The following is a 72089-nucleotide window of genomic DNA, read 5'->3' as shown; positions in this document are numbered from 1 at the left end:
AGCAGACAAATGCAGGATTGCACACTCAGGTCGCAATCATAAACACATTTAGCTAGGAGTAAGTCCTATGGAACTTCTGATTAGACACGTATAGGATTGCCCTACAAATGTTGCATCTCTACTTCATATACGACAGCTTGTGGAGATGACAGAAATCTGTTGTGAAGGAAACATCCTATTAATTTAGAACTATATTCCTAATTTAAAAGCTCTGCTTACAAAAAGCATAGTGGATGCCCTGAATTCCACAGCAGCGCCGCTCGAGAGAATTTGCTCCAAGCACCTTCTTGTAATAATGTCTCTTAGTTCAAAATTTTATCTGGCAACCTTTTGGTGTCACGCGCTGGAACTACAGTCGTCTAGTTTCAAAATGCAAAAATGTAGACTCATTCTTTTATCTTGAATTGCACCATTGTGCATCACCAACGAAAAATTCCTCTTGATTCAAAAGGCTCTTTGCACATAGGTATTTTGCTTTCACGTGCACAGACGCACACTAAGGCGTATATAAATTCTTTATAAATTAACCAGATTCCCTCCGCCTTGAAGTATGAAAGGAAGAAAAGAAGGATACTGTTGTTTTAAATGCTTAATATGTGCTTTGACATTGTTGTGTTATTTCATAGATGCCCACTTCATATAGGAAAAACGGTAATAAAAATAAACTAACATTATACAGAAGTGCAGCAACCATTGGCAATTCACTGGAGAGCTACACAACATTGCCTTCTTAGTGCCTATTCACACTTTAGTTTTAAACTTGGGTACAAGAAGTACTGGAATTTGAAGCATAAACTACACCTGTAATGCAATCAATTGGCTTAAACAATTTTAGACTGTAAACTCCTCTAGTTTAAGCTTGCAAGCTCCAAACTACCAGGTTTGGTGGACTGTTTGTAGGGTTCACATTGTGTCATACTCTGGGGGAAGAGGTAGTTGTCTGGGGCACTGGTGAGCTCTCACTGGCTAAAGCTTCCGTTGTGGAGAAAATCATCTGGTCAGCGCTAAAAACAAGTCAGTGTTGACAGACCAAACAACACAAACGCTCTAGGTAGCTGGGATATATTGATTCAGAAGGGTGTTCAAAGGAAGCCATTGTATATACAGCTAATTCAAACAGTGTTAAGAAAAGGGCTTATTATATGGGTTATCAGGGAAGTGTATGTAACAAGAGTTCCTGTATTGCTAATGTGTGATTTCAGTGTCTCCATACCCTGCCGCTTATATCCAGAGACAATGGTGGCAGCCGGAGCAGAGGGGCTGCCCTAGGAGAGTGCCCTCCACCTTATTAAAACTTTCATATAACAATGTTCAATATGCACAGTGCTGTAGAACTGTAGCCTCTTTGCCCTTGCTTCTGCCAGGAAGGTTACTCTTGTTCTCATTATGCAGATAGGGAACTAAGACCGGTAAATGCTGACTCATGGAAGGCTGCCCAGCTGAGCAAGGATTTGAATACAGGCCCAACACCAAATTTCTGTGATTAATTTGGCCTAATGTGCTTATACACAGGCCCAGCTTCAGCACGTGGCATCCTTGGCATCTGCCAGCGTCCCGGGGGCTTAAAGGTCAGGGAAGGGTCATTTTGGATGCTGAACGTACCCACTGTGACTCCTCAGCATCCTGAAGTTCTAGAGAGCCACTGCCAGTCAACGTGTAGAGTATGGATAGGCAAGCTAAGGCCCAGGGGCTGGATCCGGCCCAATTGCCTTCTAAATTCGGCCCACAGACAGTCTGGGAAATCAGTGTGTTTTTACATGAGTAGAATGTGTCCTTTTATTTAAAATGCATCTCTGGGTTATTTGTGGGGCATAGGAATTCGTTCATTATTCTTTCCCAAAATATAGCTACAGGCCAGATGAGGGTGCCCCTGGCCACATCTGTCCCAGGTGCTAGTGGTTTCCCACCCCCCATTAGAGGCTGATTATGTTGGGACAGTACTTCAGAAATGGCCCTTCTCTGAGCCTTTGGGCTTTTAGTACACATAGACAGACCAGGTGCAAAGGGAAGGAGATGTGGAATCAGGCCTTGCTTCAGCCCCTGGCATCTTTGGGCAGCTGGCATGGCCCACTGCCAATGTCTGCCTTGCCCCACTCCTATATTTTCCCCTTTCCTAGCACTCTGAGCAATAGCAGGCGGTTGGATTTGGCCATCTTTTTAATCTGCCCAGCTTCTGACCCAGCACCACTATGGGGCATTGTGGGAAATTTAAAAGCTGCTTAGTCCCAGCCAGTGCAGCAAGGTAAACCCACAAGGGTCCACCAACAGAGAATGCTTTGTCCAGGGCCCCTTCAGATCTGGAGCTGACAGAGGGCATGGTACAATCCTTGGAGGCAAGTCCCCACTGTGTGCAAAGGATAGCATTCTTTAAAACTGTGCCTTCAGCATGGAAGCTCTTTGAGAGCCAGTGTGGTGTAGTGGTTAGAGTTCTGGACTAGGACCTGGGAGAGCAGAGTTCAAATCCCTGCTCAGCCATGAAGCTCTTACCTCACAGGGTTGCTGTGAGTACAAAATGGGCAGGGGGGGGCGGTATGTAAACCACTTTTAGCTCCTTGGAGGAAAGGTGCAATGAAAATGAATGAATGAGAGGAAAGCCTGTAAAATTCCCTGGGGTGTCTGGCTGGCCACTCCTGGAGGCAAAATTATTTGTGATATTTGTAGCCCACCCTTTTGCCAAAAAAAGACTCTCAGTGCAGCTTGTGAAATTTTGGTTCTGAAATGGCCCCTGCCCTCAGGTGCACCATCTAAAAATACAAGCCACAGGAGGAAAAAATCATGGGAGGGAGAAGGGAAAAGCAAGCTCAACAGTGCTAGTTCTTAACATGGACAGTCTTAAAACTTACAGTCGGTTTCAGAGGCAGTTCTGGCAGTCTTGCTCTAGATAAAATAGCACCCCACCCCACCCCTGAAGGACTCTTGACCACCAGATCAGATGCTGCAGCAAAGCTGGCGACAATGCCCAGGCCAGGAGGACAAGCCAGCTCCTGCCGCAAAGAATGTGGACTGGCTAACTTACATCTTGTTGACTTCAACAGATCTACTACTCGTAAGCATGACTAAGGCTGGGTTCAATCTCAGCCTGAGGTGCTTATTCTCACAAGACAAACATGAAACAAGTGTGTGTGTGTGTGTGTGTGTGTGTGTGTGTGTGTGTGTTTTGAAGCTCATGCCTCCCTTAGCAACTGCCAAGGCCAGCCTTTCACTGATTAGATAAAACTGCTGTTTTGAAGAACTGCAGCAATATGGAGGCAGAACACCTGCTCCTTCCTTCAGCTCTCTGCATCCCCAAACAGGCATGCCCCCCTTCAGAAGACCTGAACCACTTGCTGAACCTGCGGCACTCTCCATTTCTACTTTGTCCAGCATCCCAGACTGGGCTTTTGCAATCCACACGGACTCAGTGCCTCTCTCTTCAGTGCTCAGTAGGTGCCAACCATATATATTCATTCACTTATCACAACCTTGCACTCTATAAACTAGGCTTCCTGTGTTTGTTTAAATGGCAGATTAAGGTGTTTTCGTCCTTGATAGTTTAATTGCCGAAGCAGGCAAGTACACACCCGTTTCTTCCTTTCTGCTTTGAAACCAGCTTAGCTATTCACGCAGGCTTACTGGAACATGTAATATGAGGGCATAAACTGATGGCATGTCAACACAAGAAACTGACGCATTGTTTATTATTTATTATTGAAAAGTGCAGCTTATCTCCTTTCACGGGAATCACTGGATTTCGGTATATCTATTACTTCTGCAGGGTGGAGTTGTTTTTTAATTTTTAAAAAAATATCATATAAATGTTTATCTGTGGTGTTCCAAAAGGATCATCAGCAGGATAAGACACCACCTGTGGCTGAGCTGCTTCCAGCAGCAAACGTGTAGCTGAAGCCTGCAGTCCTCTTCGCAATGACCTGGGAGTAAGTCCCATTGAATGCATCTGAACCTCCAAATAGGCTCCGTAAGACTGCACTTATGTTGAATGTGTCACATGTAACTTTATGAAGATCTGTCTACTGCCCACTGAATCCTTAGTTTCCACCCATCATGGAAGGAGCCATTGACTTCTATGGGAGAAAATGACTTCTATGAAATGTGAACAGATACGACTTCTTTTACAAATTTGTAACTCACTCCACAGTCTAAGGCCATCAAAGCAGTGCACAAAGTATAAATAAAATAAAATACAGAAAAATACCAGTTCAAAAAACAATTCAAACTATTCCTGCAAACTTTAAACCATTCTTACATGTACAGTTAATAATTCATAAATGACGGGGTCGTACCTCAGGGAAAGACTTCTTGAAGAAAACCATCTTCAGTGGGCCCCTAAATGCCATGACATTAGTATCACACCTCTTTAAACAATTGTGGCTTCTCCCCAAGAATCCTGGGAACTGTAATTTGTTAAGGATGTTTATAGTTGTTAGGAGACCCCCATTCCCTTCCCAGAACCGCAATTCCCAGAGTTCCCTGAGAAGAGGGACGGGTTGCTAAACTACTCTGGGAATTTTAGTTCTATGAAGGGAATAACAACTCTAAGCATCCTTAACAAATTACAGCTCCCAGAATTCTTTGGGGGAAGCCAGTTTGTGTTCCACTTCATGTATCCAGAGCAACTAATTCTCACAACAACTTTGTGGGGTAGATCAGACTGAAAGTTGGTGGTGATTCAGAATTTGGATTCATGTCTCCCTTTGAGACTTTTACTAAACCGATTAAATGACAGAAAACCATACTTTGAACCCCTCCCATAGCAAACTTCAGCACAAACATTGTAAGCATTGTGGCCTCTCACTTCTGAGAAATTGTAAAATGGCCTGTGAATATTCTGGGCTTTCTCTTTCATTTCCCCAGCTCTGAAAATGTTTGTGAACATTCCAACATATCACGTCAGCTCAGATACTAAGTACCACAGGCATCAACAAAGCTGTCCCTGCAAACTCTCTTAAGCACACTGCAGTACAGTATAGAGAGGAGGCCCTGCAGCCGCTTGCTGGCTATCGCTCTGAAGGAGGTGCTTGAGTTGCTCTTGACTCACCTATTATAAACAAGGGCTGCCAATCAATTAGCTCATCTTTTAACTGATATTAAATCTTATTTAGCTGATTAATCACATGCCTTTAAAACAATGGATGGGTTAACCTTAAATAGATTTGCATATTATGATAAGCCTTATTGTATTTAATTAAAATAATTAATTATGCGATCATTTTTACTCCCAGAGAAACTTTCATAAGAGCAATAAAAACAAGACAATGACTGACCACATCTTTAGAAAAGGAAAGGGTGATAAGGAAGGAATAGGAAAACAGCAAATTCATTCAACATAGCATATCTGTGGTTGGACGAGATGGTTGGACAGTGTTCTCGAGGCGACTGGCATGAGTTTGGCCAAACTGCGAGAGGCAGTGAAAGATAGGCATGCCTGGCGTGCTCTGGTCCATGGGGTCACAAAGAGTCGGACACGACTGAACAACACAGCATATCTGTCAACTGTTCCGGATAAACCGGGACATCCTAGTTTTTTCCCAGGGGTAGGCAACCTGAGGCCCAGGCACTGGATGCAGCCCAATCACCTTCTCAGTCCAGCCCGTGGATAGACCGGGAATCAGCGTGTTTTTACATGAGTAGAATATGTCCTTTTATTTAAAATGCATCTCTGGGTTATTTGTGGGGCATAGGAATTCATTCATCCCCCCCCCAAAAAAATATAGTCTGGCCCACCACATGGTCTGAAGGACGGTGGACCGGCCCACGGCTGAAAACGTTTGCTGACCCCTGCATGAGAGCATGGTGGCCATTTTGGGTGCCACGATCTTGGGCTGCGAACTTGCTTGGAAAAAGTGCTTTTGGGGGGAGGGAAGGCTGCGATCTTGCATGGGTCACACGATTCATGCAGGAGTGTGTCCCTGGAAGTGGTGCCCTGGTTTTAGGCAACATCATGTTGAAGGGCATAGTAGTATTTTATAATGACCAGCAGGACCGGTTAGCAGGAGTAGCAGCCAGGTGGAGTTGATCTCATCTATGGAGAGGCCTTGGTTCCCTTCTCAGGTGGAATAAATGCTTCCAGGTGACAGGTGAGGGAGGGAAGGCCCATTGGAGCTGATCTTTCAGCACAGCCAATGGAGAGGCCCTGCTTCCCATTTCTTCTGAGTGCCTTTTAGACACATTGAAGCATGTGTGAGATTGCTTGCAACTTAATAAACAAAAAGTAAAATCACATGCCATTTGGAGGAAATGCCATATTTATATTATCCAGCTCACTTCCTTTTACAGTAGCATACCAGAACCGAAACAGCCTTGAAAAAATATTAAACAAACAAGTCCTGCCAATTAAAATTGACCCACCCTGTTAATCAACTAAAGCTTTAGCCATTTAATTTACAGTTTGCCCGATTGAACACTGCAGTCTTCCTTTAAATGAATCAACTGGAAAGGTCCTAAGGGTCCCGATGGAAACAAATGAACGAGTGCATAAGAAGGAGCAGGTCACTGACACACGGAGAATGCCGGCAACCGGCTGATATCAACTGGAATTAGCCTTTCAGATTAAATTGCAATTAAATTGCAATTCATAAAAGTAGAAGGCGGCACTAATTGAAATGCTGCACTGTCAACAGAGGAATGTGGATGTCTTGTCTTGGATACTAAACTAAGTTAACAATAGGAGCCTATGCGTGTCTATGCCATAGCTGTCAACTTTTCCCTTTTCTTGCGAGGAATCCTATTCGGAATAAGGGAATTTCCCTTTGAAAAAGGGAAAAGTTGACACCTATGGTCTACGCAGAATTAAGACCCACTGAGTTGAATGGTCTTTACTTCCAGGTAAGCGCACGTAGGACTGTAGCTTAAGGAAGTTCATGGAACGTCTCTTCCTCAGAGGCATACCTAGCCTCCCTTGTGCCCTGTATCAGTGCCCGCTCCACCATCCCTTGACCTTTGGCAAGGAGACATATTGGTTCCCCCCCCCATCCCTTGTGCCCTTGCCAGAGCTACCAAGCCAGAGTGGAAATGCATGGTCAACCTGTGCCATTGGAGGGGGCCAACCGGGCCAACCCCAAAGTACACCCCTGCTCTTCCCATCCCACATTTTAAAGAAAGGGCCCCATCCCTCCCCTCGCCCCACCTGAGAGGATTTTCTTCTGGCCACAGGTGAGGGTAGGAAAGGGGGGGTGGGAAGCTTTCCTTCCCTGAACTTCCCTCAGCTGACTTAGCTTAGGATCCAAGCCCCTATTTCTATTTCATAATGAATGCTGCAGGGAGATGGATTTGCTGCTGAGCAGACTGGCTTATCACTAGGGAGGGTGGGGGAACTGCTCATTCACAGCAGAACAACTTTTGTTTTTGTTTCAGAATGAGCCATGTCCCAGACAGACTAAGGAAACAGATATGAAAGCACGAGAAGCTGGAAAGTCCCTCGGCACAACTATTTGGGCTAGGAGTTGAAAGATAAAGCTTTCTAATAGAAACAGTTCTGTCCTGTCAGTACCTATTATTGAACTCACTAGCCTGTACATTTCCCCCTGAAGAAATGCCGCCCCCCCCCAAGGGGTTACAGCACAGCAGCTCTTTACAGGGTTTCCAGCTGGAATGATAGAAGCCCGTTATATGCCTGGATATTTTTCATCGCAGATTATTTGCGGCAGGAGGCCATTGTTTTTTAGGTATGAGGGGCTCGTGGGATTTGAACTTGTACAGCAGATCGGTTTATGATCTGTGGACAGAACGCACCCGCTGATCTTAGCAGCAGAGCTTTGGACACACTTCAAACGGGAGAGTGAGCGTGCTTCAAAGTATAATGGAGGAAATGTTCCGCTAAGTAGGGAACTCCGCCTCATAAATATCAAGCTGAAGCCAACATGGAAAAAAAAAAAGTCAACACAGAAACGAGTATGTTCTGTGAGAAACTTTTCCGTTGGAGGGTTTTGAGTATCTGGAGTATCTTCCTACCCTACTGAAGTGTTGCCTCGTGTTTTTGCTCAATGATGCTGATTCACTTTTCCCAAGAAGGGTGAGGCATGGCAGAAAGCCTGCCCACAGCAGAGAGTTTGGAAGGAGGCCGGGCCAGAACAGCAAATCATACAGAGATGGAGTCGGCAGCCTCCTCTGAGCAGGGCTGGCCCTACCATTGGGCAGACTGAGGCAGCTGTCTCAGCAGGGCAGGATTACCCGGTAACCATTCAGCAAAATAAGTATGTGCTTAGGGCAGAAAAGGGAAGGACGGCAACACAGAAATTTTCCATTGCCGGGTTTTAAACATCAGTGGCCACAAATTGCCCAGCTGAGTGTTCATTTTCTCAGTTGAAGTATATTAAAAATCCCAACAGAACAACTATGCAACAAGGCAGGTTGGACGCCTTATCTTTACTAAGTACAGAAATAGGTGTGTTATGTAAGATTAGTTCTGAGGGTCTGATCAAAGACTTAGCATTTAGAAAATGTAGATTTCCCCCCAAATATAAATAAAGTGAAAGAATACAAAAATAAACATCACTTTCCATCTTACTCTAGGTTTTGTTTCATTTGAAAAAATAAAAACTTGGATTCCTTGAGAGTATTTGCAGGACTAGATAGCTGCAAATTTAGAGCCATGGGTGCCCAATTTATTGTGACAAACAAGAGGCCGCTAGCCTCATCGGCTAGCTGCAGGCTATTGCAAACAGGAGAGGTGTGTGAAACACATTATCTCTCCTGGTTTGGAGGGGCGACTTAGGGCTGAAGCACACCTGTTACTGGGTGTGCTAAAAAGCAACCTTACTCATTTGAAGAAGCTAATAATGCGCTGGGTAACCCTGTGAGAAAGGGGGTTGATTTGCCCGGAAACGGAGAAGCCAGATACAACGATATCACCTTACCAGAAATCTTCGAATTTGAGGAGTTTGTTGCTGGAGCTAAGTCTGCTGAACTGACTCGGCTGCTCAGCTTGCACCAAAGCAACACACCCCTACGTTTGAGGGGAAAATATTGGTGTTGGTTTTGGAACTAGAAAGCCAAATCCAAAAGCGCCCCGGTGAGGAGCAGCCCTCATGCAGCTATCAGGAAGCCCTTCCAAAGCCTCACCTCAGTGCAATTTGGACTGTGAGCGGCTGCAGAAGGGATGTCTTTGCTGCCCCCATCATTGCAGACAACGCCGGAGCCGCAGCTCTTAGGAGAAGAGGGTGGAAAGTCGTGGAAACCAGGATGATGAAGAGGAAAAAGAATGGAACCAGAGTCCTCAGCAAATGCTCCGTGTTCTTCAGGAAGCTGTTGCCACAACTAGAAATGAATCGATCAGCTTTTTCGAAATAACAAAAAATGACAGCTGCAGGGAAGTAGCAGGAAATTCTACTGTTTGTTGTCGATATTACTATAATTCCTGCTTCCAGATTCTATTATGTTTGAATGTTTAACTATAGTTTATTGTCTGCACAGACTTTGGGGTTTGACTTTGGGGTTGTTGCATATCTTGCATATCTGTTACTGTTTTGCACTGGGTTGATCAACTGCATTGATGGGGGAAAATTAATACATATATATATATTGGTTCACCTAAAAAAAACAAAAAAAACTTATTTTACTTATTGTTGTTTATATTTTAAATGGGGGGGGGGACCCAACAAATTATCAGTGCTTAGGGCCTCTTGAAGGTCTGGCCCTGTGCCTCAGGCAGATGTTGCGGGTGGGGGCAGGCAAACAAGAAAGTTGTACAGCTCTGTGTGTGCAATGGAGTCTCCCCTAAGCTCAGCCAAGCCATGGACCACCCTATTTACATTGCCAAAGTAAGATTTCAACTGCTAGTCTGGTCAGCTTTTCTTAAGTGGGAAGACAAGAGGCACCAACATAATTTGTTGATTAAATAAATTTATATCCCGCCCTTCCCCTTGAAGGAGCCCAGGGCCACAAACAGCATCTTAAAAAACAATTCTGATAAAGACACAGAGTGAGAAAGATCTCAGCTGAGAAGATCTTTGCCTTGGGCAGCAAAAGATTTTGGGCCTGCCCTGCCTCTGCAGGTGGATAAAGCCTTTAATTGCTTAAGCCTTAAGTAATTGTTTATTTGCCACAATATGCTCACCTGTTCTGCCTGACACACAAATGTGCCCAGGTGAACCATATGAGGATCCTGCTGTAAAAATCTTTTGTGTACTCTTAAAAGTAAAAAATAAAAGCGAATTGTGAAGCAACTGTTATACTGGGGAGGTTTCAGGCTCCTCGTGCTGTGAATATTCAGTTTAAAAGGGCACTGAAGCAGGTGCTAGAGCCAAGACTTGGAGAGGGGTTGCCAGCCCAAACAGGCAGTGCTGGACCAGTTGGACAAATAGCCCAGCTAGGCATAAGACAGCTTCTTATGTGTGCTCAGGCCTAACATCAGGAAGTGTCCCTTGCCCTCCATGAAACCAGAGCAAGGCAACTCTCCCCTCTATTAAACCTGAGTGAGCAGGGCACATAATTCCCTCCAAGCCTTCAAATCGACAGGTTCTAAGATTAGGTTGTCTGGCACAGAGACGGGAGTTCCAGGGGTCCTTTCTCCACCAATAATCCTCCCGGCTAATCATCTGCACTTGTTTTCTGTCTGTGAGAGGGTAAGAATTACCTTCCCAGATTTCTGCTCTGGACATTCGGCCAGATACAAAGAAGGCCACCTCAGAGGCAAGACTGCAGGACTGCAGAACATGGTCAGCCTGAATGCAGGAGCTAGGCTGCACACCCCAGACATCTTAGCAGTGTTCCTCCTGACCAGGGTGGCCATGCGGACATTGTTAAGACTCCAACTCCTGTCATCCTCCTCCCTCACAATCCACTTTCCTTTTGTGTGACATCTATTTAGATTGGGAACCTGAGGGCAGGGACCTGTAATTTGCCCAGCGATCCTTAAAAAAAAAACAACTGAGGAGCAGGATAAAAATTCTTTAAATAAATTGAATAAATTCCAGCCCATTTCCCATGCAGGCAGGGGCAGATGAGAGTTGGAGTCCAACCACATCCAGAAGGCCAAAGTTTAGCCACTCTATTTGCTGGGCAGGCAGAGAACCTTGTGCCTTTGTTTTGAGCGTTTTCATGAATGCCAGGGGCTGCATTCTCGCCAACTCATGCTAACCTTATGCTGCCGTGTGTGTCACTGTGCAGAATTTGTTCATGTGACTTCCACCGCAGAGTTCCCTAAGAGGATTGGGTGAATAAAGAGGCAACCAGCCCTCTTTTGAGACACAAATAGCCATGTTCATTAGCAAATAGCACACTGCGAGGCAAATTATGGTGGGGATAGGGAAACAACAACAACCATGAGGAAAAGCCAATAGATTTGCTAGTAAATCGGATAGACGTGGACATTTCCCTCAGCATGAAAGTCCTTCTGTAAAGCTGAGGGAAGCTGTCTAGCAGCCTGAGCTCCTGTAATTCCTGGATTCCAATCCCAGCTCTGACATTAACGCCGCGTAATCCTCTGGCTCTGACATTAAGGGCAAGAACCTCAGCTGGCACAGCTTGGCATTGGCTCCACCGACATCCGTGGCTTAAAAGTGTTAGCTCACTAAGGCTGCAATCCTGCACACACTTATCTGGGAGCAAGCCCCTTGAATGCAACAGGACTTCCTTCTAAGTAAGATGGCACAGAGTCACTGTTTAAAAAAGCCGAACTGTCTTGCCCAAGCCATGCCTCTTGTTCTGTGGGAGCGGCAATGGCAACACTGTCCAATCTACCCTGGAGAATTCTGGGAGTTGTGTTGAGAATTATAGGAGAAACTCTATTCCTCACACAGAGCTACAACCCAGAATTCCCTGGGAAGAGTGATTGGCTGTTAAGACACTCTGGAAATATTACCTCTTTGAATGGGTATAGGGGTCTCCCAACAATTCTCAGCATCTTTAACAAACCACATTACCCAGAATTCTTCAGGGAAGCCATGAATGATTCAAGTTCATAGTCCTTTAAATATATGGTGTGAATGTGCTACACACTTTTGGTCAACCTACTGAGGGCAACATGAAATTCAGCATACCATGGAAGTAGTATCCCTTCCCAAGGAGCCATCGAATGTCTGAAACAGGAAGGAAGGAAGGAAAGGCAAATAACTCCAAATCTGCACATGGCTGTTCCTTTTCCACCCACACCTCCTTTCTTCCCCCTTAACAAACTGTTGGTTTGGCAATGGTGTAGAACAGCTGAATACCCATGGCAGGACATCAAGAGAAAAATACTAACAGACGCCTAAGTGCATTGCATAATGCCCCAAACCTTAACTCACTGGCTGTGCATTACTGAACAACAATCAGATGATCTCTCTCTAACTTTGGAAAATAAGAACCGGCTGGGCTGGGGGGGGGGGGGGTGGAACAGCGGCCACAAGGGTTTTAATTTCCATATGGGTTTATTTCTGCATTGTTCGCATTTTCCTGGTATTTATAACATTCAGAGGTTTGTGCTGCTTTTCATGTTTTGTATCTTGCTTCATACAATATGCTTCATCTCAGCGTTTCCCCAGAGCTTTATCTATGAAGGACGCCAGGGCAATCATTTCCCCCCCCCCCAGTGGTGCATCTAGAACAGCCTTGGCTGGTGCCCTCCAGATGTTTTGCTCTGCAAGTGAGCATGCTGGCCACTGGGACGAAAAGCAGTTGTCAGCCAAAACATTTGGAGGGCATCAGGTTTGCAAAGGGTGGTCTAGAGACACACACCTGGTCACTTGCAGCAGGGGAACTGGGGACCTTTTTCTAAGCTGTGAATATGAGACGGTTTAAATGTCTGTGGGTGTTCAGCACACCATCATATGTGAGGTCGTAACAATCAGTTGCAGGGCTCACACATAACAACAACACATAACTGCATGTGAACACACACATGAATTTAGGTAATATAAAGGTGCCCCTGACCGTTAGGTCCAGTCGTGGACAACTCTGGGGTTTGCGGCGCTCATCTCGCTCTATATAGGCCAAGGGAGCCGGCATATGACCACAGACAGCTTCCGGGTCATGTGGCCAGCATGACCTAAACCACCTCTGGCGAACTAGAGCAGCACACAGAAACACCGTTTACCTTCCTGCGGAGCAGTACCTATTTATCTACTTGCACTTTGACATGCTTTCGAACTGCTAGGTGGGCAGGAGCTGGGACCAGAACAACAGGAGTTCACCCCATCGCAGGGATTCGAACCGCCGATCAGTGGTTTAGACCACAGCGCCACATGAATTTACACAATTACAAAAGACTTAGGGCTAGTTTAAGCATTAACCCTACCCCTGCACCCTTCATAGTTCAGTGATCTGTGCTGGTTTTCAAGATTTGGTGGAGGGTGGAGCTCAGGCTTGGGATGCTCAATGATGCCCCCCCCCAAAAAAACCTGGAAGAAGCATATAAACTTATTGCACACTCTGTGCAATGTTGAAATGGTAGCACTGATAGGCCAGTGGACCCTCCACTGGTTTTGTGGCCCTACCAATGAAATCCCTCAGCTTGCCTTCCTTTCCACCCAGCAAACCTCAGTGTCATTCATCCAACAACATAAATGCTCCAGAGCAAAGTCAACTCGTTGCCCTGGCTTGCACTAAGCAAACCATGGTTTAGTGAGAAGACATAAATGTGTGAACTGCTGAAGAGGAGATCACAGCTGTTTTCCTTTCTCCTCCTCCTCTGGTCCTGCTGTTGCTGCTGCTGCTGCTGCATGGTTTGGCTTAGAGTCTCATCTGAAACCCAGGCTCGCCATTTGTCTCGCTCCAGACAAATCGCAAGCTGTACCTATGTTCTATGGCTTACCACTTGTGGCTTGTCTGCAGTAGGCAGGTGGAGAGGACATGCTACACGAAACCAAATGACATATCCGGACTAGAGAAGGAGCAAAGCAGTGTTGATCATCTCACTAAGAGTTTTCCCACCCACACTAAACTATGGTTTGGCATAGTCTTACATGCAGACTGAGGAACTTTTTACTGTCATGAGCGTCAGTCCAACTTTCAAACTTTCTAGAGTACTGCCACTCTAGAATAAGTGGTTTGGTGATATTCTTCCAAGTGACAAAGTAAGATGTTGAAACGGACACAGTGAGGGTCCTTGCGGTGCTCTTTCCAAGCATGCATAGAGACGCAGACTCTCTAAGGTTCATTCTCTATTGTCTCTTACCCCAGCAGCAATGCAACCTGTGAAGATCCAAGTGTGCCACACCTTCCCAGACACAAGTGCCACCAGGCAGTTGGGACTTATATAGAAGCACCTCCAATCAACAGTGAAATCAGTGGGGAATAGAGTGCTGATAATTTCATAGACAAAAGTCTCAACCAACGTGTGTTTGTGTGTTTGTGTGTGTGTGGTGGCTGGGAGGTTTTGGTCACACCCACATCATACACTGAATGCACATTTCCTCCCCAAATTAATCCTGGGAACTGCAGTTTACCCCTCAAAGAGCTACAATTTTCAACACCCTTAACAAAGACAGTTCTCAGGGACGCTTTGGGTGAAATCATGTGCTTTAAATGGACAGCATGACTTGTTTATCTCCTCGCTTGTTCTTTCCATTAGTTTCATTTTGTTTTGTTTTTTTTCAAATGAAAAGCTTTGCCTCAGATTCCAGTTACTTCTTATCCCTAAGTACACTTGTTGCCAAGAGACAATTCAGAGGTGCTTTCAGTTCCTCCCTGCAGCCATTGAGGAACCAAGCAGTAGACTGTAGAAAGTAAACACTCTTCATTACTGTATTATCTATTTTTTTAAAAAAAAAAATTCAACCCATATGGCCATAGCAACCAGTAGTAATAAATGCAGGTTGCCCACAACCTCACCTTTATTTATTATTTGTAAGTAAGTCAACTACAAAGTTTCATAGAAACAAGAGGGGAATAAGAAAAACGGTAATGTCCAGTCCCAGATAAATAAAGTAAAATAACTCAGGCTGATATTGTACGCGCACAATTCCAGAAGCGGCATGCTAGCTTACCAGTAGCTGCAGCGCTGCTGCTTACCAGGAGGTGAGGTGGTGGAGCCAAGCTAGCACTCTTGCTGGTGCGTTTTCACCATGCTGACCTCCCAGTGCTTCGTCCCTCTCGCTCCTGGTAAGGAACAATGACTCACCAGGCGGGAAAGCAGCCACAGCGCTCTCCGAGCTGCATCGCATAACCCTATAAAACTCCACCTTGCACGTGTGATTTCAAATCACCTCTAATTTCACAGCTGCTGGTGCCAAAACTATAAGCTCTCAAAAAGTCTCTACCGTAAATTTGGGTGTAACGTAAGGACAGATGTGACATTTTAAGTGTGAGCATACACACATTTAAGTGTGAACATAAGAACAGCCCTTCGGGTGGGACCAAGACCTTGACCTTATGTAACACCTTGTTTCTCACAGTGGCACCCAGAGGCCCCCGGGAAACTCCCTAGCAGACGGATGAGGACAATAGCCACTCCTCATGTTGGTAGTCAGAGGCATTCTGATCTGATTCTGGAAATAGCATGAAGAAGAAGAAGAAGAAGAAGAAGAAGAGGAGGAGTTGTTTGGATTTGATACCCCGCTTTATCACTACCTGAAGGAGTCTCAAAGCGGCTAACAATCCCCTTTCCCTTTCTCCCCCACAACAAACACTTGGTGAGGTGAGTGAGGCTGAGAGACTTCAGAGAAGTGTGACTAGACCAAGGTCACCCAGCAGCTGCATGTGGAGGAGCAGGGACGCGAACCCGGTTTCACCAGATTACGAGTCCACCGCTCTTAACCACTACACCACACTGGCATCAGGACAACCCACTGATAGCTTCAAGTGCTTCACGATCACTTTAAGGGTGTTGGGAAAGGTCTGATAGCACTGCAGCTTGCTCAGGACATGCTTCTATCCTGGCGGAGCTCGGACTAAAAAATAATAATATAGTTTCAGCCTGGTTCAGTTTGAACAGAGAAAAGAGAGCTGTGTTCACATCAGGGATAGCGTGCCACCCATCGCTCACTTATCCCTAAAACAGTTTTGCAAAAATTAAGTGAAAGGTAAATGTGTGTAGGTATCATGCACACATGCCATTTTTTAATAAATAAAATAAAATAAATGGGCAGCTTACAAGGAGCGTAGCATGCATGCCTATAGGCTGACGCACCTTCTAGGTATGGGAAACAAGACCCACCATTCAACTTACTGGTATTGACGCCTATAAGACAAGTTCTGAAGCTAGAGTCATCCTGTTCGTGAAGAACCACCCTCAGAATGATGTGTCTTATCTTCCTTCATAAAACGACTTCCACCACGAGTAATGAAACAAACTGCAGAAACTCAGGACCCAGAAGAGGAAGTGGTTGAGAAATTCAAGAGGAACTCTCGGGACCAGACCTCTGAGCGTGTCCCTCACTGAAGTTTGCTAAGAGCAGGCTTGTTTGAGGGCACACCAAGACCCAACTCAAGGGCAGGCTCAAGGGCAAAATTCATTTTCTGACTGGTAGATGCATTGGGACCAGCACCACTAACCATCAAAGCAGCATGTACCGGTAATATTCCCTGGGGATCAAACAGGAACTCACATGGGAGAAGCAGATTGTCTTGATTCCTAATGGTATTTTGCACTTTTATTGCTGTGAGATTCAATTACTGTACTTCTGCATTGACAAGCTTCCCTAATAAGACTCCAGAAGGTTCAGAACATTGCTGGTGCTGCTAGAATCTCAGAGAAGGGGCAATTGTCACTCACTTTCTGCTTGTGAGTGGTGGGGAATGTTTGTCTTAACGTTAGGCTGCAGATTGATTTCACAAGTTTCATATTTAATTAATTCAATTAAAATTTTCTGTGAGGAATCTTATAATCCTGCTTGGGTAGATTACTGATTCTTGAACCCTTTTGTTCATTTTAAGGAGGCACGGGCAAGACAAAATCAAGAAAAATGATCAGAGCTGTGTTTTATCTTTTTCACCACACTCGTGTGACCTGTATTTGGCAACAGGGAAATATTAAAATGCTGCACCAGGGGACAACACTACCGTGTGAGGGAAACTGCCTCCCACCTGGAGACAGAGCCCTGGTTTTGCATATCACAGAGTAAATCATAAGTAATGATTTCCTTTGAATGTGTCTATCTGAGCCGATTCTCTTCTCTCTGCTAGCATGTGGAGGAAACAAACCATAATCCCTGGCTTAGCGCTTCCTGTGAAACAGGGCCTGAGGTTTGCTTTGCTCCAACGCTATCAGGAAGCCAAGAACAAACTTTGGTTACAGGGTATAATTTGTTCGGAAAGAATCCACAATTTCTGGTTTTAGAAACAATGCTAACAGGGATCATAGCTTGTTTCCTCCCAGCACAAGCCAAGAAGAGCAGCAGAAAGAAACTTGACTGAGATTTTTCTCTCTCTTTAACCACTGTTTCCCCTGTTCAGCTTGTTGTGTATCGATTCAAGGGTTATCCTATTGTCTGTATTCACATTAGGGGAAAGTAATTGCCTTCCTGTTCCAGAAGGAACAGCTACTATTGGTTCATTCAAGTTGCTGCATTTGGATCCTCAGTCTTATTGGTTCCCACAAAAGGCAGCCTTGTGATTGCTTGAGATTGTTCCCTCCAAAATGTATCCTCTACTGTCCCTATAAATGTATCGCCCTCTCCTCAGTTTCCCTAGTCTTGTTTGTCTGAATAAAAAGTGTTACATGAAGAAGCTGTCTCCTGCCTGCTATGTCAGAGCTGAAATCACTTGCTGAATCACAATCCCCAGGTTACAACACAGCTCTCAGAAGGAAACCTAAAATACTTGAACCTAAATAAAGAGGAGAAATATTTATATCTCTTTGTAAAGCTTATTCTTCTTATCTTTGTTTTTAAGGATGGCGGGCAGCATTCTGCTACGTTTACTCAGAGGAGGCTCACTGAAATCAAAGAACATGACTAAGTTAGGTGCACTTATTTATTTATTATTTATTTATTTATTTATTTATTTATTTATGGCATTTCCATCCCACCTTTTTCTCCAAGGAGCTCAAAGTGGTACACCTGGTTCTCCCCCTCCTCATTGAATCCCCACAACAACCTTGTGAGGGTTGCGACAGGCCCAGGGCCACCAGTGAACTTCATGGCCAAGTGGGAATTTGAACCCTTGTCTCCCAGGTCCAACACTATAACCACTATGTCACAAGGACCTTCCCTGAATCAAACTGATTTGATACCATCCAATGGTTCTTTGCTTATTTGTATTTTAAAATAAAATAAAATATGAGGATACTATTATGCATATTCGTCTTAAATTGGATTATTGATTTATGCTGTGCTCGATTTACTTGTGCCCTGCTTAAGAGAGCTTTTTTGATCCAACAGTTTATAGGCCTTATAAATGAATAAAGTCAGAATGTGCCAAGTTTTCTTCTAAAACGACAAGCCGAGGAGCCCGCATACGCACTGCAAGCTTCCTGTGACATGAGCACATAAGTGTGACTCTGAGAGGAAATGGAGTACTGTGCCTGCATTTTTTTAAAAAGGGCAGCATGAGATGCCTTGTTGTTTGGAAATCTGGCCCAAAATATCCAAATGAATAACAGCAATAATAATTTTGTGTAACTAGCTTTCATTTGTAGCAGTGTTGACTTAGGGAAGAATTAAGATTCAGGCTCCCTGGTCAAGAATCTTCCCAGTTGAGGTAAGCTTGTCTAACTCTACAGGAAGCAATGCTAATTTACACCACCGGAGACTCTGGCTCCCTTAGGTATATGTGTATGTATTCAGCTACACCAAGAAAAGGCAGAGCTTCCTAGGAGTGGGTAAGCTGTAGCTATTTAATGAGAACAGCTCTAGTACCCCACAGAGCAGGAGAGCAATCTGACTAATTGAAACTACGGGGAAGTGTAAGTGGGGCATTGCACTTCATCATCACCTGTGCTGGAAATCAGCCAAGGAACAATGGCTAGTCTCTATTTCTCTGTGAGAGACCACGAAGGACCCGGAACAGGCAAGACTTGCACCTTTGCCTATGTGATCCCCACCATTTTTTACGTAGAAACAGAAATATTTTTAGCTGTTACAGTTGGTGATGGTGGGGTACAGCAGGCCCACAAGTTACACGAGTTCCGGTTCCGGGGGTCCACACACAAGTAAGCCAGGAAACCCTCAGAACCAGCACTGTCCCCTCACACACAACCATCCCTACCTGTCCCGAGCAGGCCTTGCTCTCTGCCTCGCTTCTGGGCTCTGGGAATGTTGTGCGAGGGCCCTGGGAGTGTCCCAGAGCCTTCATGCATCCTTCCCAGAGGCCGGGAAGGTCTTAAAACTGTTTCCGCAATAGGTTGCCCTCAATCTCCGTGCACCTAAGTGGCAGGAGGCCCACTGTATCTCTTCATTATACAGTTGTGTTAGCTCCATACTTCTCAAAAGCAGCTCTCTTCCTCCCAGTTGCTTTGGCAAAAGCACCAAGCTGAAGAGTGGTCTTGTAGTTTTACTGAAAAGCTGCCTGAAGTTTTCTTCTGGTCACTCCCTGGTGACCCAGTCATCCGCGCAACAGTCTCGAGGGCAAGCAAATTTGTCTTAGGGCTAAACTACCTGTCATGACAAACATGGGCTGCCACCTAAAATGGGCTCGCTGTGTGGCATTCTTCCACAAACACATACATCCAGTAACATATATGAAAACTTACCTTGCTGCAGTCTTAGCTAAGAATGGACTAGGTGAACAAGATGGCACCTTCTCCTGTTCCTCTGCACAAAAGACAACCTGACTGGCAAGAAGACAGCATCTTCTACTGCATCTGAGGGTAGCAGGCTAACTTAGGAAGAGCTATGTGGCCTGGCTTTGTGGTACACAGAGTTCTGTCGTGTTCTGTACACTCTCCACTCCTCAGAATCTGCTACCTAAGACAGCAACCTCTTTCTGCCTTCCTTATAAACTCCAGTCATTGTGAGAGGGTCCATTGTACACACCAACCTGGAGCAAAGCCCATTTGAATACAGTTGGGATTTATGCATCTAAACACACAAAACGATCACGCCATTGTATACCCTCTTCTATATCTTCACAACACCAAGTGAGGTAGGTTTGGCACAGAGCTGGTGACTGGACCAAGTCAGGAAGTGAGGCAAAGCAATAGTGAGTTAAGTGAGTTTAAAATGTGAAACTGCACAAACACACGTACATGGTTGGCAAACTGGTTTTTGTTTGCTGTAAAAAAAACAACAACAGAAGTGAAAGTGGTAAGTGTGGGGGATGCCTGGTTTCCTAGGTTTGGGAATGTTTCTCTTGTGTTTCATCGCCTCTTTTTTTCCTTTGCTACATTGCAAATTATGCAGTTGAAGGTGTTAATTTTATATATTTATCAAGTTCCCTAAATGTTTTGCTGCTGTTGATTTTACAGCATGGAGTAGATAAAGGTGGGCCGAGAAATGTTCACTGTGTGTTTCCCAACTGAAGTGTTGCTACTGTTGTTATCCAAGCTCTGGTGCATTGTTAAGTTTCCTAGGAAAATGCAACAGCCAAGTGAGGGCTGGTTGATTATAGCAGCAGTATGAAGGGGGGGGGTGATTAACTGCTTTCCCACCACCTGGAGTGGGTTGGTGCTGCTGCTGATAGAAACATAAATGAATTCTTGATAATGTTGTTATTCAAAGAGCTCAAGGTGGTATACATGGCTCTCCTCCTATTTTATCTTCACAACAACCCTATGAGGTAGGTCAGGCTAAGAGACAGTGACAGGCCCAAGGCTGAAGGTATTTTCAAATCCTTTTTGCTTAAAAAAAAAAAGGTTATGATGAGGTATTAATAAACGATCATACAAAATGAATTTGTATTTCAGTCTTAATTTATGCATCAGCACCTGAGCAGAACTGCTGTAAATCTTAAATTGCTTTTGACCCCTTTCATCTGAAATAACACACCTGGTCTCACACTGAATGTAGCATTGCCAGCCTAAGATCACCAGATGAAAGACCTATGAAAGTTGAGTTGCTTGCATGGTTTAGGGTTGGCAGTGGAGAAGAACAGGACACTTGTGTCTTCAGCTGCTTACATGGCTGGCAGATGTTAAACAGAGCTCAGTTGGTTAGAGTATGGTGCTGATAACACAGGTTCGATCCTCATGAGGGACAGCTGCATATTCCTACATCCCAGGGGGTTGGACTAGATGATCATTAGGGTCCCTTCCAACTCTACGATCTTATGCATTTTGTAGTCTGGATCTACAACTGTGGGGAAAGTTTCACCTGTTGATATTCTGTCCATTGCAGATCTTATTACTTGGGCGTGACCCCTGATTTTTTTGGAGGCTCACTCCACCTCCGCTTGCAAAAAAAAAGGTACATATTTGCATGTGACATAAAATGTATGCACATTTATTTATTTTTGCAGATTTGCTGCAGAGGACCCAGGGTAGATTACACCAACGTACAATATACTGGACCCAGCAAAAAAATAATAATAATAATAATAATAATAATAATAATAATAATAATAATAATAATAATATATTATTATTATTATTATTATTATTATTATTATTATTATTATTATTATTTGTACCCCACCATCTGGCTGGGTCCTCCCCGCCACTCTGGGCAGCTTCCAACAAATATTAAAATACATTAGAATATCACCAATTAAAAACAGGGCTGCCTTCAGGTATTTTCTAAATTTCAGGTAGTTGTTTATCTCTTTGACCTCTGATGGGAGGGCGTTCCACAGGCAAATCCTATTGGCATAGCTGATGGGCAACTTCTCCGACACAAGCTCATTTGGAACCTCTCCACAAAGAATCCTACATCCAACGACCTCTCGTTTCCCACCTCTCTGGAGAGGTTCTCTGTGGGAAAGAGCCAGGTGGGTGCCACACAAGGCACGTATTTTCTTTGCCCTCCCAAGTCCTGCTGAACATCAATAGGCAAATGCCTGAAAATTACAGAGCTACGGTCACAGCAAAGAACAAGCAGCAGCCAAGCCTCAACGTTTAAGAAACAGCGCGGCTCTGCTATTGAGTTTCCATGTATTGTTTTTGTTCTTTGTGCTCCGTACCAAAGAGCAAGAAGCCCTTGTTTCACAGAACATGCCAGCTGAGAAGTGTTTGAAATGCTTACCAAGAATAATATTCATTGTATGTTTAGCTCTCTCTTTTTGGTCTAAATAGGAAGCTATTTGCAAAGATGTCAAACATCCTTCACATGTAGTTATCGGTCCCAAGCGGTTGCTGAGAAACGGATGGAAATAATTCCACCTTACATAATGTTCCCCCAAGTGTTCACTGCTGTGGCTTACCATAGGCTAAGCTAATTGTCTGTCTGTGCTCTGGACTGAGGATATAAAGTGGCAGGAAGGGCTTACGGCATGTTTAGGTACCTAATCCACTCCCTTTTAAAGAAAAGCAATTAGCAAAATTTGCATATCGCTTGTTGTAAAAACCTCTAAGTGGCTTGCATAAAATACTTGCCTGGCACCAGGGCTTTTTTTCTAGAAAAAGAGGTGCCAGAACTTGTTGACCGCTGCTCAACGCAGAGCACTGTGAAGGGAAATGGTACCGCAACACTACAAAGGTGCTGGAACACACCAAAGAGGTGCCAGAACTCTGTTCCGCTGAGTTCTGGCTGAAAAAAAAGCCCTGCCTGGCATCATCAATACATGTCTTTAGGTGCCAGGTGAAAACATTTCTCTTTACCCAGGCCTTCAGCCATTAATCTATCTATGACCTATTAAGTGTGTGTGTGTGTGTGTGTTCAGTGGGGGGCTGCTTATGATTATTTTAATATGCTGTGCATTATGTTTTTGTTTTTATACACCGCCTTGGGATCTTTGGATAAAGGGTGGCATACAACTTGAATAAATAATAATACGTGATAAATAAAAGATACATTAAATTATTAGTCAAAGTCAGGTGTTGACAAGTTGGCTTAAGCAAAAATTCAAAATATAAAATGAAAGCAGCAGTTCAAAAAAAAATTCATTATATAAAATTTGCATATTAAAATGCAGGTCAACCTTACATATCTGGGTAAGCCTGCCTAAATGAAAAAGGGTTTTAGCAGGCATAAGAAAGAATAGTATAGGAGCCTATCAATGGGCAGGGGGTTCCACAGTGTAGGTGTTGTCATGCTGAGAGGCTGATTCCTTACAAGTGTGGAACGGACTTTGTGTGCCACTCGTAAAAGTACTAGCACTGTCAGTCAAGCACACTGAGCTTGATGGGCCAATGGTTTGAATTAGCACTGGCACAGATTTACAACACTGCTTTGGAGAGGCCAAGAACCAGCCTCTAATTTGCTACATGGTTTGCGAGCTATGCGGAGTGAAAGGCCATCTGTAATCGCGTTTGCTCTCTTATCAGCAAGTGATTTGTGTTAGTCAGATGCAGGGAGGCTCTGCAGGCTGACAGCCTGACTTTGAAACTGCACCGCTGGCACCATGACATAGACATGAATGGAGCAGAATGTTTTGAGGAATCATGCTGCCCATTTACGGACATCAGCACAACTGCGCAACTGGAAGATCCTGTGGTTTTTCTACAGACAAGATGATCCAGGGTATCATTCCTCTCTAAAGGCCGTTTGAGTTCTGAGACACACAAACAACACCCCATTTTGAAGTGATCCGATGAGCTCACTTTCTGAGCTCATTAAGGAAATAATCACACCTCTGCGCTGCCCAGGACGTTCATTTTTTACTGTGAGAAGCAATGAAGTTATGGCTGGCTGGAGTAGTGCTGGGTTATGTTATAGCAGTCGGTGCCATAGAGAGTTCCTTAATAAGCAGAGACAGATTGCAATGGATGCTCAGGGATGTTTAAGGACAGGCTTGAACTCACCTGGTCACCAAAGGCACCAAGGAACTGCATGTAGGTGAATGCATTGAATTTGATCCTGGCAAGGGAGCAGGCTGGCAGAAGAGAGGGGGGGCACTCTGTCCCTCCTCTGTGCACGGCATAGAAACCAAGCAGGCGCTTCCAGAACAGAAAAGCCTCCTCCTTCGTGCCCATCACAGAAACACACTGTGGTGATGGAGGAGGCACAGATCTTCCCATTCGTCCCTATCATCCCCCAAGAAGGCCAGTAAAAAAAAGAAGAATGTTGTGGGGTAGTAACTTTTGTGGGGTTATTTACAAGGCTTGTTCCTGTTGACATGTGTCCTTGATCAATTTGGTTCAGGGCTCACCCCCACTTCCTTGCATCCTGTTGCTTTCCTCCAGGGAAACGGCAGAGCAAATTCGAAATTTAGGGATGCTTTGAATTGATGTTTGCTCCAATTCAGAACTAAAGAGTGGATTTCACCTGGGAAAGGGACAGGGCAAGAGGTGAACCACTCATACATGAAAAGCATGGGTCAAGCAGAAAACCATTGGGACCCATGCTTTCTAGCCATGGGATAAAGCAGAAGGATGAATGAGCCCTCAGTTAAAGTCTTGAGCCCCACAAGGCTCTTCAAGCACAAGTTTGCACCCAGATCAGATCACGAAATCAACAACTTCCTTTGGCTTCATTGTGTCAGCTAGATTTGTTTCGTTCGGGTACTATCATCCCAAGAGGGCTTTGAAAACATCAAAGGGGGCAGTTCCAGATCAAAGTTTGATTTTCATGTTCTTTGCTTCCACTTTGAACTCTGGCCGAAAAGAAAAGGGAAAAGAAAACAGTCCCACACTATATCATTAGCTGCAAATAATTTGTTGCAGCACTAAGGTTAGTTTTCCTTCCTCGTCTAAGGCTGTGTACGCATTGGCGGCTTAAAACACAGTGAGGTCATTTCCCCCTGCTGCGTTTCAAGTCGCTTTTGTACATTGCTGTGCATACTAGAGAGGAAGTGGCAGCGTCTGCTCTTGATTCACATCACCTGATTTATTGCCCTGCACCTGCAATCCCCACTGCCGGAACTCCTATTCAGTGAAGCTGCCATTTGTGCGTGTGCAATGGCTGTCTGAGCTATCTGCACCTCAGCCGAACTGTGGCTTGCATTTTAAAATCGGATGGAAGCTGGTTTGAGGGGCATCACAGCAAACAGGAGCATTTCTCAAGAAACTATGGACTGTGACTAACATCATGTATACTCAGCTGCAAACACCAGCAATGGGAGCACACTGGAGCCAGACATGGGCATGACCAAGGGGGGGGGGGCAGGGAGGGGCAGCTGCCATCCCCAAAACCAATAAAAATGCATAGCAAACTGAGGTTCTACCCCACACCCTAACAAAAGGCCTGCCCCCTCACAAAAATCCAATTTCACAATTTCTTCTATTTGTGAAGTTTATGGGTGAGCAGTGATTCTTATGTAGCCAAAATGGTGCCATCCATTTTGAAGGCATTGGTAGGCTTGAAGGAAACTATCATAGAGAAGTACTCCCCCGCCCCCCATAGTGAAGACTGAGCATGCTCAGTATCTATGGAAAACTGAGACGGAAAGGAAAACGGGGAGATGGAGTCTGCTGCTGCAGCTCAATGACAGAGTGCATAATTTGCATGCAGAAGATCTCAAGATTCAATTCCTGTTCTCTCCAAGTAAGGCTGGGAATGTCTCTTGCCTAAAACCCTGGAAAGGTGCTGCCATTCGGTGTAGACATTATTATGCAAGATGGACCAATGGCCCTACTCAGTATAGGAAAGCTTCCTATGTTTTCTTCCTACTCTCTTTTTCATAGTATCCTTTTTTGCTTATGTTAATGGTTCGTTAACATTTCTGAAAAGGAACATAATAACAACAAACCAGACAACAGTAACAGGCTGCAGTCACATTATTGTTTCCCCTGGCTCCAGTGTGTTTCCGTCGCCAGTGTTTGAAGCCAAGTATGCATGATGTTAGGGACGTGGGTGGTGCTGTGGGTTAAACCACAGAGCCTAGGGCTTGCCGATCAGAAGGTTGGCGGTTCAAATCCCCATGATGGGGTGAGTTTCCATTGCTCGGTCCCAGCTCCTGCCAACCTAGCAGTTTGAAAGCACATCAAAGTGCAAGTAAATAAATACGGTAGGTACTACTCCAGTGGGAAGGTAAACGGCATTTCCGTGCGCTGCTCTTGTTCACCAGAAGTGGCTTAGTCATGCTGGCCACATGACCCGGAAGCTGTACGCCGGCTCACTCGGCCAGTAACACGAGATGAGTGCCGCAACCCCAGAGTTGGACATGACTGGACCTAATGGTCAGGGGTCCCTTTACCTTTACCTTTATGCATGATGTTAGTTATATTCCATACATTTCCTGCAACTTCCTGAGGAGTGCTGCTGTCTGATGCTTCCCCTCTCAATGTGGGGTGCCATGGGCAAGTCACCATCACTCAGTCACACTTCTCTTTGTGTAAAATGGGAATGCTAAGGATCTCCCTCTTAGGATTTTTTTTTCTTTGGGAGGTTTACTGAAATCAGCATTGTTAACCATTCCTGACAGAAAGGCTGCAGTCTTATTCACCCTTACTGGAGTTGGGAGGAAGCCCCATTGAACTCAACATTTTACTTCCCAGTGCACCATCAGTGCACTACATAAATGATTACTAACATGTAACTGTAAGTCTGTGCCCTTAACAAAACAAACAAAAAGTAATCAATAGAGTTGACATGTACATTAATAACAGAGAGCCTGATGCTTTTCCTAATGCTGTGTGCACAATTATTATGTGATCAGCATCATATATATTGTCTGCTTTTTAGTTTATCCTTTCTAAATGGTCCAAAGGGGTGGACACTATGACTAAAAACCTTCTAGTCCTTTAACTTCAGGAGAACGGGCACAGCACTCATGAAATAATTAAGCAATACAGAGTGCATCAAGTGCATTCAGTTATTGGCTAATAAGGGTTTGTGTTGTGGCACTATCAGGATGGATGTTGAAATAAGGAGGAGGAAGACAAACATCACTTTTGGAAAGCACTTAATTTCATGCTAACCTTGGAGCTGCTGCAGTTAAGGAAGCTTAGGGTCCGCCCTCCCCCCAATGAGATTCAATCAACACTATGTATGTTTCAGTGATGGATCAATTGCACATTAGTACCCATTGTCCTCCACCCCTTTATAGCCAGAGCATATCAAAAAGCCATTCTGCACTTTCCACAAGAGCACAGATGGTTTGCTGACTCACAAATCTCCCATATTCAGGGGCACAGTCAGAGAAGCGAGATGAATTTATACAATGATTCATCTCACGGTTTCTAACAGAAAAACAGTCCCACCAGGGGACCTACTCGTAATTTATGAAAAAGGTATGATATTTTACATGGGGGAGGGATGACTTGCCAATGCTTCCTGTCCCTTTACCTTTCAAATCCTGAAGCAATTTGTGGTACTGCATTCAGCTACCATTTACTGCACCGTTGGCTATGCTGTCTGGGAATGATGGATCTGGGAGTCCCAACAACTTCTGAAGGGCCATAGGAATCTGTCCACCTTTGAGCTTCTGCTTGGATTTGCCACAAACTCCTGCCATCTGTTCAGCAGGTTAGCCACCGACTCTGTAAATCAGAGTTAAGGAGTCTTTGGCTCTCCGTCACTAGCACAGAAGCCAGGTGGGCTAGCAGAAGACAGCTGGAGAGATCGGTCCCTCTTCTACCAGGCTATTCACATGCCTGCGTTGAATTTCAGGTGCTCACCTACATTTGGTTTCTAGTCACCCATGGTGACCAGCAGTGGAGACTGGTCCTGTAGGGGGAACGAGGTGGTGTCCCAATCTGTCCTTGCTCATCTAGCCTACTTAATTACCTCTAGTCCAGGGGGTGTCAACTCTGTCTTCCTTAGGCTCAATGTTGCCCCTGGAAAAAATTGGCAGGGAAGAGGATAGGGGCAAAACCAGAATTAGTCCATTCTGCTTGTCATTGGCTCTGGCTCCATCTACTGCTGGCCTCTCTGCCTTCCACCCCACAATCCCTCTTGGCATCACTATCTACCAGGTGAGCTCTTAAATTCCAGGATGTACAAAAAACATATGGAGGAGATAAATAGGATGGCACTCCTAGCCAGGGCAGCAGGTTTGCCCACACCAGACCCCCCACAGAGAGAGACCTGCATCCTAAGAAGCTTCTTCCTTGCTGTCCCCAAACTGGCCATCTTCCTTTGGAGTCACCTCCTGCAAATGAAGGACTCTCTGCATTCAGAATATTGCAGAGCTCTCTCCAATTACTTCCCAGGCTTTTGCTCCCATTGAGGGCCATTCACATTATTTTATCACATCTGAGGTCCTGGCCAGGTATTGCCTTCAGGCAGTGATGGGAAACCTGTGACCTTCTGGATGTTGACATACTGCCCTTTGGAACTCCCTCTCATTACACATCAGAGAGGCTCCCTTCTTTATTGTCTTTTCAGCCCCTACTGAAGGCCTTCCTTTTTCCGACAAGCCTTTTAACTGGAGATCCTTATCCTTGCCTGTATCTGCACTAGATACAAAATTGCTTTTACATATGAAATTCTTTTTAATTGTTGTTCTCCTGTGAAATCTCTCTGAGGTATTTTATGGGAGCAATTAATACAACGAAGCAAATAAACAGTTAAATAACCGGCTGCTATCCCACACCATTGGCCATGTAGGCTGGGAGGGCTGATGGGCGTTTGAGTCTCTAACTTCTGGGGGAGTCATCTAGGCCTGAAAGCGAAACCTTCATGACAGTCCCACCGGCAATGATCAAATAGAGATCTCACAACAATACTTCAAAGCATGGCTTGGGTGTCCCACTTGCCTTCCCCCCAGAAAGGGTGGTCACTTATCATCTATTTACACTGTCAGCAGATGCTGACATTGGTATCCCAATCTTCCTTCCTGGAGCTCACAGGCTAGAGTGCAAAAAACATGATTGGCTGAAGGCTGCTTAGCTGCTTTCATGCCTGAATAGGGATTTGAACCCAGGTGGTTTGTTAAGGGCTACTGGGAATTGTAACTGGGTGATGGGTAAACTACAGTGCCCAGAATTCTTTGAGGGAAAGAACATGTTTTGAATGCACCTTCAAGGTTTAGTGTGTTGGCATACGTCTGTCCCGAGAATGACAATGGAGTTCGCCTTTGGGGGTGAAGTCAAACTGCTACATTAGGAGGGTTACTTCCGCAGGGCACAAGCCTGGACAGTGTGTGTGGAGGTCTTGAGCTGCCCAGACAACGAGACTCACAAGACAACAAGACTCTTGGCCTCAGTGATGTGGTCCAAAGGAAAGCAGAGCAATATGTTTGGCACCAGCTCGGCTGTAGGAGTTGCTGGAAGGAGGTATACAAGGTGCCATCCAACCGCCTTAGGAACTTTACTTTGTGTTGGGTTTTCTGCTTAGCCTTTTCTTCCCCCAAAGATGTCCTGCAAGGCAACCGAGGTTTAGGATCAGAGTTTTCTTCTCCTAGATGGACTACCTTCCCAAATCCAAAGAAAGAATGAAGACTGATTAAGCATTGTGGCAACCACTTACGTGAATCCACATAGTACCATTGAAATGAAGTTATCAGATACTAGATGCAGGAATCACAAATGCAACTGTGGGCCTGCACAGTCAAATGCTCAATGCATCGCAGCTGTGGTGCAATATGAATGCGAGGCCCAATGTGTTTTGCCACATATCAGTCCTCTTTTTAGCATTTCTGTGCTTTCCTAGTCCTCCTCCTCCTTCCCCCCCCCCTTCTTCAAGTACATTGGTTACTATGGAAACCAAGACATCATCCAAAAGGGCAGAACTCGGAGGCAACCACAAATATAAAACGCACGTAATTTATACAATCTTTCCCAATGCTACTTCACACATAATTTGAAGGTGGTGATGGGGTGATTATGTGAATAGGTGGTTTTTTTTTTAAATTGTATATTTTTATATGTTCGTATCTTTCTGTGTGTCTGTGGGTGTATGCATAAGGTTGCCAGCCAGCTTATCAGAATGTCAACAGAATGTCGTATTTTTGACCAGTTGCCCAAACAGGACAATTTAAAGCTACGGTGAAAATAAATTTTTAAAAAGCATGTTGGGCCTTTAAATGGGCATCTCCTTACTCTTTAATCTGTATGATATATTCTGCATTTTTTTATTTATTTTTAAAAAAGCTGCTTCCCATTAGAGGGGAAAGGAAGTTCTACACATGCCTTTCCCCATATCAACCTCTCCCTATTAAGTCAACCTTACTGTGCCTTAAGATCTTCAGGTGCAGCTGTTTTCTGAGTCCCTGAGTACATTATTATGTGAAAGAGGCTTCCCAGTGATGATATTCAGGCTGCCCAGGATCCTGCTTCCCACTTGGCCAACCATGTGCCTTTTGGAAGCCCTTAAACATGAGATAAGCGCAACCGCTTTCCATGTAGACCAGATGTTGCTGAACTACAACTCCCAAGCAAGCATGGCCAATGGTCAGAGGTGATGGGAGTTGTAGTTCAGCAATATCTAGAGGGCCAAAAGTTCACCACACCTGCCACAGACAGACTATGAAACAGAGGTATGACTGGAGCCAACATGATAATTTTTTTCAGCACCAAGTTACTTTGTTATTTGACAAGACATTTAAAGCATTTTAGGTTGTAATCCTATACCCACTCACCTGGAAATAAGCCCACTGAATTCAGTGCCTTTTACTTCTGGACAGGCTTGTATAGGATTGCACAGTTAAGTGTTTTAACTGTTGGTCTGTCACCCACTCCTCCTCCTCCTGCTGCTGCTGCTGTCAATTGAATTTATATACTACCCTATACCCGGAAGTCTCAGGGTGGTTCACAGAAAATATCAACATTAAAACCACAATATATATAATCAAAATGAAAACAACAACCCAATAACACCCCCCCAAAAGAACCACATTTTAAAAGAGCATAGGATTTTAATTGTTCTGAAATGTGGTTTATTTGATTATGGGATGATGATGATTTCTTAGTTGCTTTTCTCTCAGAGTGACCAAAACAGAATTACATTAAAAGTATGAGAACGTTTACCGGTATATAACATAGTAGCAGAGTTAAACGTTCCTTATTTAAACCTGCACAGCGGCAAATGGCTTGCTGACTCGTTTGAGTCTTTCGTCCTTTCTTGATTGTCAATCCCTTTATCCCCCTCAAAATAAAGATACACATGAATCTGATTGATAACCAAAGTAAAGTAATTTACTGACAGATTCATTCATGTACATATTTAGGTTACAAAACAAAAGATATAAACTATATAAACTGTATTAGTGAGTCTCTTAACACATCTAAGCAGCAGCAGCCTAACCGACCAACAGACCAAAGCTAACTGACACAAAGTGGCAGTTGGTCCTCCCTTAGAATGTTGGACTTGACTGACATCCCACAAAAAGCAATTATGTAGAAACAACCAATTTATTTTATTTTGGCATGAACAGTTGGTCAAGCTTAGGAATTTGTAAGAATACAGGATGGCTTAACAATTTTTTTAAATAAACCAATTAACTTGCCTCCAAGGGCAATGTGGGAGCTTCAAGACTGTTTGTTTTACAGTGGTACCTCGGGTTAAGTACTCTTCAGATTAAGAACTCTGCTTAAGAACAGAAATTGTGCTCTGGTGGCGCAGCGGCAGCAGGAGGTCCCATTCGCTAAACTGGTGCTTCAGGTTAAGTACGCTTCAGGTTAAGAACGGACCTCCAGAACGAATTAAGTACTTAACCCGAGGTACCACTATATACAACACCTTATAGAAATGACACCAAAGAAGGATGTTCTTCTCATTATAGGGGATTGGAATGCTAAAGTAGGGAGTCAAGAGATAAAAGGAACAACTGGCAAGTTTGGCCTTGGAGTTCAAAATGAAGCAGGGCAAAGGCTTATAGAGTTCTGTCAGGAGAACAAGCTGGTCATCACAAACACTCTTTTCCAGCAACACAAGAGACGACTCTACACATGGACATCACCAGATGGGCGACATCGAAATCAGATTGATTATATTCTCTGCAGCCAAAGATGGAGAAGCTCTATACACTCAGCAAAAACAAGACCTGGAGCTGACTGTGGCTCTGATCATCAGCTTCTTATAGCAAAATTCCAGCTTAAACTGAAGAAAGTAGGAAAAACCACTGGGCCAGTAAGATACAATCTAAATCAAATTCCTTATGAATACACAGTTGAAGTGAAAAACAGGTTTAAGGACTTAGATTTGGTGGATAGAGTGCCTGAAGAACTGTGGATGGAGGCTCGTAACATTATACAGGAGGCAGCAACGAAAACCATCCCAATGAAAAAGAAATGCAAGAAAGCAAAGTGGCTGTCCAATGAGGCCTTACAAATAGCGGGGGAGAGAAGGCAAGCAAAATGCGAGGGAGATAGTGAAAGATACAGGAAATTGAATGCAGATTTCCAAAGAATAGCAAGGAGAGACAAGAGGGCCTTTCTAAACGAGCAATGCAAAGAAATAGAGGAAAATAACAGAATGGGAAAAACCAGAGATCTGTTCAAGAAAATTGGAGATATGAAAGGAACATTTCGTACAAAGATTACCACAATTAAGGACAAAAGTGGAAAGGACCTAACAGAAGCAGAAGACATCAAGAAGAGGTGGCAAGAATACACAGAGGAACTATACCAGAAAGATATAGAGGTCTCATACACCCCAGGTAGTGTGGTTGCTGACCTTGAGCCAGACATCCTGGAGAGTGAAGTCAAATGGGCCTTAGAAAGCCTTGCTAACAACAAGGCCAGTGGAAGTGATGATATTCCATCTGAACTATTTAAAATCCTAAAAGATGATGCTGTTAAGGTGCTACACTCAATATGCCAACAAGTTTGGAAAACTCAGCAGTGGCCAGAGGATTGGAGAAGATCAGTTTACATCCCAATCCCAAAGAAGGGCAGTGCCAAAGAATGCTCTAACTACCGCACAATTGCACTCATTTCACACGCTAGCAAGGTTATGCTTAAAATTCTACAAGGCAGGCTTAAGCAGTACGTGGACCGAGAACTCCCAGAAGTGCAAGCTGGATTTCGAAGGGGCAGAGGAACCAGAGACCAAATTGCAAACATGCGCTGGATTATGGAGAAAGCTAGAGAGTTGCAGAAAAACATCTACTTCTGCTTCATTGACTACGCAAAAGCATTTGACTGTGTCGACCACAGCAAACTATGGAAAGTTCTTAAAGAAATGGGAGTGCCTGATCACCTCATCCGTCTCCTGAGAAATCTGTATGTGGGACAAGAAGCTACAGTTAGAACTGGATATGGAATAACTGATTGGTTCAAAATTGGGAAAGGAGTACGACAAGGCTGTATATTGTCTCCCTGCTTATTTAACTTATATGCAGAATTCATCATGCGAAAGGCTGGGCTGGATGAATCCCAAACCGGAATTAAGATTGCCGGAAAAAAATATCAACAACCTCAGATATGCTGATGATACAACCTTGATGGCAGAAAGTGAGGAGGAATTGAAGAACCTTTTAATGAGGGTGAAAGAGGAAAGCGCAAAATATGGTCTGAAGCTCAACATCAAAAAAACTAAGATCATGGCCACTGGTCCCATCACCTCCTGGCAAATAGAAGGGGAAGAAATGGAGGCAGTGAGAGATTTCACTTTCTTGGGTTCCATGATCACTGCAGATGGTGACAGCAGTCACGAAATTAGAAGACGCCTGCTTCTTGGGAGAAAAGCAATGACAAACCTAGACAGCATCTTAAAAAGCAAAGACATCACCTTGCCGACAAAGGTCCGTATAGTTAAAGCTATGGTTTTCCCAGTAGTAATGTACGGAAGTGAGAGCTGGACCATCAAGAAGGCTGATCGCCGAAGAATTGATGCTTTTGAATTATGGTGCTGGAGGAGACTCTTGAGAGTCCCATGGACTGCAAGAAGATCAAACCTATCCATTCTCAAGGAAATCGGCCCTGAGTGCTCACTAGAAGGACAGATCCTGAAGTTGAGGCTCCAGTACTTTGGCCACCTCATGAGAAGAGAAGACTCCTTGGAAAAGACCCTGATGTTGGGAAAGATGGAGGGCACAAGGAGAAGGGGACGACAAAGGATGAGATGGTTGGACAGTATTCTCGAAGCTACTAACATGAGTTTGGCCAAACTGCGGGAGGCAGTGAAGGATAGGCGTGCCTGGCGTGCTCTGGTCCATGGGGTCACGAAGAGTCGGACACGACTGAATGACTGAACAACAACAACAACCACTATATTGAGCAGTCATACCCACATGGTCACACAAAACTTGTGCAGAGATTACTGGTATATGACATTGCATTTTCCTAATATGTTCATGCTGGCGTCATATGACATTGCCAGGTAGTAGATGTTTTCCCACACTTTCCAGTGCGGTGATCCTTATCGGACTTCTTTGTGGTTAGAAAAGTGATGGGATATTTGCAGTAGTGTAGCAGTGGCCCAATGCAACAGTAGCAAGTGTGGGGAAACAAACAAGGAATGTTTCCAGTGAAATTTTCCTATTTGTGCAAAGCCTTCCCCCTGTGCCATAGGACTTCTTCTCCCTCTCCCCTCCCCAAACACCCCCCCCCAAAAAAAACTGCTCCAGAAGGTTGGAGGGAACCCCAGGACAGATTGGGGGGCAGGAAGAGGAGAAGGAGATAAACTCCTATTGTGCAGGCAGAAGTCCTTGTGCCCAGATTTTGACTTTTTGAAATATGGCAACCCTAGGATACTACTAAAGATTTTGTCCAAATAAACAGGCTGTCTGGAGGCACCCTGTGCCCTCTGCTTCCATTGTTTCAAAGGGAAGCCACTTTCTTTTCAGAAAGGAAACCTCTACAAATGCTCAGGAGCACGATTTCCATACGTACTTACACAAAACCATCACCTTTGCCTCATAGGGAAGGCTTGATGAGTTTGTGGAGGCACATGCTCAGAACTTTTCATTGGGCAAACTAAAGTTGGCAATCTTATTTCTGCAGGTGCTCACACATACCTCATGCATTAAGACTGAAGGCTGTGATTGCATTAAGCTGGAAAGCAAATCCTTAGCATCCAAATCCAGCCAACTGGTAGCAGTGTAATAGCATGTTTTGTGGTCCTGTGCTGTCCTAGGTATCGGTGTTGGCACATTCCATTCTAACCACCAGTGTTCTGCATTGCAAATCTTGGGATGAGTCACAAGACTGTGCTTGTCAGTTACGCACGAAGCTTCAATCAGCACAGGGTCTCTTCTTATAATCTGAGCGAAGCAGGTTTGGTCCTGTAAGTTGCCTGGTTGGAGACCCACCTTGGAACCATCTGTGAACCACCTTGAGCTCTTCAAAAGAAGAGTGGAGTAGAAGTGGAGCAGAGAAAGCAGTTGCCCTCATAAGAACATGAGAAGAGCCCTGTGTGGGGTCAGACCAAAGGCCGGTTTCATCCAGCAGTTTATTTGTGGGAAGCCCACAAACACAACATGAGCACAGTAACATCCTCCCCAACAACTGCTGCATAGAGACCCCAGGGGCAGAAGAGCGTAATTATCTGACTGCTACAATGGTGACCTCTCAACACACTGAATTAACAAGGTTCTTGTTTTCAGGCCAGTCCAAAACACTCAGTTCAAAGTGTATTAATAAAGTGTGGGGGTAAGCAGCTGAGATGCTTCTTTAACTGTCATGGATATAAGCGGAAAAAAGCAGTCATAAGTCTGCCCTGAAGAGGTAACCTCAGCACACATGGGGATTGTGTTGAAGCACAGTGAGCCGGTCAGACCTCCAAAGGATGCCACAAACCAGCCAGATACCTTGGCTGGGCAATCTTCCAAGCCAGGGATGTGTCACCAGATGTTGCTGGACTCCTGTTCCCATTAGCCCCAGCCAACTATATCGAGAGCTGTAGGCCAACACAATCGGCAGACTCCTCATCCGTGTCCTGAGCAGAGCTGAATCCTTAGTCTATCCCGAACCATCAGCATCAGCTGATGTACATATTCAGCGTTGACTAGTTTGCCACTTGATTCCCTACTGTACAGCATATTTGTCCCCAGTGCTTTGGGGCCACAGATTTGGAGGCTTATGTGCAAGATGGAAACATAGTCCTCAGCCTATCGTCAAAGAAAGTGGTTGTAATGAATTCAGTACATTTGATGAGTCAAAACAAAACATGCAGGAGCTGTTTCCTTTCAATCAATATCATAGTTCTGTGTTGCCCAGGATTCTAATACAGTTATACCTTGGAAGTCGAACAGCTTAGTTCCCGAACTATTCCAGTTTGTGAATTATTTTTGGAAGCGGAACGTCCGACGGGACTTCCGCGGTTTCCGATTGGCTGCAGGAGCTTCCTGCAGCCAATCAGAAGCCATGCTTTGGTTTTTGAAAATTTTGGAAGTCGAATGGACTTGCGGAATGGATTCCGTTTGACTTCCAAGGTATGAATGTATGTTTCTTCCTCCCCCAGGAGCTCCGAAAGATTATATTGTCTGTATTTTCAGTAAAAAGTAATTTTTTGAAAAATAATAGCAGACCAAGCAACAGTGACTCCCTGCGAGAAGCAAGTGTGATGTCCTTTTCTCCAAGCCTGGGATGTGGGGTGTCCTTCTTTCTTAAGGACAGAGATTCCTGAGCCAGACCCCTGGGCCATCTAGCTCAGTATTGCCTACTCTGACTGGCAATGGCTCTCTAGGGTTTAGGCTGGAGCTTTCCCCAGTTTTACCTGGAGACTCCAGCAATTGAACCTGCACTAACACTGAGCTTTGGTCCTTCTCTTTCGCCACCTGTGAACAGGACAGTGGTGCTCGTTCCAGTGGTCATTTTTACCCTGCATTGTACTGTAATAGTTCTGAAGATATAAGCATTTCCTAAAAGATAAACAGGAACTTAATGTTCCTCTTATTTCTTTTGACTATGCTTCATGATCAGATGACTTGAAGATTGTGGCATGGCCATCTAAATATAAAAAAAACAGAAGCAAATCTGTTTTGGAAAACAACACTGTAAATTACATTGCGAGTAACACTTTCTGTGCCTTTTTCTTTTTCCGATTATGCTTACCAGGGACCATAGTCTACCATACCATAGTCTAATCTGTTCATATCACCTTTCGCTACCATTCCCTCCCCCCATAAAAAAATCCAATTTTATTTCACTATGTTTTTTATTTTTATGATTTTGCTTATCTGTCACAGATTGAGGGGGCTGATCTAATGGCACTAATATGCCTCTCACATTCAGACCTAGCTCTGGGGAGTTCACACAGTGGCCTCATTCAAAGTAGCCACCAACACTTTACCACACATGCATTCTATCTGTGTGGACAACAGCAGCAACAAACTTACTGCACAACCAAGTTTAAATCAGAATGCAAAGCTTAAGTTTAGAATTACAAGTTTTAAGCCATTGATTCCAATGGGGTGGTGGTAAGGATGTGCTTAGCTTTCTGTCATTGAAATCAATGGGATTTAAAAGTCATGAACTTTGGTTGGATCATGCCCCTTGTGAAGAAGAAGAAGAAGAAGAAGAAGAAGAAGAAGAAGAAGAAGAAGAAGAAGAAGAAGAAGAAGAAGAAGAAGCTAGATGGACATGAAATTTCCTTTAACACAGGGAGCTTTCTACTGGCTACCCTAAAAATGATTAATATCCTAGTAGTTTTGAACCAAGTGGGATGAGTCCTGTTTGGGTTCAGCTCCTGGTTTGGAGTAAATCTCAAAACATATTTTATTTGGTAAAAACAAATTGCCATTAAATCAAGCATAAAACCCTCCAAAGAAAAGCAGAAACAGCAATAAGGAAACTTAGCTAGAGTTGAAACTACTTACTGCTATCAAGGGAAAAGACTAGCAGTGTAATAATTCCAAGTGAATTCTTTTATTTTACTTTTGTCTTGCGTGTGTGGCAAAACTGCTTTGGACTGACGGTTCATATTGTTGCCAGGTAAATAGGGAAAGCTACAGCCAAGCCTGACATGCCGCTACCTGATTTGCTTGTGTTTTTGCCAAAATAGCAGTGAGGAGGTTATTCTGCATACTCATCCCGACAAGTTCGCAGCAATGCAAAGAAAGTTTGTAAAATTCCATTGCTGAGCTTTGCTTCTCTCTCCCCCCCCCCAAAGTCTCCGCCTCTTGTAATTCGGCTGAATCATCAAACACACATCTGAATCACTGTGGTATCTGCTTTTTCCTCATGATCAACGCACACTGTTTCTGCATGCAGTCCTTGAAGTGTGTGCTTGCTTATTTTGCATTCACCTGAACTTTCCCTACAAATGTCACAGGCATTTGCCCTATTTAGGCTCATCACACAGGGGGGATGGGGATGAGAGAATACTAGATCCATCCCCTTCACCAACCCACTTCACCCCCAACCCTGTGACTCTCCATGAGTTGAGGGGCTATCTTCTAAGAACATAAGAAGAACCCTGCTGGATCTGGCTAGTGCCCCATCTATTCCGGGATCCTGTTCTTACAGTGGCCAACCAGATGCCTGTGGGAAAACTTCAGACAGGAGCTGAGTGCAGCAGTGTTCTCTCCCCTTGTACACCCCAGGAACTGGGATTACGAGTCATAATGCCTCCAACAGGGGAGGCAGAACATAGTTATTTTTACTCATGTAAGCTCCCTGTACACTTTGGAACTTTGGAAGCTTATAGATGTAGAGAAGGCTCCCCCTTTGTTTTGTTTTTTTCATTCTATCCCTCTTTCTTACAGATCAATACACCGCTTCTGAGCCTAAGCCCATCAAAGTGGTGCACAATGAGATAGAATACAACCTCTAAAAACAATCAGGCCACTTATGCAGATGCTAAAAGCAATCAAACCATTTTTACAGGTGTACAGTTGACATCCCATTATAACTTGGAGAGGTAAGCAGCGCAAGAGTAGAGTGATTTTTGGGGGGCGGGGAGGAGAGCTAGCATACAAATCTACTTTCTCCCTCATGTTCTTCTAACTGCACAGGGAATTAGACAGTCCCAACAGGGCTTGCGATCCTTTCATTTCATTGCCTTTCTGTCTCCGTTGTCTACATCCATGTATAATTATAAATGCATCTGTCAACTGAGGCTAACAGTTCATGCACCCGAGGAACTGGCATCCAGTCCACACAAGCATACGCCACAGCAAATCTATTTGGGCGCAGAGCTAACCTCAGCTGCTGCCTGGTGGGGATTAATAGGATGGAGAGGTTATCGCTGCATCTGCAACCCTGCCAAGCACACTAGTCCAAGTAGGAGGTGGAGGCGGGACTGGGAGATCACTCCATCAGCCTGGAAGGTCTGACTTTTGGGTGTGGGTGTTGCTGGTTGTAACATAGCACTGCATAGTAGAGGAACTCCATGCCAGCGAAGGTGCCCCTCTGCCCAATCCACCCACCCAGCACAACCCATAGAAGGGTTGGATTACAAGACCCTTTTATTCTCTTTGCATTTGACTGTAATAAATTAACGGGGTTATCTGCTTTTGTATCAACCAGTCTCTTGTTATGCTACCATTTTACATAAAGGGACTAGTATGAGAGTTACAAAGGAATTAACAGGGATTTCCCAGAGCTTTTCTATCTCCAGTCAGCTGTTGTAGATTTCCCCCCCCCCAAAAAAAAAACCCAACCCTGCTTCTGGAGAGTCCCAAAATGTAAGGCAAGAAGTGTTTGGAGAAAGTCAGGATTAGGAGAGACCAATATCAGGGAGAACATGCACACAACCCATTTCCTTGTGAAAATCCTTGGGCGCAAAGTGCTGGTCTCGTATTCTACCATACTGCAGTGTGTGCTGCCGGCAGCTGACAGCCCCTCGTGCTAGAAGAAAGTCTATGGGAAGCCCTCCTCTCTGGAGCTTCAGCAGTGGCGCTGCAGGAGACCATGCAATGAAGAAGGTTCCTCGCTGTGCTTATAATGATGCAATCAAAATTTGGCACTGTGGCAAGCAGGAGAGCGAAACTGAGGCTTAAGAGGTTAGCACCGACTAATGCAGACCATGCAGAGTTCCCTTCGAAGTGTGACCTTCTGCAATGTCAGACGGGTAAAGGCAAGAATACATGATGCATTTATTTACGCTGCTGTATCGTGGCGCTTCATCTGTACAATCCTACAGCACCAGGTTGTCCATCCGTAACAGAGACTTTCTAGTTCAGAGCTGATCAACACATAGAGAGATAAATCAAGGGGACACAGAGTTCCAGGGACTATTGTTGTTGTTTTTCAGTCGTTCAGTCGTGTCCGACTCTTCGTGACCCCATAGAGCAGAGCACGCCAGGCACGCCTATCCTTCACTGCCTCTCGCAGTTTGGCCAAACTCATGTTAGTAGCTTCGAGAACACTGTCCAACCATCTCATCCTCTGTCGTCCCCTTCTCCTTGTGCCCTCCATCTTTCCCAACATCAGGGTCTTTTCTAGGGAGTCTTCTCTTCTCATGAGGTGGCCAAAGTACTGGAGCCTCAACTTCAGGATCTGTCCTTCTAGTGAGCACTCAGGGCTGATTTCCTTCAGAATGGATAGGTTTGATCTTCTTGCAGTCCATGGGACTCTCAAGAGTCTCCTCCAGCACCATAATTCAAAAGCATCAATTCTTCGGTGATCAGCCTTCTTTATGGTCCAGCTCTCACTTCTGTACATTACTACTGGGAAAACCATAGCTTTAACTATACGGACCTTTGTCGGCAAGGTGATGTCTTTGCTTTTTAAGATGCTGTCTAGGTTTGTCATTGCTTTTCTCCCAAGAAGCAGGCGTCTTCTAATTTTGTGACTGCTGTCACCATCTGCAGTGATCATGGAACCCAAGAAAGTGAAATCTCTCATTGCCTCCATTTCTTCCCCTTCTATTTGCCAGGAGGTGATGGGACCAGTGGCCAGGGACTATACAAGCTGGGATTCCAGGGGTGGGGTTCCAAGCCTGAATTCTTCCTCACACAAAATCCTCCTGGCTGTCAAGGGTGAGCTGGGAATCAGGAGCTGTAAATTGGTGGCCATCTCTGCTTCTGGTGAGATCAAACTCCATAGTACTTCATGTGTGATGAAGTACTTTCTTATGACTCCCCTAAAGCTTCCAGCATCCCCTATCCCTGTTGTGCATAGCTGTGTGAAGGGGCTTTCCTTCCAGGGAAGTTGCCCCACTGAAATGCAGCACCCGGTAACTCCTGTGACAAGAAAGGTAGGCAGCTGAGCCTGAGAGGCTGCTTGCCTGGATTTTCCACCAAGGCCTCTAGACAGCCTCTCCCTGGATTGGATCCAAGGTTGTTTCTTGAACATGCTCACTTTAGAAATCCCCTGGCTAAAGAGTCAGCCTGGCTAAGTACTTTCTCTCCTTAGACGAAAGAGATACTGAAAGAGGTATCTCTGCGACTAAATGACCTTTGATAAGATTAAAGCAGAAGCCACAGAGCAGTTAAACCAATTGAAGAAAGCTGCAAATCTTACATAAATTCAAAGTCGAGCTTATTCTGCTTTAGCACATGCATGTGTGAAGGAATGGGTGAGATAAATCAGACTAGTTATTTGCTTCATTTTTTATATTACTGTATAAATAATTAAGCAACCCCCATAAGATATCTGAGTGTTTTTGGTTTCTTTTTGAAACGATTTATTGTTGCAGTTGTTGTTGTTGTTGTTGTTGTTGTTGCCTGAGCCTGGTATGTGGTATTTCTTAAGGTCACGCTTTGATGCATCCACATGACCATCCATTCAGAGGGGCTGCATGGACAGTCTCCCTTACCATCACTGCAGCAATGTGAGAGTGGTCAGAAATGGAACGGAACCTGTGGATGCTGTGAATCACATGTCATATGGCCTGGCAAGCTGGCATTGCTGCCCGCTGCAACCAGGATGGCTTTCCAAAATGTTCAACCCGAACGTTAGCCTAGGGTTGTCAAAAAGACAACACAGACGGCTGCTGCCTGATATTTAGTGGGAGGGAATTCCAAAGAGTAGGTGCCATGACAGTCTGTGTAGGTGCCATGACACAACCTGAATGCCTGATTCCTATAGCATGCAGAACAAACCTCCTGATTAAGAAGGTCCTCTGCAGGAGGCTTCACCTGCAGAGCGCAGTGATCGATTGGGTATAAAAGGAGTGAGATGGTTTCCCCCCCCCCAGATGTTGCCATCAGCACAATTGTTCCTTGTAAATTGGAGCACCTCCTACGTGCTCAAGAGACAATAATGGTGGCTAGGGGTGTCCTTTCTCCAACTGTGGTTGGTATGGCATTTGCACCCTTCCCGAGGGACACCCAATCCAGCAAGTTACATGTGCTTCGGTAATGTGCCAATTGGATTATTGCAATGTGCTGTATGCTGAGGACTGCTTTTGAGGAGCTTCAATTTGTCAAAATGCATCTGCGATGGGTCTCACTGATGACCTCTGTACGGAGCATATCGCTCCTAGACTTCGGCAGGCTGGCACTTATGCACACTTTCCCCTCATATTCACATTTTGGCAGACTTTATTTGGTTGGAGAACTGCATCATGAAGTCCAGAGAAGTGTCAATTTTGATGGGCAGCTGTGTTTCAGTTGACGTATTGTTTCAAAAACGGCAATGTCACATAATGCTTTCTCTTACATGTTGTAGTTTCAAGCTGCAGACTAAATCCTGGCTGTTACAGAAGGCCTTTTAGTTAGTTCTGGTGCTGACTTCTTTGGTTTCTGTTTTGTGTGGTGATGATAATGGTCTGCCCTACTTGAGTTGACTGTTTGATTTCTTGTTCCTGGTTTAATTTCTTATGGTTTTTATCGCTTATTATTGGTTTTAATTCCTATTGGCCAGGGATGTCTGTCTGGTGCTATATAAGTTTTATTGATAATAAACAGGCATACATGAATTACAGTCAGGTGTCTGGCAAAAATAAATGCAAGTTATATCACAGGGGCTCATCTGAGGAAGGCAAGACATTAACATTCCAAGGTAATGAATGGATAGTCAGTGAATCATACAATCAATTGGTCAGAGACAGTGTCAGATAAAGTGGTACTTGGAAGGATTTGCCATCCATGTGGCTGTGCTGACAAACAGGTCACAAAAAACCATGGTGCTAATATTATCATTTTGGCACCAAGCAAAGATATATCCCCCCTGTTATTTGTGCAGCACTAATAATATCATGTTATATCGTCAAATCTGTTTTAACATATTTTTGAAATTTTATTTGTGTATTTTGTTTCTTCCTTGTAGATCATTTTGGCACTTTTTAGTGGGAAGTGATACACAAATTTAATGAACCTTAAAAAAACCTTTTTATTGACCCTAGGAGTATTGGGTGGGGCAGAGTGGTTGGAATTCGAGAAGGGTTGATATTCACTCATTCTTGGCTTATCATATGGTTTTAATGTATGTATTGTTAGCTGCTGTGTGCTGCTTTTGAGAAGAATGGCAGGATATACATTTTCAAAAGAAAGGGCTCTGTTTTAAAAAGACAGAGGTGAACATCATAGAAGACTCACCTGCAAATATGCCTCCCTGGCTCATGAACACATTTTGCCTCTGAGTAGAGGCATGTGACTCCTCTTGAGACTTGACGTACCATTAAACACCTGTGCATACGCCACAAACCTAACTGCCATGTCTCGTATGAACTGGCTTACCCTGGGAAGAAAGAAAAACCTCGCCCCATCTTTTCCAATTGCGAAGTTATTAAGCAACGCAAGAACCCGCCTTATGCTTATCCAGCCCATCTAGCACAGTCTTATCGGCACTGTCTGGCAGGGGCTCTCCTGGATTTCAGAGTCCCAGCCACTTGGAGATGCTGGGGACTGAACCTGGGAACTTCTGTGTGCAAAGCAGATGCTCTGCCTCTGAGCTACAGGAAGGAAAGGATGATCTTATTTTTGTCCTCGCTCAGACATGCTCAGTACTATTCCACCCAGCGTGCTGCTGAGACCCAGGGGGATCTTTATAGCATCACCATGCAAAAATGTTTTAATGTGCACTCCCTTGGCAGGGTAAAAGGCCATTTCATAAACAGGAGATTGGTAGGGAATCCCTGTGGTGCAGAGACAGCTGCCTCTGCTGCTCTTGGGGAACGTTCAGCTCAGCGCACTGTGCAGCAGCAGCAGCAGGATGCGGAATTCTCTGCGCACAGCTCAAAAAAAGGTGCAGCATTTCAGTGGGGAATGGTGCTAATCTCTCCATCGTTGTGGCTGAAGCTCACTTTCTATTATAAACCCTGACATTACGTGGCAAACTCCAGGGCCAACAGAATTAAATGGAGCCATCTGAAAGTGGCCTCTGCAACACAGATAAAGGGGCCACAGGATGTGAGGGGCAACCCCCCTCTATGCTTTCGCAAATCAACATGGTCTTTAAGTGGCCAGGTGCCAGTCGCTGCTGGGCCTTTGTTGGGAAGACAAATACCTGTTGAGCTCTCTTGCTAGGTGCTCAACACGTGGTGCTCATCATCTGAGGCAGCCAGCTAGTTCTCAGGGAGGGCAAGAACTTGCCCTGTAGCATATACAGCACTGTCCTGCAACAGAAGTGAATGTCCAGAGGGCCTTATGGGAAAATGCTGCCCCCTACCACAGCAAGTGCTGCCAGAGGCGGTCACCTCACCTTGCCTCACAGTAGAGCTGGCCCTGCCTCTCCCATGTCCTCTGTACACTGCAGATAATGCAGAGGGGTGAGAGAAGACGCCACTCTTTCTCTGTATGGTAGGTGCCAGAGGTCTTGGGCAAGTGTGCAATCAGTGGCAGTCACAAATGGTGCCTGATTACAAAAGCTAACTGAAATCTAAGAATCCTTGGATTCCCCACGGCAGTTAATGAACATTCTTAGCTGAATCCAAGCTGCGGTGTTGCTTTGGCTTTCGAGGGTAGAGCCAAGAGCACATTTCTGACTTTAGTAATGCCTTCGAGCAGAACTATGTGATAGAGAAATTGCTGAGGAGCTCAGGTGATCTAACGAGTACGAAGGTGATTGTGGGACCACATAAATAAATCAGCCAAGAGAGCTGAACACACCCTTGGCAGCTGCGTCTTACCACACCCTTCAGTCCTTTCTGCAGGTAGGTTCATGTGCAGAGTGTAAACACAACCCAGAACTCACCCAAGGAATAAATAAACTTGCACATGTGCTCAATGTCACACAAAGAACACTGTTTTCAGTAAGCTGCAAAATTAAAAAGAAAGAAAGAAAAGAAACAGGTAAGTGAAAGGCATTCTGGGCTATGTAATGGGAACAGTTTCACTCATTTGACAAATTATAATTGCAGTTATGTTTAAGCCACAGCACTCAAAAAAAGCCCTCACTAAAAACTTCCATAGAAGCTTAGCAAACATGGGATAATAGGAGAAGTCCTCTGATGGAACAGTAACTGGTTAAGGAATGGGAAGCAGGAAGTTGGAAGAACTGGACAGTCCTCCCAATGGACGGATGTAGAAAGTACACTCCCTTAAGGATTGTTATTGGGACCTGCGCTTTTTAACTTTTTTGTATGTTTAGACATCTGTTTGGCCACTGTACGAACAGGGTGCTGGACTTGATGGGCCTTTACTCTGAGCCAGCATGGGGTTCTTTATTTACTTTCATAGTTTCGGGATGAAACGTTCTTACTGATACAATTGTGATCTCCTAAGCAAAACTAAAATAGCATATTTGAGGAATGTCATCTTGAAATTTACTCTTAGTGCTTTTATTTGGGTTCCCTTCTCCCTGTTAATACATTATTTGTTTTAAAGAAGAGCAATTTGAATGATAAACACAGCAGCTAAACTCTGCAGAATGAGAGACTAAATCCTGCCTTGAAGTTCATAACCGTGCTCAGCTGTGCATTTTGAAATCAGTATTTTTTTGGGAAACGTACCATAAAGTCGTAGCACAGCAATATACGTAGTATATGTGTGTATTCCTTACACAAATTTCCCCTACCACAATCCCACAGGACAGAATGTTCTTATCAACTTTCTTACGTTTTACAAGAGAGACAGAAACATAACAAGATATGTGTGGGTTTTAAAAAAAATCTTACTTATATCACATTCCGCACCCCCTTGCCATAATCCCAATTTGCCTGTATTCATAGCTATGCAATGAAAGAAAACACCTCCTCTGCTTATTCCCAGGGCTTGTAGAGATCATGCTTACCTGCTGTTTGATCTTCCCTACCAAGCTCCATTGGACATGTTAATAGAGCGGGTTGGCATATACCTGTAGTACTAGGAATGAGGACACCCAGGTTCAAATCCCCATTGAGCCCCATAGCTTGATGGACTAGTCATTCCCTCTCAGCCTGGCTTCCTTCACCTGTCTGTTATGAAGCTAAGGGTGCTGGGTGTGGGAGCCATATTTCACCCACTGAGCTCCTGGAAGGAAGGCCAAGATAAAACAGAATGAACCCACAGTGAATCCCTTCTAGAATCATTATGTGGGAAACGTATGTACTAGATCTCAGAACAATGCCTTTTAATGTTGCAGTGTGTGCCCTCTACGTTTCTAGCATAGTTTCAAGGAGTGTAGATTCCTCCTAACACAGAGAGGGTCTTGGGTCTTCACAGTAGCACACTGATAAACATAATCATGTTTGGCTTTACCCCACAAAGGGAAGCTGCACCACCGAACCTTTCTATGCTGAGCAGCTCTTAAAGGTGGAGGTCTCCATTAAAGGCAAAGCGAAAGGCAGTTTTCACAAATCTGGTACCTTTCAGATGTTCTGGACTATAACTCCCACCAGATGCTGGTTGATGGGAGCCACAGTCCAGAAAATCTGTGGAGAATGGCAGGTTGGCGAAGGATGGCCTCTGATATTTCTGATTTCCAATTGGGTTCCTAAAATGAAAAGCAGCATGCAGTGTATGGTACGGTGCTTAACTTTCTCTGCAATCATGTTTTGGATGTTTGGACAAAAAAGGAACGAAGCAAGCAACTCCAGTGGTGCCCTCTATTTTCGTTAATTACTTCCCCCTCTGACTGTGTTTCACAGCAGAGCAACTGAAAGAGAATAAAGTCCATCACGTGCCATTGTTTTCGCTTTGTTCCTTTGGATGGAAAAACAGAATGTCCTGCCAATCTGAAACATACAACTTTCTAAGAAAGTTACATAAGCACTTTGTTCTTGGCACCTGGGGATCAAAATTATCCCCTCTCTTTCCCTCCCCCCAACTGCCCCCAACACACCCCGCATCCCAAGAGATACATGAGCAGGCCTGGGCTGGATATGTCTTCCACACTGTTTTGACCATTCTCTACCCATTAATGAGAAAAGGAAACTACATTCAGAAATTACCAAAGTGGAGAGAGAAAACATTCAGTGAAATTCCCATGGGTGGGATGTGCAGTTTTTGTTGCGCTTTCCTTACTCTCGGGATGGACAAGGGATTTTGGGAGGACTTTTTCTCTCATTCTACAAATCTTCTTTCTAGCTGTCTGTATGCTATGGCCTGACTAGAGGACCACACTTCCCGAAAAACCTATAGCATTGGTCACATCACGTGCCTCCACTCAAATAATTCTGGGAAATTTGGAGTAAGCCATGTTCTTTAAATTGATTGTGCTTTCTTGAAAGTGTGGAAAGCCACAGAAACTGGTGGGCCTGACAGCATTTTTTAAATATATATATATATATATTTTTAGTGAAGTAGTGCAGAAATGTTTTTAAAAGGTAAAAGGAAGGACTGCAGGATCCCTCAGCTGGCTATAGAACCACAGTACTATCTGCCTTCTGTTGGCTATGCTGTGTTCACTATCTCCTTTTTGCCCAGTGAACCACCTCACAGGCCTGTCATAAGTGATATCCCAACAGATTTTGTGGGTTCTCTAGGTTGCATAGAACAACTGAAACCATTTTGGAGTCCACACCAAACACTTCTAGACTGGCATGTATCTAGGCATCCTGTTTTCTAATAAGACATTGGTTGGGCGAAAAGTATGCCAAATTTCAGGTTTCAGTACCATAACACCATCATGTTGGTACCATTACTACAAGGGAGTGGGTGGCGCTGTGGTCTAAACCACTGAACTTCTTGGGCTTGCTGATTGGAAGGTTGGCAGGTCAAATCCGTGTGATGGGGTGAGTTAACTGTTGCTGTGTCCCAGCTTCTGCCAGCCTAGCAGTTCGAAAGCACACCACAAATAGGTACCGCTGTGGCGGGGGGGGGGGAAGGGCATTTCTGTGTGCTCTGGCTTCTGTCACAGTGTTCCGTTGCACCAGTCATGCTGGCCATATGACCCAGAAAGCTGTCTGTGGACAAACACTGGCCCCTCAGCCTGAAGTGAGATGAGTGCCACAACCCCATAGTCGCCTTTGCCTAGATTTAACCATCCAGGGCTCATTTACCTTTATCTTTTACCTGCCATTACTACAATTATTATACCCTAATGAGTAAGTGCATAATCAGATCAGTCAATCAAGCCCAAACATTTTCATATTATGTAATGCACTCTGGCAAATTCCTTTTCAAAATGCCTGGCAATTCTCTTAGTGTAAGCATGTTTTGATTGGCTCACCCCAAAAAAAGGCAGAGGCGGATGAATCAAGAATTCTGAGGAGAAATGCCATTGGTTCAGCTTGTCTTCAAGTTTATCTTCTCCATGTTGAATGGAAAAACACTGTTTCCAACGGTCATGCTTCACAAAATTCTACCAGTCTAGCTGACATAAAATAGAAATGGTGACATTCAGAAAACAGCAGGAAAACATTTCAGTCTCCCAAGACACTGTGGTGCTGACATGAAAGTCACCATTCTTCCACAATGGAATGTCAGTGCAAGACTTCGACAGAGAGATCCCCCCTCCCCACCCCGTAGAAAGCAAAGGTAACAGTGTTGTCTCATTTTTATTTTATTTATCCAGAATCCACATTAGGGTGGTACCTTAATTGGGCCAATAAAAATAAAAATATTTTTAAAATGGTGTGCAAGTGTTCTCCAGAACTTCACATCAGACTAGATAGTAAACAAAGCAAGGCCTTTGACAAGGTGCCCCATGATATTCTTCTAAAGAAGCTGGTAAAATGTGGGCTAGACAATGCTACCATTCAGTGGATTTGTAACTGGCTGACTGACCGAACCCAAAGGGTGCTCATCAATGGCTCCTCTTCATCCTGGAGAGATGTGACTAGTGGGGTGCCACAGGGTTCTGTCTTGGGCCCAGTCTTATTCAACATCTTCATCAATGACTTGGATGATGGGCTTGAGGGCATCCTGATCAAGTTTGCAGACGACACCAAATTAGGAGGGGGGGCTAATACCCCAGAGGACAGGATCACACTTCAAAATGACCTTAACAGATTAGAGAACTGGGCCAGAGCAAACAAGATTAATTTTAACAGGGAGAAATGCAGAGTACTACACTTGGGCAAAAAAAATGAAAGGCACAAATACAGGATGGGTGACACTTGGCTTGAGAGCAGTACATGTGAAAAGGATCTAGGAGTCTTGGTAGACCACAAACTTGACATGAGTCAACAGTGTGATGCAGCAGCTAAAAAAGCCAATGCAATTCTGGGCTGCATCAATAGGAGTATAGCGTCTAGATCAAGGGAGGTAATAGTACCACTATATTCTGCTCTGGTCAGACCTCACCTGGAATACTGTGTCCAGTTCTGGGCACCACAGTTCAAGAAGGATACTGACAAGCTGGAACGTGTCCAGAAGAGGGCAACCAAAATGGTCAAAGGCCTGGAAACGATGCCTTATGAGGAACGGCTTAGGGAGCTGGGTATGTTTAGCCTGGAGAAGAGAAGGTTAAGGGGTGATATGATAGCCATGTTCAAATATATAAAAGGATGTCATATAGAGGAGGGTGAAAGGTTGTTTTCTGCTGCTCCAGAGAAGCGGACATGGGGCAATGGATTCAAACTACAAGAAAGAAGATTCCACCTAAACATTAGGAAGAACTTCCTGACAGTGAGAGCTGTTCGGCAGTGGAATTTGCTACCAAGGAGTGTGGTGGAGTCTCCTTCTTTGGAGGTCTTTAAGCAGAGGCTTGACAGCCATCTGTCAGGAATGCTTTGATGGTGTTTCCTGCTTGGCAGGGGGTTGGACTGGATGGCCCTTGTGGTCTCTTCCAACTCTATGATTCTATGAAGAAGAAAAAGATTGGCCATAGTGTTGTTACACAAACTTATACAATGGTTAGCAAAAGACATCATGTGTAGGGGTGCCATATTTCAAAAAGTAAAAACCAGGACACCACGAAAGTTGTTGAACTTTTTTTTAGGAAGACTCCAAAATTGTTGAGCAACAGTTTTTAAACAAGCCCCAAGTTTTTGTTTTTGAGGGGTTCCCCTCCGAAACACCAGAAAACCACAAATTTTCAATTAACTTGCTAAGATCAGAAATCCTCCCCCCCAGTCAATTCTGCCTTTGAAATCCTGTCTGGGGAAATCTGGGTGTATGGCAGCCCTAATCACATGACCTTTAAGAAGGGCTGCAGCACAGTGGTAGGACATCTCCTTTACATGCGCACATGAAACCCTAGAGAGCACTGGGTAGTCCATATAGACAATACTGAGCTAAGATGGACTAATGGTAGAAGGCAGCTTCCTGTATTCCTGTATTGAGATCTTCTGCAAGAGATTGTGCGAGGCTTGGTAGTAGCATACATCTTGAGAAGCTGCACAAAACTGTGCAAGAGATTGCACAATCTTGAGGTGCTGTGAAACATCTTGTGATGTGAAATATATGTGAAATAAGGCAATGGAAGTGGAAGCACATCTCTGGATTTCAGTTCTCTTGTCTTCTGCAAGAATCTTACAGGATCTGGGAAAGCATTCCACTCACAGAAGGACACCTCTGCATCCATTCCACTATGATGGTCTAGAAGAAGGACTTTTTACTTTGATCCGGGAAAGTAATTCTTAATGTTCTTTTGACTTTTAATGACTAATGTTGTTAAATTCTCTTCCCCCTGTGTGCCTTTCTGAATCATCATCATTGTGATCATCAGTGTTTATTGTTGTACCAAAGGTTATCATAATATAAAATTAGAATATAAGAATCATGTACCACGGGACTTCTGAGTAAATATGCTTATGATATCCGGAATAAAAGGTAAGGAAAGAGGACTTTTGAAAACAAGGTGAGAGGTCTCCTGTATTTGGACAACTATTCTGTTTTAAAAACCAAAGCAGGGAATTGCCTTTACAATTAATCAAATATTGGTTTGTCCAATTGCAGTGTTTGAGCTGCCACAGCAAATACAGTGGCATAACTGGAAATGTATTTTTCTGTGTTTCCAAGGGACATTGAAACTTCTGCTGTTCATTCACCATGGGAAATCTATCCAGAAATATTCTCATTATTTGTTGGACAGTACAACAAATAATGTCCTCTGTTGCCTGCAAAGAGGTATACAGAAACAATGGTTTACACAGATCCCAGTATTGCCACTTTCAATAATCTTGTAATGACTGAGGTCTATGTAATCTGAGCTCTATGCTATATTTGATATATGTGAGACTCTTTGCACACAGCAGCTTGTGGGGTGGAATGCACAATTTAGGACTGGGATGAAAATAGCAAAAAGGCTCCCTCCTTTCCATTTTTCCACTCCCCTGTCCATTGCCAATAGACCAACCCACTTAATGTACTTACATTCCAGTGGTGAAGTCTTGCAACTTGAAAGGAAAAGTTAGTTAGGTGTGGAATGTGGCACCTCAAATAATAAATTACAAAATGGTTAAGATGCCATTGCATAGTGATAGGGAACCTCTGGCTCTCCAGATGTTGCTGGACTCCAATTCACAACAGCCCCAGACAGAGATTATGTGGATTGTGGTGCAGTTACATCTGGAGAATGACAGATTCCTCTCAACCGTTGTAGCGCCATACTTTGGAAGATTGGGTGGGTAAGCTCCCAGTTCCATTGAAATCAAGTGCAAAACCCAAGTTTGTTGTTGTTCAGTCGTTCAGTCGTGTCCAACTCTTCGTGACCCCATGGACCAGAGCACGCCAGGCACACCTATCCTTCACTGCCTCTCGCAGTTTGGCCAAACTCATGTTAGTAGCTTCGAGAACACTGTCCAACCATCTCATCCTCTGTCGTCCCCTTCTCCTTTTGTGCCCTCCATCTTTCCCAACATCAGGGTCTTTTCTAGGGAGTCTTCTCTTCTCATGAGGTGGCCAAAGTACTGGAGCCTCAACTTCAGGATCTGTCCTTCTAGTGAGCACTCAGGGCTGATTTCTTTGAGAATGGATAGGTTTGATCTTCTTGCAGTCCATGGGACTCTCAAGAGTCTCCTCCAGCACCATAATTCAAAAGCATCAATTCTTCGGCGATCAGCCTTCTTTATGGTCCAGCTCTCACTTCTGTACATTACTACTGGATAAACCATAGCTGTAACTATACGGACCTTTGTCGGCAAGGTGATGTCTTTGCTTTTTAAGATGCTATCTAGGTTTGTCATTGCTTTTCTCCCAAGAAGCAGGCGTCTTCTAATTTCATGACTGTTGTCACCATCTGCAGTGATCAACTATATCCAGCCATGGCAGTTTAACCGGACTCTGCATCGAAACCAATGCCAGCTTTTTCACAAGATATTTTTCGCACTTCATAATTTTAAAATATCTGATCTAATAGTCTTGTCAGCTGCAGGCTTGTAATAATTGGATAGGAATAATTTAAAAAAAACTGAGCTGGCTATACAAAGGAGACAGGCCTGTGGCAATATGATGCTCGCTCTACAATTGTTTAATATGTGAATTGGTTTGGCATTGTTTACAGATGCCTGTTTGTTCAAGAGTTGCAGAATGACAGCTGCAAATGCATTGCTGCTTCAAGAAACAGAACTTGACAAGAACATATTTTTTTTTGCCCATGTGCAATCATCTCTACTTGACTATAAGAGACTGAAATAAACTCTTATGGATTCACACATGTATTCACACAGCAGGAACCTTGGGGCATATTCTGTTCTTGGAAGCACACATATACTGTTAACAGCAATGCACCAATTGAACTGAGTGACAAAGATATTTTTACTTGTTTTTAGGATTCCAAGCCATTGTGTGCCTTTGGGGCAGCACTACAGCTGGGGGAGAAATCCAACAAGCTTTGCATTTTAATATGAAGCCACCAAATTCAAAATTCTCAAAACAACATGTGAACAGAAATTCAGCTATCCTTCAAAATTCACCCTGATCCAAATTTTACAGGACTTTTCTCCAACCAAACAATTGTGTGCAAAAATGCATATGATGGGGAAAATGTGTGTAGAATACATATATCAAGTGGAAAAAACCCAAAGAAACATGCATTCTATTTGGGGAAATTGCTTGCAAAAAATGTGTATATCGAGTCAAAAATACATACATACATACATACATACATACATACATACATACAAAAATTCAAAGGAAATTTGCAGTAAAGTGCTGACAAATTTTCAATGGAACTTTAAAAAAAAACATAACCCAACAAATTGCTGCAAAAATGTGGTGAACTGAAGATTGGAAAAATGAGAAACTGAAAGAAATGAAAATTTATATTTCTCCAAACCTAGGCAGCCCCATTCATTTTGATAGAGCTTGCACATGATAACTTGAAGGATTGTGTTATTCATGCCATGTGTACATAAAGGTTATGTTTGGCTTTGATGGTAAGTAGGTTTCTTTCCTAGACTGGCGAAATTTGGCACAAATTGAAATTCAAAACTGAAAGTTGCAAGGCTACATTTTGGAATATGGTATGGATTCTGAATTTCAAGCATTCTTTATTTTTCCAAAGTGTGATGAAATCCAGATTGAAGAGTACTTTCCAACTTGGGCTAGCAGAACACACCCAAGTCAGTCACATATGAGTTTTCTCTGCAATAACTGAAATATGATAATTTTGAAGGGCAAATATTAATTTTGAGATCAAACACCAAACTTGAATCCCAGTGGCCAAAGTGATATTTGCATTCCAGAGGAAATATAACCCTGAGCATTCTGTTGCAAGCACATAATGTAAGGATCATATGATGATGATTTTGTATCCAGCATTAATTTCAATGATACCAGAACAGTACAGTGGTACCTCGGGTTACAGACGCTTCAGGTTACAGACTCCGCTAACCCAGAAATAGTACCTTGGGTTAAGAACTTTGCTTCAGGTTGAGAACAGAAATCGTGCTCCGGCGGTGCGGCGGCAGCGGGAGGCCCCAGTAGCTAAAGTGGTACCTCAGGTTAAGAACAGTTTCAGGTTAAGAACGGACCTCCGGAACAAACTAAGTTCTTAACCAGAGGTACCACTGTACGCAGTTTTTAGGACATATCTACACATTAGTTTTAAAACTCTTTGAAACTGGCTTAGCTATCATGGCTTCCCCTAAAGAGGGGTGGGATTTTTAGGTTTGTGAAGATACTGAGAAGGTTGCTAGAGCTCAGTGAGAGGGTGACAATGATCTTTACAGAGCTGTTTCTCCCCCATCGCTCAATCATATACCATCTGAGTTCTAGGAAAGAAAGAGGGATTGAGGTTTCATATTACTTAGTAATGCTAATAACAATGCAGGCAGTCATAAAGCAGGTTTTATGCAGGGATTACTTTGCACTTTACAAAGATTAACCGAGGCTCACATTTAATGATATATTATGATACCTATGTTTCAAGGGTGCGCAACAGAACCAAAAAGAAATGAAATGAGCCACCAAGATCAGAGTTAACTGACTTGCACAGCAGTCAGAAAGAACATTTATTTATTTGATCAAATATTTCAGTTTATATATATATATATATATATATATATATATATATATATATAACCATTCAAGTCTACACCACATCCACAGATATGAAAAGAGTGGGTGCATGAAAAGAATTTTTCCTCTGTCTGGTGATTTTATTTCACAAACCTGTCGGCACTTGGTGGAAGGTATCTGGACACTGGAGCATGTCAAGAAAGAGAAAGATAACCTGAGTATCTGATGACCTGTTGGCTTAACTTCAGTGCTGAGTAAAGGAAATACAAATGGCGGGTACTTAAAGGACTTCAAACCATCTTTGCCAACCTGGTACCCTCCAGATGTTTCAAACCTCAACTCCCATAAGTTCCAGTTGTAGTCCAAAACATGTAGAGGGAACCAGGTTGATGGGTGAAAGCTGATTTAAAGATAAGGTGTCTTATTAAGGTGTCTTATTATTAAGAGACTGAGTTCCTTAAAGGCAGATCATGCTGAACTAATCCAATGTCCTTTTCCAAGCAGATGGCTGGTTTTCTCAACAAAGAAAGACAGGCAAAGACCCCATACAGACCATCTCTATGTATTATATGTAGAGAAGGAGGATGCAGGACTGTCTTGCAGGCCTTGTCCTACATGCCAAATTATTATTAATAATACTATATGAAGCAGAGACATCACCTTGCCGACAAAGGTCCATATAGTTAAAGCTATGGTTTTCCCAGTAGTAATGTATGGAAGTGAGAGCTGGACCATAAAGAAGGCTGATCGCCAAATAATTGATGCTTTTGAATTATGGTGCTGGAGGAGACTCTTGAGAGTCCCATGGACTGCAAAAAGATATATCCATCCTTAAAGAAATCAGCCCTGAGTGCTCACTGGAAGGACAGATCCTGAAGTTGAGGATCCAATACTTTGGCCACCTCATGAGAAGAGAAGACTCCCTGGAAAAGACCCTGATGTTGGGAAAGATGGAGGGCACAAGGAGAAGGGGACGACAGAGGATGAGATGGTTGGATAGTGTTCTCAAAGCGACTGGCATTAGTTTGGCCAAACTGCGGGAGGCAGTGGAGGATAGGGGTGCCTGGCATGCTCTGGTCCATGGGGTCACGAAGAGTCGGACATGACTGAACAACAACAACAACAACAATATGAATAGTATTTATTAAATTTGTAAAGATCACAGGGCAGTCCACAACATAAAAATACAAAAGGAGAACACAAAATATATACTAAAACAAGAACAAAAACAAACTAGTAACCGCCTTCCAACATTTAAAAGGCCATAGATTGTTTAATTAGCCCAAGGCCTGGGAAAAGAGGAATGCTGTCACCTGCCACTTAAAGATCTGTCATGAAGGCACCAGCCAAGGTTACCTCAGCTATCCTTTCATGCTATTTTATACTGTAACCTAACCTAGATTTATGCAGATATTGTGATGCTGGTTCTAATGACAACACCCGAGGACGCTCTCTCTGATCTGTCTCCAGTGTTTGCTGCAGAAGAACAATTATGTGTTCGCATTTGACTTTCTGGATTATATGCTTGGCTGCCCACATTACTTTGCCAGGAGGCTTGAGGAAACGCAGTACTGCATATCATGCAAGCTTAGTCTGCGGTATATTCATGTCTTTTGGCTGTTTCACAAAGGAAGAGGCATAAAAGCTTCCTGGGACTGCTTCTCTACCTCATGTTGTTGTTGTTCAGTCGTTCAGTCGTGTCCGACTCTTCGTGACCCCATGGACCAGAGCACGCCAGGCACGCCTATCCTTCACTGCCTCTCGCAGTTTGGCCAAACTCATGTTAGTAGCTTCGAGAACACTGTCCAACCATCTCATCCTCTGACGTCCCCTTCTCCTTGTGCCCTCCATCTTTCCCAACATCAGGGTCTTTTCTAGGGAGTCTTCTCTTCTCATGAGGTGGCCAAAGTACTGGAGCCTCAACTTCAGGATCTGTCCTTCTAGTGAGCACTCAGGGCTGATTTCTTTAAGGATGGATATATCTTTTTGCAGTCCATGGGACTCTCAAGAGTCTCCTCCAGCACCATAATTCAAAAGCATCAATTCTTCGGTGATCAGCCTTCTTTATGGTCCAGCTCTCACTTCCGTACATTACTACTGGGAAAACCATAGCTTTAACTATACGGACCTTTGTCAGCAAGGTGATGTCTTTGCTTTTTAAGATGCTGTCTAGGTTTGTCATTGCTTTTCTCCCAAGAAGCAGGCGTCTTCTAATTTCATGACTGCTGTCACCATCTGCAGTGATCATGGAACCCAAGAAAGTGAAATCTCTCACTGCCTCCATTTCTTCCCCTTCTATTTGCCAGGAGGTGATGGGACCAGTGGCCATGATCTTAGTTTTTTTGATGTTGAGCTTCAGACCATATTTTGCGCTCTCCTCTTTCACCCTCATTAAAAGGTTCTTTAATTCCTCCTCACTTTCTGCCATCAAGGTAGTATCATCAGCATATCTGAGGTTGTTGATATTTTTTCCGGCAATCTTAATTCCGGTTTGGGATTCATCCAGCCCAGCCTTTCGCATGATGAATTCTGCATATAAGTTAAATAAGCAGGGAGACAATATACAGCCTTGTCGTACTCCTTTCCCAATTTTGAACCAATCAGTTGTTCCATATCCAGTTCTAACTGTAGCTTCTTGTCCCACATAGAGATTTCTCAGGAGACAAATGAGGTGATCTGGCACTCCCATTTCTTTATGGCATAGCAATTCTTGACAAATAGCTCATGTTGAACCCTAGCGCAGGCTTTGCAAATCTCCTGCCCTCCAGATGCTGTTGGATTGCAATTCCCATCAGCTCCAGCCATCCTGATGATGGTCACTTCCAGATGACCTGTTTTATTGAGCATTCATCCTGATTTGTTGGCACAAGGTTTGCAGGGAGGTTAGACAATGGTAGCTATTTATTGAGCATTCATTGGGATTTGTTTGCTGGGAGATTAGATGGCATTGTGTCAAGCAACAATTATCCCATTTTCGCAGTCATTTTGCTTATTGCAAAAGTTTGATTTCAGGATGGGGAAACGGGCTGGTTTGACATGCAAGAACTCCAAATCAACTTTTTAAAATTGTGCAACCTGAAATTGCCAGAATTCCACCTGAAAACTGCAAGTCAGGAAGTGCCCAACCTTTAGTTGCCTTCGGATACCCTACTGGTAGGCCTTACAGTACCAAGTGACATAGCTGAGCTGCTGCCAACAGCTCAGCACTGCCTCCTTGCCAATGCTATTCCTCCTTGGTCCATGGCACTGCCACCACAACCTCCTTGTCTTCCTAGCCCCGCTGTTTATGGAGATGTTTTCCCCACCCATTTATCTGCCAATAGAAAGCAGCGGAGTTGGGGGCAGGAGGATAAAAGAGGGGATCTGGGTTCACCAATTCTTCTCATGTGTGTGTGTGTGTGTGTGTGATGCTGAAGGATCTGTCAAAAACTGAACTGGCCCTATCTGCTGAATAGGGGCTGAATGATGGATTGGGAACACTGGTAGGAAATGCCTTTGGCCCATCATAACTTACTGCTTTTTGAATGCAGTAGAGCTTATATTCATGTCATGAGGCTTTCCTGCCTCCCCTTTCCATCTTTCTATCTGTGTAGGGTATTGCAGACAGAGGGAGAAGCAGATGGAAATCCCCCTGTCCTTGAGAGCAACGTGGAATCCAACCGATTATTTGTTTCATCACCATTTTACTCTGCCCTTTTCCTAAAGATCTCAGGGCAGAAGACACAGATAACTTGCACCATCACATCATGGAGCTACTGTCCATGATGGCTGGGCTCTGACTCTAGGGTCAGAGGCTGTATGCCTCTGAATACCACTTGCTGAGAATTGCAGGAGTGGAGAGAGTTCTTGTGTTTGGGTCCTCCTTGTGGGCTTTCACACAGGCATGTGGTTGGCCACTGTGGGAACAGGATGCTGGACTAGATGGTCCATTGGCTTGGTCCAGCAGGGCTCTTCTTTGGAAGTCCTTCCCATTAAAGTCTCTTGCTTTGCCTGCTATTGAACTTATCCTGAAAACCTGAGTTGTTGGAACTGGCTTTTATAGTAGTTACCCAGCCCATGCATGTTCCTTCTTATTCACAGTGCAAACATTTTGGCTCCTCTGCCCTCCTAAGTCAAACTCCTTCCAAGTGTAGTCAGATATAATTATACAGCCGCAGGGACTTTTGATGTCTGACTTCAGCTGCTCTGCCCTGTATCTGCTAACAGCATAATGTGCTACTTCTAAGCTGCTGCATTGGCCAATAAAACTGGTTTGAGTTTCATTCACTACAAATAACTCAAAGAAGGGGGCTTTGGGTGTTTCAGCTGGATTGACAGAGATAGGGAACCGCTTTCTCCTTTGCTCTCATTTCGTTGTATTAATAAGACACACATGGAAATGCATAAATGAGGAGGCCTGTTAGTGTTGTCACTGGGAAGAATATTTTCCATGTTGCTGCCTGTCTCCTTACAGCCCATCTTTCATTTGCATGTGACCTGGCCAAATGTGTCACCAAAACTGATGCAGTCATCTGACTGTGGAAAAGCATTGGAGGAAGCTGACAGCACAACCCTATCTGTGCCTATTCGGAATCGGGTCCCATTGAGTTTGCAGCAGCTTACTCCCAGGTGTAGCTTAAAGTCACAATGCCCTCTCTTTTGTTAATGATGGAACACACTCGGTGATGTTCAAAGGGCACTGTTAGGCTGGGTGATTTTGAATAACATGCAAATAATCAAAACGGCACGTTTCTTTGTGCTATTTATTTATTTAATTTAACATTTTCCCACCTCCTTTTTCAGGGGAGGAGAGGAACCCAAATAGGCACCCGAAGCAATTTACAAGAAGAATCAATCTATCAATTGGAACATGCACACCAGTTACAAACCAATTAAACAGCAATAACACACAATCAATACAGGAATAAATGAGGAATCTGCCTGCAAAAAAGAAAGAAAGAAAGACATTCTGAAACAGAATCACAGAACTGTAGAGTTGGAAAGTACCTTGAGGGTCATCTAGTCCAACTTTCTTGTCCATCTAGTCTTGCTTTGTTTTAACCAACAAGCAAGTATTACCTTGTATGAGTGGGTCAATCAAAGCAGAAAGTTCTGGGCTCCCTTTGGGCACCTGTCTGGTCACTGTGGGGGACAGAATGCTGGACTAGAGGGGTCTGGTCCAGCAGGACTCTTCTTCCATTCATAAGATTAACCTCAAGTATGGAGTGACAACATTTGATAGGATGGAACATGACACCCAGGCCAGCCCATCTTTCCGATTTTATTCTGTGGTTGAGGAACAAAGTATCATTTTTATTTCCCACCTGAGTGTAGTCTGTCTGGCCATGTGAGGTAATGGTGGCAGCTTGCATTCTAGATGCACCACAGTAGCATGCAACTGGAAGCATGGCTACAGAGTCTTAGACCTCTATATAATGAACTGCAAGGGTGTGCTGGGGAACAGGATGGTCTGTAACACTAATGCCCACAATGTGTGGGTGTCACATGTTCCACTTGGGTGTATACTAGTTCCAATATGAGCATTGCACAGAAATGTCTAAAATTGCTCAGGACAGCCTTTTCAAATTCTCCTTTCCGCAAGAGCGGCCTCCTACTGTAATATTGATCTGTAATATTAAAGTGTGGTTGATACTCTTGGCTAGTGATTTACAATGCATTTATTCTAATGGATCTATAGAAGAGTACCAGGCAGTCTACAGTAAGATCAGAAGTGGCAGGAAAGTTGCTCAAAGGTAATCTTGCTCGTCATCATTACCTAGTCCCCCCCCCACAAGGTGCAATTGCAAATGAGGCAAGGGCGCCCTGGACTCATTAGAGCACACTCTCTGCTTGTGTGGCACTGTGCTGAAGCACTGTGTCATTGCTGGCACCAACCTGAGGTCCAATGAACTTGTTGGCACCTGTGTCCCACTGTTGTCTTCACTGCACAGCTTTACTACAGCAAACAAACAGATGCAGACCATGTGGCCCACTTAGCCTAATGCACCAAAAGCTGCCACTACAAAGGCTGAAAGATGCTTCTGCACATCAAACCCCCCATGCAAAATTAACAAGCCAGGGAAAGGCTGGTGTATAGCAGGTGTTATTGGACTCCAACTCCCATCAGTTCCAGACAGTAGAGCCAATGATTAGGGATGATGAGAGTTGGAGTCCAACAACATCTGGCGAGCCAAAGGCTACCGATCTCAGCATGACAGCATTTGATCCCTCATTTGCACTCTGAAAAGGCACTGCCAGCAACCAATACATCACATGGGGCTTCTGTTCATCTGTTTTGACTCCAGTTATTGGCAGAATAAAGTCCTGGAAGTGCATATAGCTGGGGATGTTGACTGACTGCCTACAGGGAAAGGCCAAGAGCTCTGTGGCCGGCCACATGCTTTTCATGCAGAACGCCCAATGTTCAAACCCTGACTGGGAAAGTTCTTTGTCTCAGAGAGCTGCTGTCAGTCATTGTAGGCATTACTGACTTAGTTGGACCAACAGTCTGATTCAGTCTGAGGCAGCTTCCTATGTTCAAGGGGAGATGCACTCCAGCAGGACAGTTGCTGAAGCAGTGTTTCACTCAGACTATTTCTAATCTGTAACTCTAGAACCTGCTCTCCTGACTCCCTGTTGCAACAGCTTTGGACAGTCTTGCTTTTTTTGGATCGATGCTGTGCCAGTTCCTCATGATACATTCTTGGTTTAACCATCACTGTTTTCCCCGTGGAACATCTGAGCACCACCACTGACTGGCGTGTGATGGTGGGGGCAAAGAATAGCAACAAACAAGTGGAACAGACACAGAGGATGATGCCTGAAATGATTTCTCCCGTAGATCAGGCCCTGCCTCTGATAGATCTACATGGAACTGAAGCCTGTAGCCAGGACCTTATCGAGCTTCAGATCGAGCTGGAAAACCGATCCAAAACCTCTCTGTGCAAAGTGAACTGAAAGCTCCTGATAGCATCAGTTAGATGAGTTGACGGCAGCCTTAATTCCTTACAAATGTGAAACTGTTTTGTTCAAGGGCTGACTCAGAAATTAAGAAGCTTGCCAAGTTGGAGAGCCCAGGGATGTTTGGCTCAGATGGTATCCCTGGTAACCAATTTAGATGTCACATTCCCATACACGGTTCCTTACATACATAATGAGACTGAGAATACAACCCTCAGACCACATGCTTTGGGGGTAAGTCCACGGGGATATCTCCAGCAACACTGATTGAAGATGGTGACCTAAAGGTCATTGCTCTTTAAGAGAAGACCAGTTTCTGGATGCAGTGTTTTGAATCATGCGCTGCCTCTAAACCGCACTCGCATTCCACAAGGGTTTCATAAAATAAATTCACTGCCTGATTCCAGTAACAGATTTTATGACTGCCCAGCTCCACAAGGAAGTCTTGCTTATTCCCCCACTTGCACTAATTTATCAGGTATTTTTACTGTAGCTTGTTGCTGCTACCGCTAAGTTACATTCCATATACAAGCACCAAAAGAGGGATTGATGTATGGATCGATGGATCAGTAAGGAAATATTCAAACAAGGGCCTTATTTTCCCCAGACATCAGCATGTGCCCTGCACGATCCATAACATCTCAGTTCTTGCAAATCTCAGCTTTCATTTAAAGAAACCCACCCCTGCTCCTGCATCTCTACCTGAGATGTTGCCCATCTGTACAATAAAGAAAGGCCCCATGCTCATATGTCTTCACCCAAAGGAACTGTAAGAGAAATGCCCCCTGAAAAAAAACATTAGTAATTTCTATCTCATCACGATACTCGTTTACTTCCTCTTTCTTCTCTGTTTGAATCCATCTTAATTTCTTGGCCTTGCTCCCCTTATCTCATTTTCAGCGAATGCAGCAGCCTTCATCAGTCTGGTACCCTCCAGAGGGTTTAGACTAAATCTTCCAACATCCCATTCCTCCATTGGATATGCTGGCTGGTGCTGATGGGAGTTGTAGTCCAAAAGATCTGGAAAGCAAAATATCAAAATGTCAGTGAAAGCATCCTTTGAACTCCATACATGCCCAGCTCTAGTTTTCAAGGGGTCCTTGATGGCCCCTCCAAGTACAAACCAGAGCTTCCAGCTTCCTCATTTGTTTTTTTTTTAATAAAGAATTTATTGGTATTTTTCATAACAAAGAATAATCCCACACCCACACCTACATCTACCCAAACAATCACCCACCCACAATTATACCAGACAAATACAAACATAACCAAGATTCTTCTTCTTGTTTACATACACAAAAAAAAAATTCTTGTTTCGAATCTTTACAATTGACTTCCCCTGCCTTCTCTCCTTCGGTTTCAAATCCAGATTCTACTTTAATAACTTCACCTCTCTAAAAATTAAATTCATTTAAACAAAAAAATTCAAATCTAAACAAACCTCTTAAAATCTTATTTTCAATTTACAATTATATCTCACTTCTATCTTGGATAAAATCAAATCATGTTGTAACTTCATGACAATTCATAGCAAAACTTTCTATCTTAACGTATTATTCTTGTATCACATCAAAACAGACTTCTTCTTTCCCTTAAACTGCTGCTAATAACAATTTTTTTTTTTCAAAATATCCCCTTTCTTATTTAAAAAGACTTAATATCTTGACACACCGATTTGAGGTTACCATAACAGACCATTTATATTTTACGCTTAATACAGTTCACCCTATCCCCCCTCTAACCATTGTCCTTCTCCACCTTACACCGGAACCACTCCTCAAATTGTCCTCTTTTCTTATAAGTCCACAGATCCAGACGTAGTCCATAACAGTCCTTGCCTCGAGCATCAGGGTACACAATTGATCTTCTTCCAGCTTCTCCGGTTCAATGCTGCATTCTTCTTCTATTTGTAGACATCTCAATTTTTTGCCCATCGCTCCCGAGCTCTCACCTCGAGGGCTGGATATAACAATCTTCACCGTCCCGGGCCTGCCACCCCCAAAGGACGTTTCTTTTCCCCGGAGTCGCCAAGCCATCTCTCTCTGTTCTTCTATCATCCCCTTCAGCTCTTTGCCAAGGCTCTCTTCCATAGAATCAATCACCTGAAAGGTCTCCTCTGTGGGAAGCACATTTTTCTTCATGCCCCAGTTCAAGACCATCAGTTTCTGGTTAAGCAGTTCCAGTCTCAAAAAGGTAATCCTTTGTTCATCAGTTAATCCAGAGTTCAAAACAAGCTCAAAAACAAAGCCCAACATGGTAGAAGCGGGCATAGGTGTCAAATTTCAGTTTCTATTTCAATGATTCTCCATCTTAATGCCAGTAATTTTCCACTCCAACTCAAGCTTTTGCAGCCATTTCCCCCGAAACCGGGGCGTAAAGACCACAACTTTAAAAAGGGATATTTTCCATCATCTTCCTCCCCAAAGGGAAATTTCAATAGTCTCACTTATCAAAAAGACAAAACAATGTAACCATCATTGTAGCAGCAGTCTGTCAAAAACCGTTATTTTCTTGCCACCGAAGGGAGGGAGGCAGGCTTCCTTTCCCTGAAACCTCCCGGATCGTTAAGTCCACAAATTAATCCAATCAAGTACTCACAACCACCGGGCTTCATTTCCTTTCATCTTCTGCAGGGAGAACGTTGTCGCTCATCACGGCCAGCACTCGCCGCTTTTCCGCCCGGTTGGGGCATGTCCCCTAATGGCCCAGCTCCGCGCTCCCTTCACCCCCACTCCCCCTTTACAGGGGGAACGAGGGAAGGGTACGGAGCTTAGCGGGCCCGCCGGGGAGCCCGAGGCGCGGGACGCTCTTCCCGCACCTCACCGGAGCCCCGCTTAGCGGTAGCGGGGCTCCAACCCCCGGGCTGGACTGGGTCGCCTCGCTGCCGAGGCAACCCACGACCGCCCGTGATGGCGACCTCGCCGGAAGTCCAGCTTCCTCATTTGAATGCAGCTGTCACTGAATAAGCCCACTGGCTTGCAAGTGCTATGGTGATTTCTTTATTATCATGCATTGGTTCACGGCAGTGGCAGCAGGAAAAGCTATGCAAGCAAAATGCTTAGGACTGCAAGAAGATCAAACCTATCCACTCTTAAGGAAATCAGTCCTGAGTGCTCACTGGAAGGACAGATCCTGAAGCTGAGGCTCCAATACTTTGGCCACCTCATGAGAAGAGAAGACTCCCTGGAAAAGACCCTGATGTTGGGAAAGATTGAGGGCACAAGGAGAAGGGGATGACAGAGGATGAGATGGTTGGACAGTGTTCTCGAAACTACCGACATGAGTCTGACCAAACTGCGGGAGGAAGTGGAAGACAGGAGTGCCTGGCGTGCTCTGGTCCATGGGGTCACGAAGAGTCGGACACGACTAAACAACAACAAAACCAGCTTCAGGCTTATGCTTAAAGTTGGAGCAAGAGGATGCATGTCTGCATCCAACACTGGTCAAAGGAAGAGACAGAAGAACAGGAAATACTATATGCTCCTTCCTCTCTGGGAGAGGAGGGGAAATGACATCACATTGAGCCTTCTCTACCAAATGTACTTCTATGGTTTGAGTTTCTGCCTATCAGCAAACCAGCTCTGTGGACTTGGCCCCTTCTTGTGCTAACTAGCAAGGACATGCATTTGTTAGGTTTGACTACTAATCTCGCACAATTGCAAGGAGTAGGAGTACATGATTACAAACAAATGCCCAGCGTTTTCCATATGAAATTGAAAGCTGGCTTGAGCTGGACTGTGGCAGGCTGCACATAAATGCACTTTGCCCTCAGTTCTCCACCAATAAAACACGAAGATCCTTGAACTATCCACTCCCTTGGGTGCTGTGTGATTCAGACTGCAATCATACACACATTTACCGAGAACTATGTCCCAATTAATTCAACAATAGGGATCACTTTAGAATAGACAATATAACGATTGCACTGCTAGACTGTAATTCTGTGCACACTTTCCTGGAAGGAAGTCCCATTAAACAGAGCAAGAATTTAACTAGAGTAAAGCAATCCAAATAATTTTATTGTACTAGCCACTGGCCATGACAGATGTGAATAAAAAATAAATACAAGCAACGGGGTGTTGTGCCACAAATAATGGTCTCTGTTTAGATCTCTGTGTCTCCCTTACAGTTCACTGCTATATTGTCCAGGGTCTTCTTTCTGATCTTTTTGGCCGCCAAAATAAAAAGGGTGACTTTATGAGTTTACATCGCTAAGAAGCCATAGGACTTCTTAAAGAGTAAACATAACTAAGAATTGTACTGTTAATTTAATAGTAGCTGTAAAGCATTTAGGTCTTCTGAAAGGTACCATGTACAGCACAATATTGCTATTGTTTATATATTTCCAAGAAAGACACAGTGCTTCGGGTGGGGATAATGAATTTCGGTAATATCTGGCAGATCTACGTCCAGCTCTAAAATGAGGGTTGGCTAGCCTGCAAGGCTTTTTCTGGCTATGTGACTCAAAGACCATAATCTCTGTGCTTATGCCGGCACCTTTAGGGTTTAAGGAAATGGCCACAGTTGTCTGAGAATGTGTAGTTTCATTTCCCAAGGAATCTCGCCACCTTTCCAAAGATTTCCTCACCCTTCCGTCATTCATACAAGTTATAATGGATGATATTAAAAATAGCAATGTTAGTAAGAATAGCAGGCATGCATGGGTATAGTCACAAAATCTTCAGGCTCATTATAAGAAAAACAGTGCTGAACAGGATTACACTATGAAATAAAGGAGGACAGCGATGTATGTTTAGTTAATGCTGAATGTGCAGGCACATAAATGTCAAATTAACTCATCATCCATCTCGGATAAGACCAGAACATTAGTTTGCTAAAGAAATTCCCAGGGTTGGTCCTCATCTCTGCCTAACCTGCAAAGCAGGGAAGAACTAATGTGCCTGAACAGCACAGGCCAGCAGACTGAAACAAGCTATAAAGCCAACCCAGCTTTAATGGTTGGTTTTAAAGCTGTTTTATGACCCAGGTAGCCTAAAACAAACTGGACCTTGGAATCTGACAACCTTCCTTCCTTCCTTCCTTTTTCACAAAAGGAAGCTAAATGGAACACCTCTGAGTTCACAACCTGCTAAGCTCAGTTGGTAGAGCATGATGCTCTTAATATCAGGGTCATGGGTTCAAGCCCCCCATTGGCCAAGATTCCTGCTTTGCAGGAGGTTGGACAAGATGACTCTCAGGGTCACTTCCAACTCTACAATTCTATGATTCCATGAACTGTCATCTGGCGCTTGGAAAGTAAATGTTTTGCATCGTGTGGCAACATTGAACTCCATTGCTCAAAACTCCTCCTTCAAGTCTGAGCTTTGCCGAATTCATTTCCCTAAACCGCAAACACTTCACATGTTTGCTGGATTTTCCAACACTTTCTGCTTATCAGTTTGTTTCTTTTTCTTCTTCTAACCACACCCCTGCACCCCTTTCCCCCCTGTACTGCTGGAGTGTACATTTCACAGCCACTCATCAGGCCTCCTCATACTCAAAACACATTCTGCATTCTTTTTCTTCAGTTGTAAAATAAGCTACTCAAGATAAATTGCAGGAAAGAAGCTGGCCTAGGCAGTGCAATTTCTGCAATATTTTGGCCATAGTGGGTTTCTATTAATTTAAGGTCAATGCCAATGTCCAGCCAAAATGGCCATAATGCCTTGTCAGGACCAGCCCTATCATTAGGGAGGGACAGGGTGGGGCGGCTTCTTCAATCCAAGGATTGCATTTCATCACAGAGAACATGCTGATTGTGGGTGGGGCCAAAGAGAAAAGTGGGCAGGGCAATGTTACAGAAGTTTCTGCACATGTATCCACACTTACCTGCACACCTCCATCTTCCATAAAGGCAGGAAATGGGTGTTCTCCTGGTTCAAGGTCACATACCATGAAACCAAAAGGAGGGACAGTGAGAGGGGTGGCTTGGTGTGTGGCCTGAGTGGGGGAGGAAATGGCCGAGCAATGGTCCCGAGGGCAGCCAGGGAGACCTAGAGGACTTCCATTGAGATAGAGCAATGCAGTTGCCTCAGGCAGGGAGCAGCTGAGTGGGCCACATGGCCTTCCTTGTCCCCTCCAAGCTATCCTGCTGCCTTCAGGTGTAGGAGACGACTGCTAGTGTTTGGGATGGTTTTACTGCAATCTTGCCTTTCGCTTCAGGCGGTAGAACGTCTTGGGCCAGCTCTGCCCATTATCACTGGACGTTAATATAGTGCATTGGCCCTCCTGGCTTGCCATGCCATAAACTGCCCAAGTCAGCCCACAGGCCTCGTTTCCTTTCTTCATTACAAGCAGCCGTCTCCTGCACGGTTCCCCGCCTCCAACACCACGTTGCATTACAGTTCTTATGTGGCCTCCTCTTCATGTTACTTCTCAGTTTGTACTGGATGCAATGCTGGTGTAAGCTTTTGATGGTTGTGATGATGGGTCTCTCTCCCCCCCCCCCACCCCTTGAAAGGATGACCAAAGCCTTGACCCATAAAAAAATACCTTAAAATCAAAAAGAGCTCAAGCAGGATTTCAGATGCAAGAATGTTTTAGCTTTAAAATCCAAAAGGCCTCCACTGCTGCCCACATATTCTATTCTCGGACTGCTGCTTCTAGGCAGCCAGAGTTTGAATGGATCTACAGTTTTTCTAAATTCCCTCCACCCCCACTCCAAGGGGGAAGAAAGGAATCAAACAATTGTTGGGGGTATTTGTAGAAAACAGACCCTTTGGGCTTCAACCAGCTCATTGTTCCTAGAGGCTTATAAACACCACTGTCCCCATCGCCAGCATTAAAAGGTGGAGCGGTTTGCCCAGTTGCAATTAGCACACATTCCTTCTGTCACAGATGAATAAGGGTTCTTTCACAGTAGGATTGGAGCCCAAGAACTAAGGCTCCCATTGTGCCCTGCTGTTTATTGCTTTCAACTCTGTGGCAAACATGTCCACACTGACCATTACCCAGTAATGAATGCTGCATAGCTGGGCCTTCGTTTTCTTTTCCTAAACAGGCCCACATCTTCCTCCCAAGATGCATTCTGCGGCTGCCAATGTTCTGCAGAAGATCTCCCTCATCAAAGTTCCTTCCACGTGCACACCAATGCCCTTTTCTTCAAGAAACACCTCTCTTTTCCCAGACCTGTTATTAAAGAACTCTCCATATCTCAGGGCAGCGCTGATGCAAAATGAGATAGGTGCAACCCTCACTGCACAGGTCAAGAGCTAAGTGCCCAGCTGCATACCTGCTGCTCACCCATCTAGTGAAAGAGGCTTTTAGTCTGAGATGCACAGTGCCAAGCATGGTGTATGTGGGCATGGGCATTTGCATCTGAAAGAAAGGGAAGCATAATGCATTGCGGACTGGAGCTTTCCTCCGGAATACATTGTTTAGAAGCACTGCAGCCCTTTTTGGCAGAAGGCACATGGCGAAGAGAAGGGATAGCAATTGCTCTCTCCGTGGGGATCATCAGTTCTTTCTGTGTGCAGAATCTTTCAACAGAATGTCCATCCATATAGCCTTTATATGCCCACTCGACTGCTTTGATCTGCAGAACTGGCGCTGTTACATAATACTTGTTCTGTACTTGTAAGAAATATATATATATATATTAGAACTGCAGCACTTTGGAACTCCCTCGCCATTGACGTCAGGTAGGTACCTTTTTGGTACCAGCTAAAGGGCTTGCCGATCAGAAGGTCGGCGGTTCAAATACCCGCGACGGGGTGAGCTCCCTTTGCTCGGTCCCTGCTCCTGCCAACCTAGCAGTTCGAAAGCACGTCAAAGTGCAAGTAAATAGGTACCACTGCGGCGGGAAGGTAAACGGCATTTCCGTGCACTGCTCTGGTTTGTCAGAAGTGGCTTAAGTCATGCTGGCCACATGACCCGGAAGCTGTACGCTGGCTCCCTCAGCCAGTAAAGCGAGATGAGCACCGCAACCCTAGAGTTGTCTGCTCCTGGACCTAATGGTCAGGCATCCCTTTACCTTTACCTTTTAAAAAGCATTTTCTTTCAGATACATGTAGATGTCGAGATGCCTTTTATTCTGTTTTCAGCTTGCCTGTTGGTTTAATCATATTTTGTTTGTTTTCAAAATACCTGTTTTTAACGTCTTTTAATGACAATCTCGAGGTTTCATTTATTTTTTGTAAGGCACTGGAGGTTTTAATTACAATCAAGTGGCATATAAGTTTTATTAACTAAAATAAATAACTGCACAACTTTCTATGTGTTTTGGGGGGACTCTGAAATTGGAACTGAAGGCATGACCACACTCTTCAGTGCCATGTTTGGGGGCAGGGTGTGGTGGATGTTCATTGAGGATTCGTTCTGATTTCCTTGCACGAAGCTTACACAGAGGTTACGACATGCCCATTCTTTTTTGAGCATTTGTTTTTGTTGGTACATCTTCCCATTAATCATTCACCCATCCCACACTAAACTCAAAAAGCCTACTTTGTTTTTAAAGCAAATCTGTTGCCCTAGGTCAACAAAACACATTAACTGTGCAAACCTAAATTTCTTGCATGTGCTTGAATCCCTCTTACAAAATACTGACAGCCTGGAGGTGACCAGGTGCCAGTCCACACCATACTGTTGCGTGCCACCCCAATGTCTGAGCAGTGCGAGATTCCAGTGGTTCCAGGTGCTTTCCCAGGGTTTGTGTTTCCTTTTGGAAAGGAGGCACAGTGGAGATTGTGGTGTCTTTATGATATATGGTTTGTTTACACATATATACAAGGGAGAGGTCCACAGCACTGACACCCCAAAAGGGTCTTGTTTCTCCCATAGCTTCGGTCTTGGATTCCATTAGAAATCAGGCATGGCTCTCTCCATCTGCCTTCTCCTAGCTTGCTGCTTTACATCTGGCCCACAGCACTGCAACTCCACTCTGGCCTTGTGTCTTTCTAACTAACAGACAGTTGAGGGAGGGAGGCTCACCCATTTGGCCTCTGGCACAGAGCCACACCCTTAATGAACCCTACTTAGCGGGCCATTACCAAGCTGGCCTGACTATTCCAGCAATTGAATCTGTGCTGGATCCAGGGATCCTGTGTTGGATCCACTGCTGCATCCAAGAAACAGGGCTCATGTATTAGAAGGGTATCGGCCTACAGCCTAACTCCCTCCCAAACTCATGACAATACATATTGAAGCACATCCAGCACATATTTAAAGCACATGGCTTCCCCAAAAGTATCCTGGGAATTGTAGTTTGTTAAGAGTTCTTGGGAGAAACTACAGTTCTCAAGATTCTCGGGGCAGAGGGGGAGCCATATGTTTTAAAGGTGCATTGGGTGTGCTTTAGATGTGGATCACCTCTCCAATGTTCTCAATGCCCCCCTCCCTGTTGGGATTGGGCTCCATGATGCTGTCCATTCACTTACTGCCTTCCTCAAAGCTCTACTCTGGACATCTTTCCAAAGGGAGAAGTGAGGAGCAGCTCCTTCTCCTCCTTCCCATTCTTCCCAGAGCACAGGGAGTGACAGCCAGGAGTAGGAGGTGCAAGGCTAGAGACTCTCCAGGGGTTGTTCTGATAGAGGACTCATACAGTAAGAGCCTGACACTGATAACATTAACCCTCTGCTTTTCCTCCACAGACAAATTCTACATGATGCTTTCCAACTGTGTGAAAAAGGCTTATGTTGATAAGGAACAGGAAGTTTGTGCTATTTTGAATGGCAAAATAGTTCTGCCACCTGTTTGTTGTCTCCTGGTGTGCACGTGGAAATCTCTCTTAAATCTCCCTTACAAAATTGTCCCGAAACTTTTTGCTTCATGAAGACTAGATAGCAAGGCAAACAACCTACCGGTACCCCCCCCCCCTATCAAAAGCCACCCAGTTTTTTCTTGGATACCTATTACTGAGGATCAATTCACATCTCATTTAGCAAGGGGACATGATGAGAGAGTGAGATTGAGTTTCACTTAGCTTTAAAATGACCTTTTCACACTTTGGTTTAGACTAGAGTAGTTCAATACAAAATTGCATGGGACTCCTGCCGCTCTGAAAGAATTCTTCCCCCCTGCACTGCAGAACTTCTGCTGGAGGTAGAGAAAAGACCCACACATTTGTGCAGGCCTTAAGTATCAAAGAGACAGAGAATGAAATATTTTCTAGCACTTTGAATCGGAAAAATTCTTTGCACTGCCATAGTCAACAGCAGAGCACATCTGAGGGGAGGACAGCACATCTCCCACACGCATAGAGTACATTGCAATCCTTCGGGTACCTCTGGCCTCACACAGCTTGCAGTGAGAGCCACTTACAGGGCTGTTCTGAGTGACACACCATTTGAGAATCACTGGTCAGGGGAGAAAAATCTGGGAAATGCGCTTAAGGAGAGCTGTAGACTTGTTTTCTTCACTTGCCTCAGATAAGCACATAGCTTTAGACTTTGGTAATCGGTACAAAAGAAAGAACACATCACTTATATTCTGCCTAGGTACAGTGCAAGTCTGTAGGAGGAGAAATCCGTCTTGAATGGGATATTAACAGAGGCGAACGCAGGAGTTCAAGTGTTGCTGTGATTCCACTTTCACACGCCCGACCTGCGTTTCCTCTCCCCATGCTTCTCTGGCTTCTATGTGCACGTGAGGCAGTTGGGTATAATCCCATATTACAAGGACTCAGCCTCCATGTGAGGGTCAAGCATCTGACTCAGGTCACTGCCAAAAGGAGAGATTAGACTGAATTTGTTCCAGGACAAGGCAGCCACTCAAGACAGTATTGGATGACCGGGGTGGGAGGCAAGAGCGGGTGTCTTTAAAAACACAGGGAAAAGCTTTGAGGTATAGAAGCACAGAGCAACGCCCCCTACCCACACCAAATACAACCAGAAAGAAACCCTGAGTGACATTTAGTCGAATGGGACAAATGGAGAGGAAACATACATGAGAGACAAGCAGCAGCAGCAACA

The sequence above is a fragment of the Lacerta agilis genome, chromosome 2 (genome assembly GCF_009819535.1).
Source record: "Lacerta agilis isolate rLacAgi1 chromosome 2, rLacAgi1.pri, whole genome shotgun sequence".
Classification (NCBI taxonomy): domain Eukaryota; kingdom Metazoa; phylum Chordata; class Lepidosauria; order Squamata; family Lacertidae; genus Lacerta; species Lacerta agilis.
This window is presented reverse-complemented; position numbering follows the sequence as displayed.